The sequence below is a fragment of the Crassostrea angulata genome, chromosome 9 (assembly GCF_025612915.1).
Source record: "Crassostrea angulata isolate pt1a10 chromosome 9, ASM2561291v2, whole genome shotgun sequence".
In the NCBI taxonomy this organism is placed as follows: domain Eukaryota; kingdom Metazoa; phylum Mollusca; class Bivalvia; order Ostreida; family Ostreidae; genus Magallana; species Magallana angulata.
The window spans coordinates 7,983,411-8,044,358 of record NC_069119.1 but is presented as its reverse complement, the minus strand read 5'-3'; the positions used below and the strand labels follow the sequence as shown (position 1 = coordinate 8,044,358).

The 60,948-nt window shown below is 33.1% G+C and overlaps 2 protein-coding genes across 3 annotated transcripts; one reads left to right on the top strand and one right to left on the bottom strand.

Moving 5' to 3' along the window:
- Nucleotides 1-218: 218 nt before the first annotated feature.
- Nucleotides 219-17,856, bottom strand: LOC128163855 (autophagy-related protein 9A-like). Of its 2 annotated transcripts, XM_052827527.1 has the most exons (21): nt 17,627-17,856; nt 16,767-16,875; nt 16,388-16,528; nt 15,431-15,566; nt 14,952-15,054; nt 14,139-14,238; nt 13,967-14,016; nt 10,639-10,723; nt 8,275-8,374; nt 7,703-7,743; nt 7,070-7,132; nt 6,883-6,957; nt 6,410-6,519; nt 6,221-6,261; nt 5,616-5,750; nt 5,034-5,222; nt 4,714-4,818; nt 3,664-3,730; nt 3,181-3,305; nt 2,886-2,903; nt 219-1,043 (listed from the first exon to the last, which is right to left on the bottom strand). In XM_052827527.1, the coding sequence occupies exons 1-21, from the start codon at nt 17,742-17,744 to the stop codon at nt 546-548; spliced, it is 2,409 nt and encodes an 802-aa protein (XP_052683487.1). In that variant the 5' UTR covers nt 17,745-17,856; the 3' UTR covers nt 219-545. The 2 variants fall into 2 exon arrangements, with proteins under 2 accessions (XP_052683487.1, XP_052683489.1); XM_052827529.1 differs by lacking the exon at nt 2,886-2,903.
- Nucleotides 17,857-21,779: 3,923 nt separating this feature from the next.
- On the top strand, nt 21,780-43,709 carry LOC128164302 (dipeptidase 1-like). Its single transcript, XM_052828082.1, has 10 exons — nt 21,780-22,526; nt 25,083-25,230; nt 26,354-26,486; nt 26,797-26,947; nt 27,350-27,416; nt 27,929-28,105; nt 28,973-29,075; nt 38,020-38,095; nt 38,683-38,818; nt 43,598-43,709. Exons 1-10 carry the CDS (start codon nt 22,114-22,116, stop codon nt 43,685-43,687), a joined length of 1,494 nt encoding a protein of 497 aa, XP_052684042.1. The 5' UTR covers nt 21,780-22,113; the 3' UTR covers nt 43,688-43,709.
- Nucleotides 43,710-60,948: the final 17,239 nt, after the last annotated feature.

Sequence of the window (60,948 nt, the reverse complement as noted above, 5' to 3'; positions counted from 1 at the left end):
AGTGCTTAAATAATGTCCTTCTACTATATACAATTATTCAGGTTTATTTGAAGTATTTATTATATACTTCATAATACATAAACATGTGTATGTAACAAAAAAGCCAAAAAAAAAAAACTCCCGAGATATGGTCGTTCATTCCGGTTCATACTGATAACTGATTCTGACAATTAAAGCACATCTAATCAAATTCTACATATCAAGATAAACAATTCAGCTTTTGTTACATGAAAAGTACCTCATGTCCTCTTTAGGAGCATAATACACATTATACATGTATTTATTGGTTAATGTCCCTTATATCATACATGTACGTACATGTCTATCTGAATGCAATAAAACAAAGTAAATGTCAATAAATAAAATCCAACAAGTTCATGAGGTTAACACATGGTGAAAGTACATGTAATGCCACATGATATAGCACAAAACAGATAGCTGGTATATAAGTCACAGACACATAGTCAGCACAAAGAGATGTTAGTTACAGTAAGTGGCTGCCAGCAAGAAGCTAATTGTATGCATTGTGGGAGTTTTTGTTGGCACTAGACAGATTTAGCAATGGTTTCCGAGTGTCCACTATCTTTCTCCTCCTCTTCCCTCTTCTCCTGTATATTAGGCATCCCAGCATGCACTTGGCCTTGGTTACTGTCCTGTCTCTGCCACAGATTCTTAGCCCGCATTTCCTCTATATTTTCATATCCCATTTGACCTTGACCTCTCTGTTTGCGAGACTGAAGGTCGTGTAGGTAGAGCGCGCTGACACTCATATCATGTGACAGCAGTTCAAGTGAGCCCTCGTCCACACTCGGCTTGGAGCTTCCTATGGAGTGGTATCCCCCCAACCCACTGCCGATCATGCTGGTCGAGCCCTGCATGGTTCCCACTGGTCCACCGATGGACCGTTCCAGGGGTCCCTCAGCGGTGGATATGGCCCCCCGGAGTCTGTGGTGGACCCCACTCACACTGGGGGCCATGGACACTTGAGTAGACTGGGGGTACATGCCGCTCTGTATGGCGATGCTTGACGCAAGGCTGGTGTACTGAAATGGTAAAAAGAATTTTTATACAAAACAATAGACTTGGACCTGTGCATGCACGGGTTGACATTGCATATGATACCAGACATTTACAAAAATAGATACATCGACACACCATATTGTTGACATTTACATCACTCTTTTATATCTACCACCTCTATACAATAAACTTAAGGCTCGTCAGGAAATTGTTCACCCTTTTATATCTACCACCTATATACAATAAAATACACAAGGTATATTTTATTGTATAGAGGTGATAAATAAAGCTATAAATAGAGATATACAAGCATTAAAACTTCGTAACTTCGTGACGAGCCCCTGTGGTCTAGTAGCTTTTAAGAAGGAATCAACACTTTAATTTTCAATAACGTTTTTTATTCGCTTCCAATATACACACCATGTTAACATTCGGAACTCTCGGGATTTTCATATTAAATGCACTGAGTTCGAGTTATCTTTTGTTTTTCCTTTGATGAACAGAATATATGACAAAGAACTATATATGGTAAGAGTTAAATTTGGCCCCCATAATCCGTCATTTTCTTAAAAGTGTTTCGGGTACAATAAAGTGTTGTTATATTTTAGATGAGTTAATGTAAAATATATTTTTCATCTATTTATTTATGTCAGAAGTGACGCTATTTCTATAATTCAATCAAAATCAGTTAAAAATTGACATTTTTCTTACCTTTTTATGAATAGGAAATATAAAGCGCATGCTTGAACAAGGAAAAAAAAATTGTCACTTATTAGCCTTGGCTAGATACATCTCTGATTAAAATATTTTGTTTGTTCAAACATGCGCTCTATGTTTTCAGAAAGAAAAACTGCTTAAAAACAAGCTGTTTTATGCTAAAAATTGCAAAAACGGCGGTAAAAGGTTGTCTTTATGATGTCATATTTCTAAATTGTGGGCAGTTGAATCAAAATGAACATTATGTAAAAACATCACATATATATCTGTACAAAGAAAGCAAAGAATTACAGTAAAATGATGATGTTCATTTTAGGGGGCCATTTTAGGCTCATATCATATATAGTCCTTTTTAATGAAAATTTACACTTATTTGTTGTATCGCTTCTAAGTTTATCCAAGCAAGTGTGATATTGGGGAAACATAAAGAGCCTCCCATGATTTAGCATGAATGTAATGTGCATGCGCACGATTGTAAAATCCAAAATCCTGATGATTTCTGGATTTTTAAAAGGAATTTTGGTTCATCATTAATTAGCAAAGCTTGATTGGGAAAAAATAAAAGCAAATTCATTTGGTAATCTTCAAGTACCAATGATGTTTAAAATATATAAAAACAAAAGACAGTACTTTTCCGATTTCTCGGTATTAAAGTCCAAAAATTTGAGTCTATTATTTAAATATACCCGGTAGCTATACCCGGTAGATAAAGCTATATTTATATCTAACAAGGCTCCTTGCATAGAATGGATTTAAAAGTTATTTTCAAGAAAAACTCTATTGTGCTTACAATGATTAAAAAAAATTTTTTTAAGATACTTGACACAGACTGTGAAGAAAATGAACGGAAACAGCAAATAAGTAGAATTTTACAAAGTCCAAGGGGCATAACTCTTCTCCAAAATTGCTCGATCATACCCATAATCGAACATGACCTAGCTATTATTATTATAAATCTGTACACTAAATTTCATCTTAAAACATGCAACCTCTGTGAAGAAAATGAATGGAAAGCATTGGTGGACCGACCGACAGACATCAGCAAAGCAATATGCCCTCTCTTCTTCGAAGGGGGGCATATATAAAGCATCTGATTTTCAAGAGTGCAGTGTAAAGGGAGGTATGAATGTCTTGCTTCTAATTTTTACCTGGTCTGTTGCACTTTCCTGCAACCATTGAATTACATGATAACACATCAATGCTTTTAAACAAACATGTATATAAAAAATATATATATAACTATGATATGAATAAGAAACCAGCCAAAAAAAACAAAAAACATTAGGAAATCTTTTTACTTAATAAACTATTTGAGAGAAATAATTGTGTCCATGTACATTAACAGCCAGTCACGTATCAACAAAACAGCCAGTAAACATTTTACTAATTTGGAGTCTTTCCCATGCACAATAATGTTGAGTGTTACAGTCTTATAAAACTTACCCCAAGGGCTCCTGCTCCGCTGGGTTGTAGTCCAGAAAGATACCCTGTAATGGACCCCTGAGATGACATCACCATATTCTGGGTCACAGGGTTAAAGATGCTTAGAGAAGTAGTGTTTCTATTGGCTGTTAAACAAAATGAAAAATTTAATTACCTTCTAATATTTTCAATAAATGTTCTAATAATTAAAAAAAAACAAATTTAATCTAATAAACATATTACATGTACTATATACAGGGAAATATTCACCATTGTTATATTTTCTCCCCTTTCACCAGGGGCAAATTTAAGACTGGGCTAATTACAAATTTACAATGTCTCAATTCATCTCTCTTTAAACACAACTTTGTCTGAGTGAATTCAAAAGGAGACAAAACTGTTTGCAAGTGAAGAAGGGCAAAATTAAAAAGAGGCGAAAATAACCCTGTATACAGTAATTAAAATAAATAAATGTATGTATTAAACACAATGTGTATTTGATACCTTTTTCTTTGATGTCATTGATGAACAGACTGCATTCCTTGGGAGGTTTCCACTCTGGGTTTGTAAGCTGTAAAATTTAATAAAATCAGAGCAACTTTAGAATCATTAAACTTACACACAATCATGCAATGAACAATTAATTTCTCTATACCATGTTATGTATGTAGTTCTCCATACTAACAGAATATGTAAACTGTAAAAGCAGAAATTTCAATGAATTTTTTCCAGGTAAAATAATTTCATGGGGATTCATTTTTCCCCTTTTGTTCAAAATAACCACACTAAACATATAATGACAGTAAAATTTGACAAAGGACAATGTACATGTATGGTTTGAGCCTAAAATGTCAACTCTTCTAAAAACTAACACAACAAATTGTTGTACCTGAAATACTTTCAAAAATGGCAAATTATAGGGGCAAAATTTGACTAATATTATATACAGTTCTTTTAAATTAAGTTGGTAAATATTTTGAAGAAAACAATGTAATTTTAAATCCCAACGAATATTACTTTTTAGTACATGTATGAAATTCAAAGTACATGTACAGTGCTGCTATCGTGAAAGTTGACAAAGCAATCTTAACCTATCCTATATCCTGTATCCTGAATCCTATCCTGCAAAACAGCTCTATCCTATCCTATCTCATACCATCCATATTTAGGAATATGAGTTAAATAAAAAAAATAAAAAAATAATAATTTTATTAACAATTAATGGACTAATGTAATAATCGAAATGTCTTATTAATACATAAAACCGAAAAATCTCTAGAATGGGGTAACTTATTTGCCTGTGCATCAGTCCAAAGTAATTTTCGTTTCGCAAAACTACTCTGAAATTTATGCTCGAATCTGATTGGCTACAAGATGCAGGATGGGATAAAGTTTGACTTCATTTCTATCCTGTATCCTATCCTATATCCTATCTTTGTCAGCTTTCAGGATAACAGCACTGTATTATGTTTTACTTGTTCAAGAATTTTCTCTGTATACATATACTGTATACTTGACAAGTCTTTTTTCAGATTAAACTGCTCAAACACTTACGTGGAAGTGCATGAGGGACATCTGGATCTTGCCCTCCTGTGAGGGGCTCTGGTCTGGGGTAAACATGTTGGTCCTCAGGGACGGTTGAGGCTCTTCTTCCTCATCCTGTTAAAATTATTCAATTGTTAAATTTCAGCAGAAAATATATCCATTTGTATAAATTCTATTTACTAGTTTTCATGTCAATTATCTTTTTAATTAAAAGTTTAAGAGATTTTAAACTTCATCACATTTTTTCTTTTTGTTGTGAATTTGAGAAACTATAACACTATCTGGAAAAAAAAAATATTAGCATTGGCCATTATTACACATGTACTTACCCTATCATCCATTTTGTTGTCTCGCTTGCGGACGTCCAACTGTGCAAAGGAACACACATCCCCCACACCGACAACATCTACCGTAAAGTTACGGAAAAAATCCACGATCTCCATTGATTTGTGACGCAGGGAAAAGCAGAGTACTATAGGGGTAACAAGGGGACTGAGGAGCTCCTCAAATAAGTACGCCTACAACAATGATAAAAGAGTTCATTGGAAGCTTTGACTATCAAGCTATTGATACATAAAACTTATCTATAGAGGAAAATTAAATCATGAACTGACTTGCTGTACATTCTTATTTATTATGAAATACAAGAAAACAGAAATGTCCTCATACAATGTAGGGATTGTTAGATTAGTCAATATATAGAGGAATTCAAAAAGAGAGTGTTACATAGGTATACAGTAAAATCAATTATAACAAAGCACAAGGGACAGTCGATGTTATAAGCATAATTTGTCATATCCGTCAGGTTTACAACATGTAAATAGTCACAGGGAATGAAAATCATTTCGCTGTAAGCATCAGTTTATAATAAGCATGCTCACTTTAACTGTGTTTTACTGTATATGACTTACAACTTTGTATTGGAAAAATATGGAGAATTCATTGCGGACTTTGGATGTGTGGGCATTGCCTGACCAATCAGGAGGCATGTAGTGGACATGGGCCAAGATGTTCCTCATCAGAATCTCAGGGCAGTACACTAAATGCTGAACAAAATCGGAAAAATGAAACAAGAATATTGAGACAAATTTTACTTATATAATTTGGTCATGGCATGTCATGAACATGAAATACATGTCTGATATATTTAATAGAAATTCCAAATAATTATAAACTTTATGTAGAGCAATATACAATCAAGTTAACACTACACTAATTATTAATTTTGAAACAATCGAAGTTTACTAGCATCACAATCATATATTTTAAAGCAGCATTTGTCTTTACTTGAAAAACTTCAATTGATTCACAAAATATATTACCGGTAATTAACAATATAAATATTTTCATTACTTTTTGTGTGTGTAGAAATAGACATTCAAAATTTTTCTACAGATACAGAATTATATGCATTATGTATAAACTGTTCACCACTCCCTTAATCATGCAGTTGACAATGTTTCGGGTAACTTGTCATTTTGTTAATAACTTGGATCTAAATTCAATCATGCATTACCTCATCTGGTATAAAGACTTTACATGCTGTAACAATCAGACCTGCAAAATTGGAAATGCCACAGCTTTAATCCATCCAACTTCAGCAATAACATGACAGTGTGCATAAATTAGAAATCAAAATACTTTCTTAATCTAAATTTAAAAAAAAAAAAAAAAAGGAATGGACAAAAAAGTGCACTGTGCTAACCAGCAACTGTCATGGTGGTCAGCACATGCTCCACAGCCAGCACATCCTCATCAATCACAGTCAGCACAACCAGCACGGCCAGCACAGAACCAGCAAAGAATGCCACATTCCTGTAAGATAAGTATGCATGAAATACTCAACAATCCTGTAAGATAAGTATGCATCAAATAGCTCAACAATCCTGTAAGACAAGTATGCACGAAATACTCAACAATCATGTAAGATAAAGCCAGCTTCAATAATATTGTCAAATGAAATACACTTAAAGAGTGTTTTACTCTTGTAAAATATAGCAAACTTAATCAAAGAGAACAATAAACCTGTATTTCTAAGATAAAATATACTTATTCTCAGGGGACAGAAAACAGCATAAACTCCATATGTTTTGATTTCAATAAAATATTAATTTTTAAACCATCTAGGTAATATTAATCATAAAGAATGAATTCAATAGCAAATAAATGCATACTTACTTGGCTAATATAACTATAAGCTGTGAAGTAAAGATATCCATGTATTTGTTGGCTAATCGATAGCCTCTATTCAGCCTTAAAAAAATCAAGAAACATGAAATTACATGTAGGTTGTATTAAACAAATATAAGATGTTTTTTAAAGGGGATTTTTACCAGGTAAACTCTCTGAGATTAATCACTCTCACCTTGCATCAAATTCATGATCAAGCTCGTTATAATGCCGTAAATAAAGTCTCGCATAATTTGACCTGTAACAGAATTTGGATGAATAAGATGATTAAAATAAATACCAAATGATTACAATCAGCGTTTGATCATTAGCAAATGTAGGGTCAAATTTACATCATAATGACTTTCTTGATTTTAAGGAGGCTAGATAGTCAAACAAATCATCAAATCTACCTCTAAACTTTTAAATATGAGATATTCTTTGTCATTAACAATAATTATAACAAAGAAAAAATACAAATACTGTAAACCTACTTTTATTTGAGTGCAAGAAATTTTTGCAAGGTTCGCGAGGGCGTATTTGTCTTGAATATTTGTTGTTGCGGACCACTATTTGCCATATAGTTATTATAAAAGAAACAAGTGTGGATAAGGCTTGGCCATGAAAATTACTCGACGCAAACCAGTTCATCTCAGGTAAATCGCGAAATAAAGTCATCACAAATATTAGTTGGTTTACAGTTTATTATATGTTGCTGTAACAATTTTCTATATCTTTATATGGAGCTCTTCATCTCAAGGAGATTTATATAGTCTAAAAATGGCAACAATCATTCAGCCCTCTTAAAATGAACATAAGATGGACCTACCATCTTCTTGATCCTAACATTGAAGGTTCTCTTTTAAGTGTCTGAAAAGTAAAATAGGCCACTTTGAATTTCAAAAACTAGAATTTCTTTTGATTTAGATTCTGTCTAATTTATCATTTTATCTAATATTTCTAAACTATATCTCCAAAGCAAGTTTCATTTTTTTTTTTTACTGAAATTGATTTTATCAAAAGTTTACAATACAAGTCAAAGTTTGACAAAATCTGTAGAAGGAAAAAAAAAGGAATAATAATTAAGGAAAAAAAAAATCAATTCCTTTTTTCAATCACAATTATTATTTTTCCATTGTTTAAAAATGTGTAAAAAAAATGTTGGTCTTTAATATGAACTACAGTCAAACTTCGTTATCTCGAACTAGATGGGACAGTTTAAAAACTTTGGGATATTAGAGTATTCGAGATATCGAGGATAAATAATTAGAAAATAAGTGGTTCAAACTTACAACTAACTTCGGCATACTAATTGTATTTGAGATATTAGTGTTCGAGATATCGAAGTTCAACTGTACATGTATATTTTTTTTTCTAAACTGCATGAAAACCATCACTTACATCCGCATATCTAAAGAAAGAGTATAGGATCTGCCATAGTAGAATGAGTGGACTAAGGGCAAAGTTTGCAATGCCGATCCATAGGATTTTCTTAGACAACCTAATTATAAAAGTGAAAAAAAAAATAATTATTATTTCAGAAAAAAAAATTCACACAAAATGTATCTTTACTTTGCAGAAACCTCTACTGGATATATTGTTGACATATGTACATAAATCAAAGATATTACAATAACATTTTTTTGTTTTTATGCAAGCATACATGTACTTTATGAAAATTTCACCGAGTCATAAAGAGAAATAACTCCTCCAACAAGTAATTCATATAAAAATACTATACAGAAAAACATTTACTCTTTTTACTTTGTCTTGATGGTATTTAATGTATAAACTTTTAATATACCTTTTAAAAATATTTGTTTTGCCTCGGACTAGAATGTCGCGACGTCATTGGATGAAACGCGTCACGTGGCTGCCTTACAAATTTCTTTAAAAGGCAAGCGTCAAAATTTATAGGGCAACATGGCGGACGTAACGTTATTTGAACTGATTTTCTACACAAACGTTTGTTTACATATCAAACTTTAGGTCCTCGACAAAACAAAACACTTATTAGCTTTGTTACTGACTGTTTAAAAAAATTTGTGGGGTCGCCTTCTATGGACTTTACTGACCCCACAAATTTCTTTAAACAGTCAGTAACAAACCTAATAAGTAATTAGGTCTTTCCACCTTTCAGGTGAAAGACCTTTTGTATTTCTTATGTTTTTTATTATTTTTTTTCTTCTCTTTTTTTCCAGGGACAGCTTTTTTATTTCAAGAGATATTCAAACAATTTTTTCTTTATATTATCGGCCATTAAAAGTTATGGTACCAAATGACCCTTTGCTTGATAACTCCCAGAACTTACAAAGTTATTGCCCTTGTGCACGAAATGCTTGTTATCGCTACTCCTCTGAAACCATAAGAGATAGAAACTTGGAACTTTTACCAATGTCTACAGTACACTTAGAGGGTTCTCTAATCTATACATACCGAAAGGATTTGAGGCCCTTTTCTAGTAGTTATTGCCCCTGAAAGTATTTACATTTCTATAAAATCACTTCCAACTTTTTTATTATTTGTTATAGAGACTTCGGACCACTTGGGATGGAAGCGTCTACATTGGCCGAACAAAATAGCATAAAGGTCAAAGGTAAAGGTCGTCTGGAAATCCATTAATTAATGAGTTTTTAGATCTCTTTTGTTTAGAGTGGTGAAGAAAAACTTTTTCATGGATGTAGTAGGACATCTGGAGATTTTTTAAAATATAGCCCCTTGGCTCCTTCCTTTAAATAGTTACAGAGTTATTACCCCTATTTACGAATAGCTTGTTATCGCTACTCCTCTGAAACCATAAGAGATAGCAACTTGGAACTTTTACCAATGTCTTCAGTACACATAGAGGATTCTCCAAATTATCATACCGAAAGGATCTGAGGCCCCCTCCTAGTAGTTATTGCCCCTGAAAGTATTTACATTTCTATAAAATCACTTCCAACTTTTTTATTACTTATCCTAGAGACTTCGGACCACTTGGAATAAAAGTGTCTACCTTGGCCGAACAAAATAACATAAAGGTCAAAGGTCAAGGTCATCTGGAAATCTCTTAATTAATGAGTTTTTAGATCTCTTTTGTTTAGGGTGGTAGAGAAAAACGTTTTCGTGGATGTAGTAGGACATAATAAAACATTTTAAAATATAACCCTTTGACCCTTTCCATATTACAATTATTGAGTTATTGCCCCTATTGTACAAAATGCTTGTTATCGCTACTCCTCATTAACCGTTAAAGATAGAGACTTGAAACTTTTACTAATGTATTCAGTACACTTAGACGCTCCTTCAATCTATTCATACCGAAAGGGTCCAAAGTCCCTCTCTAGCAGTTATTGCCCCTGAAAGTTTCGAACATTCAATAAAAAAGACAAATAACTTTTGAAACAATATTCATAGATACATCGGATCACTTGGTCTTGAAGCGTCTACCTTGTCAGATCAAAATGACATAAAGGTCAAAGGTCAAAGTCAAGCAATAAAAATTTGCAAACTTAATCGTTTGACACTTTTATATGAAGTAACGCAGAAAAAATACTTCATTGTATGGAAGCAATCTTATTTTAAACATAAAACAATGAGGTGGAAAGACCTCTAATTGTTCGAGAACAATTAGTCTACTAGTATTATAAGTGTTTTTACATTTGAAAAAAAAGTTATTCTTCAAAGAGGTTTACATTTAAACTATCGTTTCTTCAACATTCAGGAATATTGGTCAACTTTTGGTCTGAATAAACAAGATACATGTATTACATAAAGACCACTTACTCTTCTGCCAACTGTTTTCTTTTATGATAAATTTTGAATTCATCCTTCAACTTCCAGTAATTCTCAAAAGGTGACCAAGGACCCCCTATCATAGAAATAAAACATTAAATAATAAATGTCTGTCAAAAAATTAGTGAATTCTAAAGATGTACACATGCAATAAAACCAATGAAAACTATGTTGGTCAATAATCTATGTGAAAATTGAAAAACAAAAATTAAAGATATAAATATTTTGTTTTTAAAAAAATGTGCTACTACATTTTTATCATGAACTTTATGAATAACAAGAGATGTTTGTAAAACACTCATGCCCCCCTCCCTTGGAAACATTTAATTGCAAAGAAAATGAACCGAAAATGCTGCAAATAATTGAAATTTTTCTAAGCCCAAGGCACATAACTCTGTCCCTTGGAAACACATACCTGTTAACCTTTCAAAGCTGCTATGTGGGAGAATCTCCCCCTTACCAACTTGGCTAAGGGGGAGATTTTGTGTAAACGACGTTTTTTCACGTGAAATGCAAATATATATTAAAAATACTGTTAGATACCTTATTTTACCATTGTAATTAATGCATTTGCAGTTATTTTAAATTTTATTAATTCTATGACTACCAGTGTGCAATTACAACTTGTGTTGCTGTACAAATTCAGAAAACTATTATTTTGTTTGCATGGTACAATGCAAGAAGTCAATAGTGCCACTTTTAATATATTAAAGTCTTTCTATTGTTCAGTATTGAACCATCACTGCATGCTGACATCTAGGGTAAACACAGAAAATTTATTTTGCCTATTTTGAATTTGCAGTGAAACCCAGTTAAGAAAATACCAGAAAATAATATTCATTAAAATTATTTTTTGCCTTATATATAGGATAGATTTTTAATTCACAAAACAATTTGAACATGTATTTCTCCAGTATCATTTAAAAATGATCTCTGTTGTAACAGGTCGGGTACACTACCTTATATGGAGAGCATTATTTAACACGTGACAGTATTTTCATCAAACAGATTCTCCAATCCAGTGAATGAGTTGCAATGCATGACGGTCTACAACGCGTTTACGATTCAACAGACGCACGTGGTTTTTGTCTGTTTTATTCACAATATTTAATTGCTTGCCGGAATGTTTGTACATCTTGATTTTTACTTTAGAAGGCAAAAAAGGAAAGATTACGTACCATTAACTTTGTTCCATGCTCACATTGAAAAATACTGTTGTTTTAGTTGATCAATTGTTGCTTTAAAAATGAACAGTATCAAACGACTGACAAACATACGCATACAAGTACAAACAGGTTTTGATAAGAAAAAACTGCACAATTGTGTATTGGTGACTTTATCATTGTGCACTAGAAATAAATACAGGTAACTGTACATTTTTAACATACGTGAATAGCCACGGTAGTAGAAATGCACAAATATAAAAACGCAGAAGCGCAAGCTGTGCAGCATATAGTATTTTGTCCGTTAAGCATTCTGATGAATGTCCCTGAAGAAAATATCAACGTGCAATCTAATAATGTTGTCTCAAATATGGGATATCACGTGAAAAAACGGTACTCACTGCCTCTAATTCTATAGGACGTACCTCTCTTTTGAACGTTGACAATGGGATATTTAAATAGGTTGATATAAGTCCTCATATGCAATATTTTTTAAATGTGAGCATAGAAATTGAAGTTCAGACATAATTGTCCATATCAATTTCATAAATTCTGAAAAATCATTCAAAATGAGTTTCCAAAGGACAATTCAGAATGGTATATATTTTCAATACGATTTGTATACACTAAAACTTGTAGTAACCCACAATGCCTTGCGACTCATTCACCTGATTGGTTTGTCGATAAAAGAAAACAGATGGCTAATTTAGTATGCAAATTTATGCCGACGTCACAAAATATAGTGGTCTCGACCTGTGTAATGTCTATAGCATCCCTGTAATTCATAGTACCGGTACTATAAACTTTAAAAACTCTTGTGAAATGCTTTTACACTTTTTCCTCGAGCTTCACTTTATTGGTAGCTTGTATAAATACTCAGTGTTCCAAACTCACTTTGATTTTTACCGACCGTGCTGGCCAGACAGAATTAGTCACGACTCACTGCACGTGGCTTGGGTGCTTTACCTGTGCACCTGTTAAGTGACACCACTGGCTGTTATTGTTTTCTTTGGTGTTACAGAGTAAAATCAAGATGTTTTAAGCTTTCACTTATTTTTTTATAAGGCATATGCATAACTAAATACGTAACTGATTTAAGTCAAAACCGGAAGTAATCGTAAAAAGTAAACTGGGCTATAACATGTCATGCTATGATCACGGTAGACATTACTTGGATGGATTTTGATATATCCAAGCTACACAGCAGCTTTTTGAGTTCAAAATCAGAGAAAAAAACCCGCAGTGGATGTTGAAATTTGCATGTAAAGATTCAGAATTTGGGGGGGGCATGGGGAAGACAAATACGATTGCGGGAGAAATTTGTCTCCCGCGCGGGAGATAGGTTGGATGCGGGAGATCTTGGATTTTTAGGCCGTTTTGCGGGAGTCTCCCGCGCAATGCGGGAGGGTTAACAGGTATGGAAACATCTGCGAAGAAAATGAACCGAAACTGCTGCAAATAATTGAAATTTTCTAAGCCCTAGGCACATAACTCTGTCAAAAAATGCTTGATCGTACCCCAAATTAAGCTTGACCTAGATATTATTATGATAAACCAAGTACATCAAATTTCATTTCAATATGTGCATCCTCTGCGAAGAAAATGTGCTGAAAATGCAAATAATAAGTCCAAGGCACATAACTCTGTCGAAAATTGCTCGATTGTATCCAATATCAAACTTGACCTAAATATTACTATGATAAATCTGTAAAACAAATTTCATTTCAATATGTGCATCGTCTGGGAAGAAAATGAACTGAAACTGCAAATAATAGGAGTTTTTCTACGTCTAAGGTGCATAACTCTGTCGAAAATTGCTCAATCGTACCCAAAACCAAACTTGACCTAGATATTATTATGATAAACCTGTATATCAAATTTCATTTCAATATGTGCATCCTATGTGAAGAAAATGAGCGGAAACTGTTGGTTGGCCAACCGACAGACAGCAGCAAATCAATATGCTCTCTCTTCTTCGAAGGGGGGGGGGGGGCATAAAAACTATTTCAAGAATGTAGTCTGAGTATACACTGAGGTGTATGTCAAAAAGTGTTCTTTTCAAGAACAAGCAACAGTTACAAAAACATAATGGACATTTTTCTAAACGATAAAAATCTTCCTCTAATATAACTTATATTACATGTATATGTACTTACAGAAGAGCAAGAAGTCCAGATTGTATTTCAATCCAATGCTGTAGAAAGCACTGCAAACAAAAATCACAGTGTCATTCAATCTACATGTATCCAAGTGTCATTTTGTTACACAGAATAATCTTTCAAATAAATACATTTTGTCATTGAAAACAGAGGAATTACGGTCACCTACCATTCCCCCATTAAGGGAATGCTATGTTTAAATGGAAGTAAGGATTTCCTCTCCATGGCAATCATGTAGTTTTTGAACCTGAGTATCCGGTGGTATATGTCTGTAAAATAACCGGTAAAGTCTTAGGCAAAATTTTGTGCATAAGTACATATGCATTCTTTTTCCATGTTCATAAAGTAGCATTATGCTACAAGTGAAAATATCAACTTGCTAAATAAAATACATGTATGTGTATGTGAAACACTGATTTCAGCCAGGCTTCTACTGGTGAATACACTACTAAATCAGCTCTGTGAGCTTCTTCTGTTTATGAATATACACTTATACATTATTTACTGTACTTACCCAGCTATGTGAGCTCTTGCTCATAGATACACAACTTACCCAGCTCTGTGAGTTCCTGTTTGTGGATACACAACTTACCCAGTTCTGTGAGTTCCTGTTTGTGAATACACAACTTACCCAGCTCTGTGAGTTCCTGTTTGTGGATACACAACTTAACCAGCTCTGTGAGTTCCTGTTTGTGGATACACAACTTAACCAGCTCTGTGAGTTCCTGTTTGTGAATACACAACTTAACCAGCTCTGTGAGTTCCTGTTTGTGGATACACAACTTACCCAGCTCTGTGAGTTCCTGTTTGTGGATACACTACTTACCCAGCTCTGTGAGTTCCTGTTTGTGAATACACAACTTACCCAGCTCTGAGAGTTCTTGTTTGTGGATACACAACTTACCCAGCTCTGAGAGTTCTTGTTTGTGGATACACAACTTACCCAGCTCTGTGAGTTCCTGTTTGTGGATACACAACTTACCCAGCTCTGTGAGTTCCTGTTTGTGGATACACATCTGCTGTTCTTTCTGGACCTCCAGAAGCCGGCGCTGGACTTCATGCCAAGTCATGTTTGTCAAATCAGTCTACAATCATACAGGAGTCTCTTTATATCATCTTCACAGAACATTAAGACTTGGAAATTATTTTCACATAGGTCCTAATAATAGCAATCCCCAATTTAGAATGTATTATAGGTTATTTTATATGTGCATTTTCACATTGATTCGTACTGGTACACAATTATACATATTATATACCTTTTAAAAGTTATTTAGGAGTTTGCCTTATTAAAGTTTCATGCAATACTTTTTTCTCTTTCATTTTACAAAATTTTTGTATCATTTTATTGATTCTTTTAAACACATTATGTGGATAAAAGACACCTCAGATCAAAACACTTTTCTGCCAAATTTGAAATTAAACCTAAATTATCTATGAAGAATTTCTACCAGAACTTACAGTAGTTATGTGGAGGGCAGTGAGATAAAAGGAGCGAATCTCCCAGTACTTAAAGATGTTGTATAGAACCTTGATCAGGCGGAAAACCCAAAAGGCAAAAGCCACAAGCAAACAGACAGTGATCCCAAAGTCAAACCTACAATGAACAATTGACATATCATATAATTAGCAGGAAAAGGCATCTTTAGTCTCAGTGATTTCTTTCAATGATAAATCTTCACGATTAATGTTAAGCCTTATTGGTTATATACTACACACTATATTGATTATGTAACTAGTCTGAGTTACAATGTTCATGTGCGTGAAACAGGTAAAAATACTATTCAAAGGTATGTAAGTAGTCTGAGTTCATATGTAATTGGTCTAAGGTACAGGAAGGTAAAAGTCTGAGGTACTGTAAATGTATTACACTTGGCTGTGTATTCTATTTAGCGATTTTGGCGGAAATCGCCGTCCGCTAAATCAAGTACACCGCAAAATGTTAAATTCATTAGTAGATAAATAGGTACAATCAGATATGCGCTAACTCAAATCCACGCTAACTTGTTAAAAAATCATATTCCACCAAATATCGTACACGCTAAATATAATATGTTTACAGTATGTTACTACATGTAGTCTGATCTACATGTTCTTAATTGTCTAAGGTATGTAATTTGAATGAAATATGTTAATGAGTATTTAGCTATCTGTAATATGCTACAAATGTAAGGTACATAACAAGTTTGAGGTATTTTACAAATCCTTAAGGTATGCAAGTAGTTTGAGGTTAATTTGTATGTTACTAGTCTGAGGTTTGTTATTACATGTAGTAAAATACATGTATATGTACAGTACCAGTTATTAGCCTCAACAGCCTGATGTAACAAGTGTTGGATAAGTTAACACATAGCCATTACATTGTAAAGTATTTTATAGAACAACTAAAAACAAGTAGATAAACAGCAAAAAACCTACTCTTGAACACACTGGCCGAAAGGTGCGACTGCCTCAGGAATGGTGACTTTGTGGGTGTCATTCTTAGAGTTGGCAAACAGGATGTCATAGTTCACACACTCCAATAGGAAGGTTGAGAAACCCACCACGAAGATAAATTGTCTGCACGCAAACAGAGGAAAAAGAAATGAAATAACAAATACTGAAGTCTTGATAGTACTGGAAATCCGTGAAATTAGTATTACATTATCATGTGAATAACTAACCCATCTCTTGATAACTGGCCCTATGACAAACATTTCCCCAGTTTTATTATGGTATCATTTCTTATACTAATATAATCAGACACGTACATTAAGTACTTACTGTACAACAGCACTATATTTAGATCAGTACTTACATCAGTTGGAGAACGTCGCTGACCATCATACACACAAATCCCCCCCGCTGATGATAATGGTAGACTCGAGTAAAGAAGTCGTCCAGGTTTTCTATATGGTTCCATCGTGCTAGACAAAAGATTTTTAATGAATTAAAAATAAAAAATTATTCAATCGAAATACATGTACGTCTAGGTTACTGGGTTACGATTGTTCATTTTGATGTACTTCTATCAACTGTATGTAAATTTGTATTAATCCATATAATTGTACTAACAAATGTATATCTAACAACAAATGTAAAAAAAAAAAAACCCTTCTTTTTCTGTTTAAGAAATATGTAGATCTTGAATACATGTATTGAATGAAGTATTCAATATTACCACCTCTAAACCACCCCCTCTAACTGGCATTTATTCAACGATCAGATGTGTTACTATCAGATCAATCTCTCATCTTGGTCAGCTAATAAAATCATATTATGAAAATATTAATCAAATTTCCATACAATTACATATTTTCCTCATATTGCCCTTACTTAGTTTAACATGTTAAACATTTGAATCACAATTTTATGTTAGGAATGAGTATACCAAACGATGAGTATATTACATCATTGTGCAATCCCTAAAGCATCCTGTTTCATACGTTTAACTTGATAAACCAACACAAACTTGCATATATATAGCATACAAACTTCATGCTAAGAAAATTTCTAGTTTCATTAAATTGACCATGCAGTTGGACAGAAGTTTTAAAAATAATTGTTGATATTAAGTCATTCAAGTTATGTTTTAAACAGATTAATTCAAGCTCTCATACTAAGGTCAGTAGCTAACATCCTACTGTAATACTGATGGATGTTAAAACAAATACATACTACTTTCTGGGACAACATGCATCATCAGGTTGGCCGACTCGTGAATAGGGATGTCATTTTCGTCGGTGTCCTCCTCACACGACGCCAGAGGTTGATACTGGGTTTGGTAGTCAGCCATTTCAGCCGAAGAGCTTCAAGTCAAACCATTCAAGAAAACTGTTCCTTTCAGACACTGACAGTATGTTCAAATCACATCACGTCATTTGTATCTCAAGTGACAGTTAACAGTAGCTGCAAGATACAGATAAATATACAATCAACTGTTATTCAGTTTGGTGTTAATGTTTTACAATAAAAATTTTAACTTTTATTTCTTCTATTCTATTTTTTTTCAACATGATACAGCTAATGTTGGAAAATGTGACAAACTAGGAAAGTAGAATGGAAATGTGCTTGACTAACTGTCAACTAATAATTATTTTGTGTAAGTACCTACAAACAAACAAACAAACTAACTAACTAACAAAAATGTACTTAAAATCTATATTGTTATATAAATTATAAAAAACATAAAGGGCACTGATAGAAAAAACAATATTGCTTTAACACTGTCTTCATGATTATGATGATGTAATGAATCCGAGCTGACCCAAACTACTGACCTGCAAACACACATTATATTATCTGTACAAAAAGTACTAACTGAGTTTAACATTTTACGCGATTCATATATACTAAATGTTTAGAGACAACGCAGTGCCCTTCATTCCAGCTGATATTAGTACAGAAAGACGAAAGTTTATTTTTAGACTATGATCCAAACCAAAACAAACAGGCTGCAACAGCTGATAGGCCAAAAATACATCGATATTTACATCGATCAATGAATGTAATCTAAAGATTTTACCAAATCTAAAATCTAGAACGTTGCTTTTATTCATTTTCACATCAAACTTACCCACATCCTTGCTTTATTCAGTGAATATTTTCTCAGAAATTGTCGTCGTCCATCCAAAATCTAAACAAATCATCTGAATCCAAAGAGCGCTTAAAGAGGCGCTTGAATTTACCAATCGCAACTTCTCGGGCCTTTCCGGCAAGCTCGGAAAAACACCTCGAATGTATTACCTAGGCGTCCATGACAACCCCCCTTTTTGTAAAACTTGAAATAAATAGAACACATTTTACGATCTGTTGAGATGTGAGCTATACTTCATTAAAGTAAATGATATACACTAAAATATAACACAGAAGCGACATACAAGACCGTCTAGCCGATACTTATTTTAATGGGAAGCGACTCCATTTTGTATAAAATTCTAACATCCGGTGATGTTAATACATTCGAGGTGTTTTTCCGAGCTTGCCGGAAAGGCCCGAGAAGTTGCGATTGTTGAATTTACGAAACGTAATGCAATCACCCCTTTTCGCAAAAATTATCGCACAAGTTGATTAATTATCAAGTGATGTTGTATAAAAAATGTTTTTCTTATTATTTTATAAGATAAGATTTAGGTGATATTTACAAGAAATACGTAGTTCGGACATTACAAATTTGAAATAAAAAATATATTTCTGATAAAAATGGAAATTTCATCAAGGATTTGCTTTCCTTATTTAAAAATAAAATACCGAGTAAGTGAGTATTTTTCTGTTCAGTTTCAATCAATTAATAGAATTGTTTGTCTTTACAGTACGTAATAATACGAAAGTGTATAAATATACACAGGACGAAATTTACATGACTCAGGTGCGGATCCAGCGAATAAATTCGGGAGTGGGGGTTCAAATTATCACCCCTGGTGCACTTAGATTTGCATGTGTCCTAAAAATTTCTTTCTCTTACTTAAAGAAAACAACGAAAGTATTTATAAATTCATTGTGTATATACATGAAAGCGAATTAATAAAATTAATACTTTTCGGAGAGATTTACAAACTAAGTTATTAAGGCTCTGCATGTTCAAGAGTCCATTTGATTTATAATAAGAATATGTTTGAAATAAATTTAAAAAAAAATAGTTTCTTAAAAGTCAAACCTTGAGCTCTGCAATGCACTGAAGATATTACCTCCTTAGATAACATTAAACGACAATCTTTTTGTGCTATTTTGGGGTTAAACTCTTATTAAGGACGGAAAATATGATTAAAATCCTAAAGTATTCTATTCCTGTGACAAGAATATAAGGACAAAATATAGGACTCCATCTTTGATAATTCTAAAAAGTATATCTGTGAATGATCGATCTTGTATTTTTTTTTTTTTTTTTTTTTTTTTTGCAATAACTTTGATGCTTAACATGCACTTACGGTAATTAACTTATTTGGTTGCACGTGTGTTTCGACTATAAAAGCAAACGAGGCAAAACTGTTTTCTAACTACATGTAGAATATTCTTTATAATAAAGAATGGTCTATTTTCAAAGCGATCATGCAAACCTTTTTCTGTATTTTACGTATTTTACCTAGCGCTATCGTGCAAACTAAAATGTACAGATGATTTTACATTAGTATAAAATATACAATAGAAACGACTGTAACAATTGACCGAGAAGTGAAGAAGTGGGACCTGAGTGCAATTATAGCTTTGGCATTCCATTCTCCTTCGCAAATAAAAAAAAAAAGTACACCTCCTGCTAATTTACATAATTAGTGTTTACCTTAACACCCTTCCCCCTACCACCCAGCACATCCATTATCCCATTATTTTACTGTCCACCCAGAAAAAAAAACATACATAAGATTAAACTCGCTGAAATACACAAGACATCTCACAGCATTACTCGATCCCATTTACACTTACATGCACGTAATTCCTCGAAACCGTTTTGCATGCATCATGAAATAGATCCCCATTCACAGGGTTTTATTTAATACATTGACATGGTTTGCTCTGAATTTGCGGATAAAAATATAATCAAAGTACTGAAGAACTGACGGGAGTTGATTTTGTCGATGTTTATTTATTTTAAAATCAATTATATGTTATTTTGCATGACAAGTACGTGTAGTTTCTAATTTGAATTACGCACATTTTTATGATATGGATGTCTCGACTTTTTCGACAAGAATGTCGAGAAACCCCCATATAAATCATGTTAAATAATATTTAAAGATAAAATTAATTCAATCAAACTATGTATCAGTAATAGAAATATTTCTCGAAAATTTTATGGATCCAAGCAATATTGAACTTTAGTCTCGTTCAACCAAACGCTCGGCTGACACCGTAAATCTGCGACAAGGATGCACGGAGACAGCCGAGCGTCGAGTTGAACGAGACTATATTGAACTCTGGCGTAGGAATACATACGACTACAAAAAATATTTAAATTGTTAGTACCATTTAAAATCTGACTATTTTCAAGGTATTTATAAATACGTTTCCTTGAAAAACAATGCTTTAGCATACATTACATCGAATTTATCAATTATTTTCAAGAACTACGTCTTGTCAGCAGCAATGATTTGTGCTGAGGTCCAAACACTGTTTCATTTCGGTTTGTCTGAGTAACTGCATAGAAGAGTTGATTAAAATCAACTCCCAAAAAGCGTATTTATAAAACAGAAAGACAAAAGAAAGTAAATCATAACTCAAATGAAAATAAACTTGTATTATTATAACCGTACACAAAGCAAAAATTTTGAAAAAAATATCATGTAACATCACAGATTTCATATTTTATTATGAAGCTTCATGTATTGTACTTGCGCGTCCACCATATTCAATTTATAACCGATAAAATATAAAAATATACCAGCTAATCAGTGAGGCCCATGGTCGGATCTTGGAATTTTTTTTCCTTATAGAGGGGACCAAAGGATAATTTTGTTAGCCTAAAGGGGTGGTCCGAGGCCTATCTTCGGTGAAAATAAACTTAGGGGTCGAATCCCCGACCCCCTTCCTATAGACCCGCGCATCAGGTAAATAGAAATGCCATGACAAAAGTAATTAATATTACATACTTGTTTTCTTGTATAATGTGTTAATATAAGAGATACAAAGAAGATATTATTTTTTTTTTTTTTTAAATACTATTCCCTTATCCATTTAAATTCATCGATCGTGACATCGCAAGATTGACCATTAAAACTATGTTAATAAAGGTGAAAAAAAAGTTCAAAATAGGGTCAAACCCAGGTGGCACCAGGTAATTTTCAAATTTTTATTAGCCTCTATAGAACACCTTATCCTAAATAGATATCACCAAAGACGGTACTATCAAATGCTGCGCTCGCTACCTGCGTTATTTGCTTTCCTAGAGATAGGCAAATCTTCATGTAATCGCTAACGTTGCTACTAGAAAAGACACCGAGAGGAATACATGTACTAAGATACAATTTGTTTTTTCGTTTGATTTATAAAGGACTTTACTTTTAGTTACATGTAGTAGTTGAAAGTAGAAAACGGCTGCGAAATTCATAGGGATCGAAATTTGAGATTTGTAAACAGTAAAAACTGTTGCAGGGCCTTTTTATGCAATCTGTGTAATTCGACTGACTAATAATTACATGTAAGAAGTTCTTGTTGCATTTGACCGAGTCAACATGACATCTTATTCCAGTCAATCGGACATAGTATCTAACCTCTCCGCGCCTTATCCCCAGCAAGCAATGAACAAACGGATTATCTACGGATTAGGAGGTGTTGCGGTGGTGGTCATCCTCGCCTTATCCATCGCGCTGGGAGTCGTCGCCAACAAAGACAGCGACAAGCAAACGTATAATTATCCTCCAAATGTGCAACCCAGCAGCTCAGTATCGCAACAACCAGCAACATGCCCTCAACAAACTACGTCTTGCAAGCCTCAGGTGATTATGTGCCCGGAACCGTACAGACCGGAACCGGAAATCAAGCGACCGGAAATGCCAACGACAGCCGATTGTCTGAAACAATATGGAAATCCTACCGATTTACAAATTGCCAACTGTGTACTCGAGAGTTATCCTCTAATAGATGGGTAGGTGTGAGCGATTTTCCCTGTAACCATATTTATGTAATACGATAACATTAAAAGCAATATGAGCTGCATTTTCATGCTGATTTTTTTTTAACGCAAAATGTTATTTTCTACTAAAATGACAAAAAAAACCATGTTTTTTTTAATTTCTGTCAGCCATATTTTTGTGGAAAAAGCCTTAAAGAAGCTTTAATAGAAGCAACATTGAATTATTGTGGTCCTGTACAAAAATTGATCTGCTATAATTATATTCCTAAGAAGATAAAATTTTCCTCTGACAAAAAATAATGATTTTCTCAAATCTTAAATATCATAAAAGGTTGATTGGAATGTATTTTAGTATAATACTAGTAACCTTAACATGCAATATATAAAGTAATACTAGCTTAAACACGACTTTGCATGTAAAATCTTTCCAGGCATATTTACCTGCGTGTGCGAATCAATTACATTCAAAGTTTGGCTAAATAGACCTACACGTAGTTTACTTGCATTTTCACGTTCAGTCGAACGAAATATATGAAAGGGACATAGACACAACTTGAAATCATTTTTGTTTAATTTAACAATGTATATATCGTATCTTCTGATAAGAATCCACTGCCAACAAACCTCTCCAGAAAAAAAATTGAAAGAAAATAAATAACTTAAGCTATTCATAGCAACAAAAAAAGATAATGAAAATTCATAATACATGTATTGTTAAAAAAAAGAGTCGCTTTATAGGGTAAGTATTTTTTCGGTAATTTGAGCAATAAAATTAAGGAACAATTTTAATTACAGATTACATTTCATTACAGATACGTGGGGACTTACGTAACTGTTATGGCATACTGTGTTATACACTGGTCTACATGTACCCGTATACATGCACTGACATGCCGCAATTGTTATAATGACATTGTACCATTACGTCCTTTGTGAATCAGTCTGGTTTTACCGTTCGAATCCCTGCCCGTGCATAGCAATCATCAGGACACCTACTCATGGGGAACTCCTGCTCTGTTTTTGACCTATTTTTTTGGTTTGTTAAGTGTAATAGTTACTACGCGATATTTATATAATATTTTGGTGTTTAGCGTCTGAAAAATGTACAAACATTTTGGACGCCCATACATGTAACAAGCATTTAAGTACAGCGTAGATTATCCGATCATGAAAATTTGATTTCTGGAAGAGCTGACTGAAACACAATCATTATCTGCCAAGATTCAAATCATTAAAACAATTAAAATATCTACCCCAGCAATTAGAATATCAAACTATATATGGATCATAATATGCATATAAACATATGTCTCCTTATTTATTAGCAGTTTCTGTAAAACCTCTTTTCAATGTCATTAAGCAAAGGTTTAAACGATATTAATCATTATTATGCCTCCTGTCATTTTGTCGCTATATATTCAATACTCATCTATACTCCGGCTCGTGCACCATGTATCAAACCCTGACTACTATTTAAGCATAGTACATGCACAACACAACACTATTATATAAATAGTAGTCAGGGTTTGATACATAGTGCACTCGCCTCCGGCTCGTGCACCATGTATCAAACCCTGACTACTATTTAGGCATAGCACATGCACAACACAACACAACACTACTATATAAATATGCGAGGATTCAGAAGAGGGGGGGGGGGGGGGGTGGGGGTTACATATACGACCCTGTAACGTGCTACTACACCAGTTGCATGGTTCGGTTCGGTACGCTTTGTGATACGATTTCAGAAGGAATGAAATTAAATTAAAACATTTCTGTAACGGTTTTAATTGAAATAACAGCGTTAAGTTTTAGTATGTGTTATCTAATCCCATATAAAAAAAAATCTAATAACATATTGAACTTATCTGGTCAGCGATAATCTCCGTCCGTATTCATCGAGAGACATTAAGTCAGTTAGCCTTATATGGAAGTTGCACGCTTATTGCATGGTACAGTACGCTTCTTTGGCCGTTTTGGGGCGGTTCATGCATAAATTATCTTGCACGCTTTTTGCACGGTACGGTTCGTTTTGTAAACAATACGGTTCGCTTTTTGAACTGTACGGTTCGTTTTGTAAACGGCACCGTTCGCTTTGTGAACGGTACTGTTCGTTTCTTGCCATTATTTTCTAGGTGTAGTAGCACGTTTCAAGGTCTGTATGATCCCAAATGCCTCGTAGAAAATTAAGTCGTCGTAGAAGCAATCAGGCTTTTGATCCCGCCTCACCCCATTAGCCCATTTCCAAAAACATGCAATAATTTCCCTGGGCTCGGAACTCCCTACATGTAGCTACCCTGGGCAGTGCGTCGGAAACATTTGAAAGTGAGAGGGGGGGTAGACTTATCAGAAGCTTTATTTGACAAGTAGCAATTTTTATGGTTATGTCTAACTTTGCAAAACAGTGGGGGTTAAGCCCCCCCCCCCCTCCCCAACCGGTTCCGACGGCTATTCTGGGAATATCTTGGGGATCTGTGCCGCGTTACCTAACCCTGAATAAAGTACATGTAATAAATATGCACGTACCGCACTAAGCTGATTTTTGTGTTTTGAATTTGTTCCCTATAGACACAATGACCTGGCCTACTGGTACTATGAGACCGTCCACAACAAGGTTTACAGTGTGGATATGCGGAAAAATCTTAAGGTACTTTACCCCAACTCCACCATCCATACCGACATTCCAAGGATCCGACAGGGAAGGCTCTCAGCTCAAGTAAGATACTGTATATATACAGGGAAATATTCGCCATCGTTTTATTTTCACCCCTTTCGCCATCGTTGTCAGTGGGTGAATTTCACACTAGGCGTATTCCAATATTTTATATATCTATCATTAAACACATCGCTGTCTTGGCGAATTCAAGACAGAGCGAAACGGTTTGCGAGTGAAGAAGGGTGAAAATTACACGTGGCAAAAATAACCCAGATATAAACCGAAAACCTAATAACCCGAAAATACAGCACAGAATAGCGGTTATCATATTTAGACGATTTTTGCGCTCCTACATTTTATTTGACTTAATACACGACGATTCAATTTATTTTTATTATTCAACTCACATTACCAGGATGATGGTAATTATAGAGCATATATTCAAACTTTACAACTTGATAGTTGCCCCATCAAGGAACAAAAAAAATATGAATCAGATTTTAACATAATGCATGATGCTTAGTAATATATGTACATTATTATACCGTTCTGCACACAAGGATGTTTTAAAAGACATTTAGTTATTTTCTGTACAAAACATTTAAATTGCACGTGATAATGATACAGAGCATGCAAAGTAAGTAAGAATAATCGGTGTGTGTGTATAATTATACATATGCTTACTGCCAACGATTAGAATTTTTCAAATTGAAGAAACAAGATAGACAAATCTTTAACAGATTCTTATGCAATGAAGAAACCAACACCCACCCCTCCAAAAATTAAATACTTGATAATAATCATGTGTTTAAAATACGAATGTTCTATCAAATTGGGGACGAATTTCATTATGTTTTAGAATGTAGTCACATGTAAGAAAAAAATTGTTTAGTAATTTCACAAATAACACTTATCTTAAAAACTCAAAACACCATTTAGACCACTTATGTCATCTTCAAATCTTGTAATTCTTATGAAAATGTGTACTTTTATTAGAAAAATATTTAATTTGGTCGGTCATCCTACGTAACAACTCTAAAACGTTATTGTGTACATTATTCTGTTTCTCTTTTGTAAATCCTGCTTTTCTTATACTTTTGTATATATTTCTTCTGCACCTCATGTAACATTATATGTTATGAGTGAAAATAAATTAACTTGAACTTGAATGACTGTGTTATAGTTTTGGGCCGTGTACGTGGACTGCGGGAGTCAGTACAAGGACGCTGTCAAGTTATCTCTAGACCAGGTGGACACCGTCAAAAAGTTCATCAGAAAGTACCCGGATGTCTTCAAATTTGTTACCACTGCTCAGGGTGAGTACAGCGCATGCGTGTTTTCATCAACGTAATTTGTTGTACGCACAGGCAATAGGCGCAATTAATAAAACCATCTGAAGTTTACCCAAATCCTGGGATAAATAACTGAAAAAAAGTATTTTTGCACCAATGTACTTAAAAAAACCGGTTATCTTTCTTTCAGTATAACAATTCTAGTGAGTTTGCTTAAAAGTACAATGATATGCCATTAAGGATATAAATACTCTGGTTTTCACTAAGTTTCGCCGAATATAATTATATGAACTCGAACTCGAACATCTTAAAATATATTTTAACCCATTATCAGGGATACTGGACGCTTTTAAAGAACGAAAATTCGCCAGTCTAATGGGCCTGGAGGGAGGTCATTCCATCGACAGCAGTCTTGGTAATCTGCGCATGTTCTATAACCTAGGCATTCGATACATGACCGTGACCCACAGCTGTAACACACCATGGTAAGGTCACATTAGAGGTCATGATTATATCAAGCGCGATGACCTTGACATCAAGACTTTACATGTATATTAGCTAACCAAAACTGTTATTGTTTGATCAATAGATTTTATTGTTAAAAAATAATCCATCGATAATATTACCCAATGCGTAAAGGATCATGACTTTGGCAGCAAGAGTTTTAACCTCAAGTTGACATATCTACTAAATCGGAAAATCAAAGAATATTATAAACATGATAATGTATATTATAACGTGAGTAAGTGTACATGTACATAACGTAATCAACAATTATAATATCAAAAGTTCTTATTTCAAAACTACTATCATAAATTAAGAACAGTAATGGATTACCTGTACTTTTAATAGTGCATTGTGTATAGATATAAAATCTTTATTCTAAGGGCAGACAACTGGCATATGGACGATCGTAGGACCACAGAGTTTAATGGCCTCTCGGAATTCGGAAAGGTAACTTTTTATATTACATGAATTATACTAGTATCATCCCAATTTCTTCAATTTATACATTATCTTATATTTAATTACAAGTTGTAAATATTTAAGATTCTAATATTTAATAATAAAAATATAATAATAATCTAATATTTAAATAAGGTATCATTTTTTGGTGTATATCGGGATAGAAATACGGGTTGGTACATGATTAAATCTTAGGGCTTTATAGGATTTGATCACGTGACCAACCCATATTTATCCCGATATACACTAAAAATACCCTATTTCTCAATTCCTTATAAAAAACCCAAAAGTTTACAAAATCAATTGGTACAAACGAAAGTAAGGTATTAAAGAAATAAATATCTATACTTTTTAATGTGCTTGAAACAAAACTTCTTAAAACGTATTTAGCTAAACTGTGCTTAGTTTATCAAACAATTGGTCACCATGGAATACTTGAAGCTGTATTTTAACTAGAAGATTGGTTATTGTGGGGATCTTCACGTATCTTTCGACTTCAGGTTGTTATCAAGGAGATGAACCGGTTAGGGATGCTGGTCGACTTGTCCCACGTTGCCAAGGCAACCATGATCGCAGCCCTGAACGTTACAGAGGCCCCTGTAATATTCAGCCACAGTTCCGCGTACAAAATATGTAATCACCATAGAAACGTACCAGACGATGTTCTACAACTGGTGGTCAGTATGCAAATGTTGTCAGATTTTGTCTCAATACATTTCCGAGACAGTTTTGGGGATTGGTTTGTTTCGATAAATAAACTGTTCTCTGCAATCATTTTATTTTCAAACCGGTGTATGGAGAAGGAAAACCTCGGACTACAATTCTGTTTGTCAAATAAAATAATTTTCTTCTGCATTAAAATTACTTCTAAAGAAGGGTAAATCTTTCAAACCCATGTATCTCCATTTGATATTTTCTCTGAATCAAATTAATACTTTAACATGAACGTAGGAAAACATATCACTAGATACATTTTCCTTGCGTATCTGTAAATATTGTAATTTAGGTGAAGTCGAGGATGAATTCCATTTCATACTTATCTGTCCATTTTATAAAAGTCTACGGGTATTGTATTTAAAAAAATATTACTGGTCTCGTCCTTCAATGTTTAAGTTAGTTCAACTCCTTGCCATTCATAATCGCAAACAATTGTGCCATCTCGCAATGTTTCTGCGTGAGGCAGGTAAAAAACGGGATGTCGGATAACTAGTACATCCAACTGATGTATTATTACTATCACTATTATTATTAATATTACTATTATTATCATTATTATCATTATTATAATCATTTGATTTATTGATTTATAGGGTCTCTCCTCCTATGAATGTACATGTATGAATAATATTTTTTTAGAATATTGTTTAACGTCAATAGCGAACTGTTTGATTTTGATTGGATAGAGTGTAGCATTATATATTTATAATTATGTACATATGTTTCAACAGCTTATAATTCATTTGAATTTAGCCAATAAACAATACAAAAGTTCACTTAAAACCAATGCCTTTTACTGAACTAATTAAAAAACAAATTAATTGCAGAAAACCAATGGAGGAATCGTGATGGTCAACTTCTATCCGAATTTTGTGAATTGTCCACCCAACAATGATTCCAGCGTACTAGCGACAGTACAGCAAGTAGCAAGTAAGTATCAGTGCATAAGTATCATATGGGGCTAATGGAAGTACCAACATTCACTAGTTCCATAGATACATGCATTTATGTAGCGGTAGTTGATTCAGAACATCTAATTTTAATGAATTTAAAAACCATTCTTGCCGTTCAAGTATAAGTCTGTGCTTATCACAAAATACAAAATCTTTAGATATGGTCTATAATTTCTATTTTCGAGTTTTGAATTAAATGTTATTTTGAATATTATGTAATCATGTTTAAGAAGTTTCATGATTTTAACAATCCTTATAATACATGTAAGATTATTATTAGGCAGGAACCAAATAAAACACATCCCTTATGATTTTAATTCCATGCATTAATTCAATTCCTCAAGAAATAATTTTATGCCGACTGCATATTCAATACAAATTCCAATTAGGTGATATCTGATCTAAATTACGAAGATAAGTTAATTAATTGAGAGACACTCTATTGAATTCCCTGTCCCTGTTCTCCAAGTAACTCTAATGCACGTATAGCACTATACAATGTTGTATATCAGAGAAAAATCACATTAATTTTTTGTTAATTGCAAGCCAAACTATGATCCTAGAGTAATGGCGACTGGTAGCAAGTAAGTATCAACGCATACAAATCATATGAAGTTGAATTTCGATTTATCGAATACTGATATCTCGAATACGATGGATATGTCGAAGTGATTCGTAAGTCCCAACCATTTATATCTATAGGTTTTTACCCTCGATACATGTATCTCGAGTTCTCAGATATTTCGAATTTTTCAAACAGTCCCATCTTGTTCGAGATAACGAAGTTTGAATGGTTCATAAAGTCATTTACACACGGAATTTTAAGTTTGTGCACGTGCTTATCACAAAACGTCCTTCGATACTTAGGGCAAATACATTCGCCAATTTTCACGGCCATAATAAAATGCCAAAAAGTTTGTTAGTTTCATTTAAATTTTACTCTATCTATCTAACTACATGTATCTATCTATCTGTCTGTCCGTCCGTCCGTTCGTCCGTCCATAAACCCACCCACCCACCCATCCATCCATCCATCCATCCATCCATCTATCTATCTATCTATCTATCTATCTATCTATCTATCTATCTATCTATCTATCTATCTATCTATCTATCTATCTATCTATCTATCTATCTATCTATCTTTATATCCAACAATCCATCCATCTATGAAAATAAGCAATAAGCTTGTTAAAAAAAATCAAAAAGATTTTAGTTGCCATTTTTTGCAATGCTTTGAAGAAATTGACATATTTTTTTTTTATAAATTCTAAAAAGTTTTTATTAGACAGTAACCAGAGAGAATCACTTCCGTTTTAATTCCATGCATGAATTGATCTCACTATACAAGCATTTCAACTCATATTGACTCAAAATGCAATGAAATTGCTGGTATAGTAATATCTGTTTTCAATAACAAAGATGAATTGGACATCAAACACTTAAGTTTTTGTTCAAATAAAGCTAATGAATGTTCAGTACTATTCCACGGACTATTATCCAATTGTGTTTAACTTTTCATTAATAATTTTGTTGTTATGATAAGAATTTTACTGGGAAAAACTTGTGCATTTCGAATACACTAACAAAAAAACTGATACATTTTTAACAATGTTGTGTAGCCGTTATTTGAGATACATTAAGCCCACTACTTGTACCTAATCTATTGACAAATCACATCATGCCGCTCTAGGCCGTTTGTTGAAGACTTGAAGTGGGTGTGTTGTGCGAAATTGAATGATACTAATTTATTGTCAATTTGATGGAGTTCGAATGGAGAATTTTGTTTTTGCCTCTTTTGCATGATCAGGATTACTAAACCAAACATGTTTGACCTTTACATGTTATTCAGTGGAAACATTACTAAAGAGGGTTCGGCGGTCGTTGCCATTTTTAGACTGTATCGATCTCCTTTAGCAGAAGAGCCCAATAAGAAACATGGATAATAACTCAAATGTAAAAGATGAAATACTTGTATATAGCTTTTTCTTTACTAAATATTATTAATAGCTAGTCAAATCATAATATAAAGTAATTCCATAATTATATTTTCATGTTATAAGATGCCTTTTTTAAAAAAAAATTGGATATAAAGAGTTCAATTAAAATATATTTTTATTCATAAACATTCATATGCATTTTGCGTGCTGTTTTAAGGAAAATTCTTAACTCCGAAAAGAGCCTGGTAATGTATCCTGAAGTTTTTGGAATTTACAGGTATAAGTGTTAATAAATAAGGAATAATATATCAAGGGAAAATTATATAAAATTGAAGAAAGTCTCGCGTGTCCTTAAGGTCGCGGAGCTTCTCAAACACTTTTTTTAACTTCAGGGAAAATTAAATTGATTTCACTTCACTTGTAATTGAATTCAAGCTTGGTAAAAAGTTGCATTGTTACCAATGCTTTTCTGTCTTACATATGTCTGAAGTACCGTAAACCGACTTTTATTTGCAACGACTTCGCGCTTTTACCGGAGATTTATTTAACTGGTTCGGGACAATCTTTTTATCGCGATCAAGATGTAGATTATTTGGAAAATAAAATACCAGAGACAATCTCGCACGCGAATATTTGTTGTTTAACAGTATCTGGTAGCATATCAGAAAAACAAACGATAGTAAGATATACTTATAATTAAGGTGGTATGGGACATCTGTCGATATTAATGTGGATTAAAGTACATTATAGTTGAAATACTTTCACCGGTTTAGAATTTTCAAATTTTACAATATCTAACCAAACAATAGCTTTGAAAAATATTTTGAAAGGTAAAAATTGTAAAACCCACAGTAGGATTCGAACTCATGACTTACAGATTCGTAGTAAACCCTTTAACTCACTGCGCTACGCTGTTAGATGACAATATTTGGAAAGAAACTACTTATTTAACTGCACTTAATTTTATTGTTTATTTCGATAAACAATACGTCACAACATGGAAGTATCCAATACCACCTTAACTTCTAAACTATTTAAATAAAAAAAAATAAATATGCCAGATTTAATTTGGATGTTTTTCCTAATTTCCTATACAGACCCCTGCTTTAAAAGAGATTAATATTCTGGTCTGAAAATAGCCTGCTGCTCTCCTAAACCGAGCACAGAGCTCAAAACCAAGCGTGTTCGAAACTTGTTGCTTGATGATGACCACTTCATGTTAAACAGGGACTTATATACCATGACCAAATATCTATACGTATACCTATCCATATCAAAATGATTTCTTAAGGTACTTCACTACACCGAGACTTATACTTTTTAAGATACTACGTCACAAGATGGCGATTTAAATGTTTTGTTAAACTGTTTATATCAATCGCTTCAGATGTATATCGTTATAGCGCAGTGGTTAAAGTATCAGGCTTCTGAAAAGCAGGTCATGAGTTCGAATCCACCTGGGGCTTTTGTTTATGTTTACTGAATGAAATTTTTGAAAATATCATTTTTTATCAAAAATTGCACATTTTTTCGCCTATTTGACATATATCCTTCTTATCAATCATGTTTTCTATCATAATCAAGTAATTTTCTGCTGATTTGAAAAACTATTTCAAGGTGTAGTGAGGCACCTTAATTGTCATACGACTTGAGCGAATCCCGAATCTTCTTCAAAAATTTACAAGGACAAAATCAGTTTTGTCGTCGCCCCCGGACCATTTGAACCCGGACCAATACGCGCAATATTTGAAATACGTGTGCAAACGTTTATATCCTACCAATAAAAATGCAATTGTGATTGCTGTATTAGGGGTTACTTGTCAAAATCGATGGTTGAAATGTGAAACGCATTAGACACAGAACTGAACTGTTAACACGTTTAAAGTTATTTATTGAAATGAAGAGTTCAGTGAATTGAAAACAGATTATTCGAGAGCGATAAAAGCTAAATAAATCTATGCAATAGTACACTTTTTTTATCTTGTTTCAAGGGAAATCTCACCCTCAAAATAATTTTATAGACCTTATAGCTCTTTAATCCTTGTAGAAATAAAAAAAAAGTAATTCTATTTTTTTTTACTTTTAGGAATCACACATTAGGGAAAAGAAAATGTTCTGCATATGTGGGCATTTCATTTAATTTGACATGTCGTTTACAAAGATAAAACAAAAAGAGTGAGGATGTTCAGAACCATTAAGCACAGCTTTGCAACTTTGGGTTTTTTGAAATCAAATCAGTAAAATAAATGTTAACACTTGTTGAAAATATTACGTTATACTGCAAATCTTTTGCACTGATTGATTTTCTTAAGGCGCCTGCTAGTTTTGATCTCTCTCTCTCTCTCTCTCTCTCTCTCTCTCTCTCTCTCTCTCTCAGAGAATAAACAGTTCTACTCTGTCCCAAGTTTCTGCTTCCACCACTTTCTGTTGATTGTCGTTTGAAATACACATATCTGTCAATGATAAACAATTGAAACTAATATAAGACAAATAATATGCATTTCTTACGGAGATTTAAAATGAGAAAATATGACACCTTCTCGGTACCCCTTGCACAATTTCCCAACATTATCATTCGGGTACTTTTCATTGCGCTGCATGTAGCAATGCAAAATCCTACAGCGAAAAAGGGGCTGCTTCAAAACAGAAAAAAACTAGACATTGTTTGTTTTAATGAATGATTGAATCTTAGGCACAAAAGTATTTATGATTATTGAAAAATTTAGCAAAAAGCGGTGGAAGCAGAAGCAGAGTATGGTTTATGGTTTTATATATGAAAAAAAAAAACGTTATGAGGAATATTTTTTGTTATGTTTGACAAACGACATAGATGATCAATGTATATTTTTAATTTTTTGTTTTTGTATAAAATTTTCACACGGAGATTTTTCTTATTTTGACACGATGTTTTACCCTTGACATTACACATGTACTTTCTCATACCTTAATCAAATCAAGAATTTAAGATCAAATCAAATCATTAGGATGATTGTCCACTTCCTATTCTGTAAGTTTCACAACATGTGCTTTTTCCTGCTTATATATTGACCTTTTAAAGAAGTAAGACTATTTTGCTGATCACGCGTGCTTCGAAAATTGCTTTTAAACCATACACTTTGAACTGATCACGTGATTAACTAAACTTGGATTGTAAATCCAGTGCCATACTTTAGTGGCTTGTTTTGCATCCTTTAAAAACAGTTTCAAAAACAAAAACAAAAATCAAAATTGTAGTATGGTTAACTATAATGATAGCTTTAAAAGGGTTCATTTAATGTTGCATAAACGTTCATGATGTGGATGTAAATTCGTGGGCAAGAATTTTGGTCCTTCACGAACGACGATGTTTCCAAAGTATATAAAACTGAAAGATACACCATGAATTATATACAGCTATAATAAATAATAATTAATTACTCTAAAAATGTTTCCAGAATGGATTCAGTTTAGCGAAGTAAAACTTGATGACGTTGATCATAGCATATTGCCAGGTTTTAAGAAGCATATGCACAAAAATGTTTGAATATTAAAACTGTTGTGTAATAAGAAATATAGTAATTTGAGGCATAGTCGTATAAAAAAAAATTTCGAGCTTTTAACATTGATTTAGTAAATAAAGAACTATACTGCATGCAGCAACAAATGTCAAAAATAAAGACAAAGAATACATATTAACAAAAAGAAACATTCCTCTATTTTAAATTTTTTTTTTGCTGATAATTAAAACCACGATTTCGAAAGCAATAAAGGTTCAGTTCACACGGCAATGCACGAGTTTGTGACAAAAGAAATGAAAAAAAATTTAATGAATGGTTACATGTTTTTACATATAAAGCAGAGAAAAAAGGAATAAATGACAATAATATCGCTATATAAATACATGTAAATTAATCAGTTAGTCAGCAATGAGTTTTGATATTTTTGTGAATAAAAAGCCTAATACTTGTAAGATTGTAACTTACAAATCAAATATTTACTTTTATTTATTTCAAAAAATTCTATACCAAGCGAAGGTTTTTAAAACTACAAATATCAAGGCCACCAGCTTTTTCAAACATTGAAAAAGCGTGAATTTGATTGTCTTGAATAGATACTTGTACATGTATATATAGCGGTGACCTTGAAAATGCAAAAAATTCAAAAGCAACAATAATCCAGCAATTTTATCTTTAAATCGTTTGTTACTGATGTACATCAACTGTCAAATTAGAGCCCTACCTTTATTAAAACAAATTATATTAAAGAAACTTAGTAACTCACGTACGAAATATCTTTTCTAAGTACTAGGAATGTAAATTTAATTTACAATTCCTACCGACATTGAATTTAATGGGAATATAAATTCCCAGAAAATTCGTTCAAAGTTACTTTAAAGTAAATCAAATTGAATGTTCGGTAGGAAAACTTCTTATACAAGTAACTTAAGATGTTTGCATTTAAATATCTTTATACTAAGATAAAAAAAATCATGTAGGATAGTTATTTGTTTCCTCATAATTAACCAATTCTCTATGTAATAACAAATTTTTCTAAAAGAAAATATCTCATATCTCAGGTTAGATAAAGTAATTATACACTCTCAAAGCAAATAACTACCATCATCAGGTCATATTGACATATAAAAAAATTCTTATAGGATTAACACCTTATCAACGTTGAATAAATACATTTATTACTAATTTTATTAGTTTATAGAACTGTTTTCTTATATTGTTTCTCTCTCTAGTTTTCAATAAATGGTCTAATCCGGGATTTATAAAGGTTTTATCCAAAGCCAATAAATATTCAATACAAAAATAATCAATTCTAGAAAACCAAACTGTCAAGATAATTATGCATGGACATTGAAGTATATCAAACTTTATACGGATCATGCATTGCAACAAAAATTGTTTTGTTAGTAAACATTAAAAAAAAATAAAAAAAAATAATTATCTATCTTTGCCTTTCCTCATTTTAAATGAGAACTCATTTGTACAATTTCATGATGTTGTAACAAAATCTATCTCTGCGAGCAGTTTCATCATTAAATGAACTACATATAGCACATTAACAAATACGTTTGTATAACTACAAGCTTACAGCATTCCCTCGAGACATTAACTCTTTCAATAGCCTTAGGTTGTTTAGGTCATCTAATTCAATAAATAAAAAACGTAATTCCCTAGAAATATTAAAAAGTCTCACTATGAAATCATTTGGGCCATCTTATTTAGTATAAGATGAAGTAATTTAGTTATTTAGTAAAGATAAAGACTAAGATAATTCCTTAGAGAAGTTAAAGTCTTTCTATAAAGTCTTTAAGGTAGTCTCATTTAAGTGCCGTACAACCAAAAAAAATAAATTAACGAGAAATATCTCGTTATATATAAACGAATTAGTTGTAACTTTTTTTAACATTCACTACGCGATCGACCAAATTAACACAAAGCCTCGGTCTCCCTGGATTCATTGTCTGTAATTACTTACACAAAAACGACCCTGATTCTCGAAGAGCAGAACTACTTGTGAAAATAAGAGGTTGTCTCGTACAGGTCGAGCAATGAGGCATCTGTTGTGGATGGTCAAGAGCCATTAAACTCGTGTCCCCTGGAAGCTTTACGACCCTTTCACGCCATTTTGAATTAATGATGGGGCGGAAGTATGTAATGACTGAATTGTGGGGGAGCTTCGATGTCTGTTTTTATTATGGTTCGGGGCAATGAAAACCTATTACGTTAACGTTTAGATGAAATGGTATAACTCTCTTGGTTTTTATGGTCATTGAAGAAAAATGAATCTTGAAAAATATTCTCTTCTTCAATACTTTGGGTAAATAATATATGTATAACACTGCTTCGGATAAATAAATATTATGGCAGTTTCAAGGTTATAATTATCTGTAAGCAACTACCAGCATAAGTTGTTTACACCCATAAAAATTCCAGTAGGACCAGTACTCTAAAAAATGTTTCCAGAATGGATTCATTTTAGTAACCACTTCATTATGTTGATCAAAGCATATTGCCAGTTTTTAAGAAGCATATGCATAAAAATGTTTGAATATAAAAAAACTGCTGTGTAATAACAAATCTAGTAATTTGAGGCATAGTTGTAGAACAAAATACATTACGCTTTCAAATTTGTTTTAGTTTTTATATCGAACTTTATTGCACGCAGCGATAAATGTAAAAAATAAAGACAAAGAATACGTAACAAAACACATTCCTCTGTTTTTCTTTTCTTTCTTTTTTGCTGATAATCGAAGCCACGATTTTGAAAGCAATAATAAGGTTTCAGTTCACACAGTGATGCACGAGTTTGTGACATAAGAAAAAGAAAACTTATTCCAAGTATGGTTACATATTCTTACCAATATAGCAACGCAGCAAAAAACCAAAAAAAAAAAAAAAAAAAAAAAAAAACCCCAACAACTGATGCACAAATGACAATATCGCTTAATAGCCAAATCAATCAGCAATTAAGTTTGATTATTTATTTGGCAAATAAAATGCTTACAAGTGAAATTATATCTTACAAATCAAATATATCTACTTAGACGTGCTTAGAATTTTTCTCCGTTATTTTTTGAAACTAAAAATATCTGACTGTCAACTCGTTCATGTATTGAAAGAACGCCGCATTTGATTGTCTTTTATATTTATATAGCAGTGACCTAGAAAATGAAAAAAGTTCAAAATGAACAAAAAGAAAAAATTCCGCAATTTAATTGACAATCGACGTCGACTTTTCATTTCATACATGATATTTAAGGTAACATTATTCTATAAAGTCGTCTCATACTCAAGGGTATTTTATTTAGCATGAAACAAAGGGACATGTCAGAATAAATCGGCAGATTAAGCAATTATTCATCATAAAACTCGTAAAACAAAAAAAAAAGAAAACAAAACCAAACAAAACACATTTTGATTAAAAAACCATACACAAGATTTTTACATGTAAATGCATTAAAAAAATTGTTGTTGTTTGACCTTTCAGATCACGTGGATCATATCAAAAATCTGATTGGCGTAGACCACGTGGGAATAGGAGGTGACTATGATGGAATTCCAACGTAAGTCACGTTTTGTGAAATGTAAACCCGATGAAAATTGCATGAATTAAATTTCGAGAAATAAATTATAGCACAATTTAAAAAGTTCACCAGCTAAGATAAGAGTTGAAATGGTCACGTGATCAAGCCTATGAAGCCTTGAAAGGTATTCAGAATTTCACCAGGTACCATCCAAACTTTTATTTGTTTTAATTCATTAAGAGTGCTATTTACCTTTTATATCTAACATTTATGTAAGTGGCCCATTGAAAGCCATGAACTTTTTAATGCTTATATGACCATTAGACCATTTAACTATTGCGTAGACAAAACATATGTCCCTGTGTTGATCTCCGTGACGTCATGAATATGATCTCATGATCCCTGGGAAAAGAAAGTAATGGTTTTGCTTTTAATTAGGAGACATTTCAGACCGTAAATATTAAAGATTCCAAAATAAGGCAGATTGTATTGAAAGATTGGTAACTATCCTAAGGAAATTCGGAATTATTTCCAAATTATATACAACAATGGTGTCGAACAACATTTTGACAAAAATATATAACTAGGGTACTTTATCTCCAACCATTCCATCTCAATTTTTACAGGACACCTGTTGGTCTTGAGGACGTGTCAAAATACCCAAACCTATTTGCCGAGCTTTCCAGGAGGCACTGGTCTACTAAAGATCTTGAAAAGCTTGCAGGCAGGAATCTCATCAGAGTTTTCAAAATGGCCGAAAAGGTAAAAAAAGGTTCCAAGGGATTCACAAAAAAGCTTATGAAATGATTCATTTCTGTTTAAAAGGCTTTAAAAGTGAGAAAAATTGTTTTCCAAATCTCAAGATATGTGAGAAATCTAATATTAGTTTTCAAAATAGCTTAAAAGGTGAGAAATATTGAAAGAGTTTCAATATAGCTGAAAAGGTGAGAAATTTTGAACGAGTTGCATATGGCTTAAAGGTGAGAAATGAGAGTAACCGAAATGGTTGAATATTGAGGCCATTCCAAGTTTTTTCTATGTTTAGCGTCCGCGGACGGATTGGTTTTGAGATGTAAAAATTTAAAAAAAAAACCACAATTTTTGTTTCTAAAGTTAGATCGCTTTTTCATATGTCGGGCTCAGGATCGCATTTTAAAATCCAGATCAGAAATCAAATATAACAACATTCAAAATCGCAATCATATAGTAGGTATTTGTTATTTTTGTTACAAAGTGAAGAAAATAATTCAAAATATATAACAATTTTTTTGTTGTTGAACTTTTAAAGTTGTGTTTTTTTCCTAAGGTTTGTGGGTTTTTTCCTGATAGAAAGAGAGGTTTTTGAGTTTTGGGTGGACGCTAAACAAAGAAAAAACTTGCAATGGCCTGACTTCTGTCAGCTTTTTGTAAAACGCACAAATGATGAGAAATCTTATGAAACTGTTTTAAAATGACATATTAAAATGGTGACAAATCTCATTGTTTAATATTGAAAATGGCCAAAAAAGCAATACAATATTTATATAATTATTACAATATTTACAACGACAAAAAGTTTCCTGGATCAATATCTTTGAATTTTAGCAACACTTACGGTGTAATCATTAGAATTCGTGGTGGCTCAATTTTCGTGGTATTCGTGGGTAGCCCTCCCCCACGAATTTTAATCCTCAACGAAAACAATTTTAGATATAGAGTAATCATTGTTGCTGAAACAGTAACCGACGCATCCACGAACTAACACCCCCACGAATCAGCAAAAAAAAATCAATCCACGAAAATTGGCCATCACGAATTTAAATGATATTACAGTATTTGATTTGTGTGTGTTTAAATATGTAAAGATCTATCTACAACACATCTACAGTCATTTTAAAACTTATTTGTGGTCGTTATCTTTATAAGCACCATCTGTTTGCATGATTAAAAATCGGTATATGTACAGGTACTATAGAAAATTAGCGATAGATATTAAGAGGGCTTTATATCGTGGCTATTTTTAGACTGTATCGATCTCCTTTAGAAGAAGAGGTCTGTATGAAGATATAAGAAAATACAGAAAAAAATAAAAATAAAACTTCAATATATGAGATATTTCTGTACTAAATGATAGTTAATAATCTTCATGTTGACAGAAACACAACAATGGTTATCATTTTTAACCTAAAATTGCGTATTGATTAAATCATTAAAGCCATATAGAAGTTGATTTCAAATAAGACAAACACTTTTTTATTTGACAAGAGTATTACTTCTCTACCTGGAAATCCACCACAAACTGGCTTTGATCAAACTCAGTTATTTGATTATATTGAAAAACCTGTCTGGGAGAGAATAAAATATTAACGATGAATTGACATAAGCTGTCAATAATAGACTATGCACCTGATTCATTATTTAGTTTATATCGAACAATTGTAGCAAAATTATTGCACCGTCATCCAGTGTTAAAAAAGAGAAAGAAGATAAAACAAAATAAACCGAGGACTTGTTTAGCGATCTTCATCCCGAGATCTAACACTTTCACTTTCACTTTCACCACCAAAACATACTAATTTTTTATTCAGTCTGATTTTGCTTACATTCACTTATTTGCTAGCAATATGATTTGACATTAATGCAATTAGAGACGCAAAATCAAATACTATAATAGTAATCGATTAAAAGATGGATGTTAATCAACTTTTTGCAAGTTTCGTTCTTATAATATGACTGCGAATTATAGCACACACTTTATAAACTGTGGGGTTGACTCGCGTGGCGCTAAAATCACGTGGGATGAAAATTTCATCAGATACACGTGAAATCACGACCATGTGACGTTAAGGCGATGACAAGGAAACAGGAAGTATTATCACCCTGACACGTAATTGTGACACGTGACTTGCCTAATTGGCTAGGTGTGTTGGATGTTTGACGTAAGACGAGTTTATGTTAACTACATATCTTAGCTACAGTCTTCTTAGATCTCTTGAATGCGACCATTCTTCCCCTTCAGCTTCACTTTTCACGACCTCGTTAATATCTCCACTGAAATATTACATGTAAAAGATATATAGCTCATATTTCTAGAGGACATCCATCTGCAAGGTGAAGCACGTGTACATTCATTTTGTAGGTATTATAAGGCACGTGTACACTAAAACTGAAGGTGATATACCTTACAAAATGATCTTTATAGATGTGGGGGTTTTGTTTAATAACGGATTATGTTACCACAATTGAAAATATGTACTGATTCTTATCTAACATAGCCAGCTATGGATGACAAGTCGACGTAACCGAGCTGCGTTTTGTTAGAGCTCCGGATCAAATTATTAATCTAATATCACTCCAATATCAATTTTATGGAATCCGCGTAAAAGCTTTATCGTGAAACTTTATCTTTTATTCGTGCATGTTTGTTTCCTATTAAGCAAACGTTTCAGAGACACGTGTTGGTGACATTGGCAGCTTATAATCAAAGTACTGAAGTACTGACGGGAGTTGATTTTATCGATTATTATTTATTTTAAAATCAACGATATGTATTTTTGCATGCATGGCAAGTAAATTCCTATAAGTATTTGAATTACGCACATTTTTTATAATATGAATTCTCCTACAGGAAATTCGTGAAAACCCAAAATCAATCATGTTGTGTAATGTTCAAAGAATTAGTCTATCAAACTGCGTATCAGTTATCGAAATAGTTATGAGAAATTATATGGATCCAAGCAAAATTGAACTCTAGTCTCGTTCAACCAGACTCTCAGCTGCATCCGTTCATCTCCGACAAGCAAGAGACACTCTCTGCTTGTCGGAGATTTACGGAGACAGCCGAGCGTCTGGTTGGACGAGACTAAATTGAACTCTGGCGTAGGAATACATAAAATGTACGACTTCAAAAAATATATAAATTTTTCGTACCATTTAAAATCTGACTATTTACAAGGTATCTATAAATTAGTTTCCTTGAAAAACAATGCTTAAAAACTCATTACATCGAATTTATTGACTAGTCAGAACTAAATGTTGTCAGCGGTGTTGATTTGTGCTTAGGTCCAAACAGTGTCACTTTCGGTTTTCCTGAGTAACTTCATACGAGAGTTGATTAAAATCAACTCCCAAAAATCGATACCCTAAGGCCCTATATAAAGAATTTTTTTGTTCATTTATTTTACTCTCTTTTAATTAACTCCTATATATAAGAATGTAAGAAAGGGTTGTTTGACGATCCAGCGCTCTGTCTCTAAAATGAATCAAATCTAACTCAACCTACAGATCTACATGTATGATATTCCTATACTTGATTTAAAACTGTCGGGAAACCGTAAGAAGCAGACTAATTTTTGTTAGCGAGGGAGATTTTTGCGAGATCAATTTGTCACTTTGATCCAGGTCATCTCCAGTAAATTGTGAAATAAAGTCGTTGAAAATAAAAGCTCACGTTAAGGTTCCCACTCAACTTAACCCTATAAAAGCCAAACACTTACAAGTGCATGTCATTGTTGTTTTAGCTTCCATCCTAAATGTAATGTGATTTTTAACTAACCTGAACCGAAAGTTTCAGTGAGCGTGTCTGATCATCCCTTGCCCGTCTGTCTCTCTTTAAACCTTTAACAGTTTTGAATTCTTATCAAAAACCAATGGGTCAAATCTAAATAAACTTAAAACAGAGCATCCATATGGAAAGGGGTTCTTAATTGTTAAAATACAGGACGAAACTCTTTTTAAAAGGAAGATAACAATGAAACGGTGAACAAAGGTTGTATGTCTGAAAAATGTTCTCACACGAACCACTGCATCAGAAATGCCAAAAAAATTTCCTCTACTGAAATGCGAGCATCCGAAGATTTTTAATTGCCAATGCATGAATCCCGGATTATTACTGAGCCCCAAGAGGGGTTCAAAATAAAAAAATAGAAACATAAAGGGAATACTTTTAAAAATCTTTCTGAAAAACTACCTGGCTTCAGTGAGTAATATTACTGTGCAAAATCCAGAGATTTCGTATATTTTAAATGAATCAGCTATGACATAAGACTATTTAGGGGCCCAATTATGGTTCAAGGTTCAACATTATGATAGAGTTTTTTAGCAAACTGTTTTATAATACTCTGCTGAAGAAATACATTGCTGAGTTTAGTGATATCACTAAAATAAGCATCGTCATACCTTCATATCCTGATATTATTGTAATTGAGCTTCTTTCACTTTTCATAACTTTTGAATTTTGTTCATTTTTCAATTATGTTATCTTTGATACGTTGTCGCCAATAAAAATAAGATTATTCAGTTGATGCGTCTTGTAGATCAAAGGATGTGCTGTCAGAAATGTAGGCTTTTTTATATAATGTTTATAATAAAAATGTCAAATTTTGGAACTAAGGAGAACTTTTGTGAGATTTACAATTCATCTTTAAAATGTTTCATATTTCTACACCTCGAAAGAAATACCAGAACTTTTTTTGTCATGTGAGCGATGTGGACCACGGGCTTTCATTATGGGAATATGATAAAGTTTGCCACCGTCATCATAGATCTACGTCTGTTTTGTAGGTGCGTGATCGTCTGTCGTATATACCGCCCTATGAAGACATCTTACCAGTGGCAGAGCGGAGAGGAAATTGCTCAACACTCATTGAATAGAGAAGAAGCAATAATATATAAACAACAACAAACAGTTTACCCAGACCAACAAAGAAAGATGTTAGAGAAAATCGCCATCGACAGAGCTCAGTGGCGTCAGGCGATTCGTGAATAATTCGTATCTTGTTACCCTACAGCTATTACCCCCGGATCGTCCTTCGGGATTTATTTAAGGTTGCGAAGATATCAATAAATCGGGTTGGGAATGTAAATCGCAGTTATATTCGTAATGAAAAATGGAGACATGGTTACTATACGGGGTTATTTCGGAGACTTTGAGCAGACGACATGCTGATTAATTTTGCTCCCGAAATTGATAGGTTTATTTTTACGTTTTACGTGGTATTTATCATATCTTGTATCTTAGTAAGTTAACATATTTTGTTATTTATCTGTAATAAAAATACCGATATATTCAGACAATTTATCTTTGTCTATTTTTATGTTTATTGTACTGAAGAGAATATATAATTATATATACGTAGAAGGAAACGATTGGATTTTGAATTCTATTATTAAAGCATATTCATTCTGTGAAAATTATCTTTACTGTACAAATATTACATAAATAAAATTACAAGAATATTTAGATTCATACTAGCCTTATATTATTATTAAGTGTTTTAAAGTCTCGTTTTCAAATAAAGCATTTTAACCAGATATTACAGGTTTTTATTATATTTTAAAGATAGTGAGTGGCGGGTTTGAGGCGGGGGTCTATCCTCATCTGTACACTGAAATGGTCTCTCAAAAAACCTGGTTATCAAGTTAACTTAGTAAACAAGTCTTTTCTAGCTGTCAAAAAAGCATCAGATTACAATAAAAATAAAATGAGAGACATGATTTTACGACATGCTGTTATTTGGCGGTTGTCGTAAAGAAATTAGTCTTTGTTGGGGAAAATGGACGTTTCCTGCTCGTGGCTTTGCTGTAAAATGAGAATGATGATTGGCATTTTATTAAATCTTGTCACAGCAATCACATTTAAATATGATTTAAGATTTTCTCCAGACAAATGAATATAACAATTTTCTGCGAATGGAATGCTACGAAAGAAGAAGGAATACATACAGTGATAACGCAAAAATATCTATACTGATGGTTTATAAAATTGAGGTCATGTTATTTTGTGAATTACAAGTATAAAGTTTCAATTGCATGACGACATACCGTACTACATGTACATGTACATACATATAAGGAACAAAAAAAAAGATAAAGATTTCTTGATTTTTCAGGCTTTAGTTACCGGTATATAAAATAATTTTAGATGAACTTGTATCAACAATTTTATAATTTCTATTAAACCTTACCAACATTTTTAAAAAAATTATTTGGATCATGCAGGTAGTAAGTCAAATGAATAGAGCACCTTGGTGAATTTAAACTTTATCTTCATTTTCAGATTATTATTCTGATAATTCTGAATTTGAAACAACCATTTTTTCGAGAATATAACATAGGTAGTTTTTACCCCCAAACATGTTCCCGTGGTTTGTGCTAAAACATTCAAAATGTTTCAAGACTAGACCGTGGGAGTCTTTGTCAACCAGAAGGCATTATTCATCACAGAACGGAAGACAATAAGAAGCAGCCAAATCCCTGAAGCGCCATCTCGTATCTTATGAGCACGCGCCATTACAGATCTACTTGAGCACGCATAGTGGGCCCCTATAGACCTGTTATGAATCTATTTGTACCACAGGAGTTAATATATTGTAAGGATATTTACAAAATGTCATATCTAGATTTATTCAGACTATATTTACTTGTTTCATGAATTTTGTATTGAGGTTGAGGCGCTAGCATTGTTGATAGAGTTCATACATAATGATAATGCCATATAATGGATGTTTTCTTATATCTTTATGTTTTATACAGAGTTCTTCTTCGGATCAATGAAGTCTAAAAAGGACCACCACTATGGAGTCCTCTTAATAGGATATATTTTGAAAGTTATTGTACTACATGCTTTGTGTAAAACTCTAACTTTCGATTAGCATGTAAATGCAAGGCTAATTATAAGTCGCAGCTTTTGGAAAGGACGATGGGTGGATAAGGCGAGTAAAATGCCTATTTAAGGACAAGATACCATAAAATTAAAATATCAACAAAACAGATAATTAAAAACAAAATTAGATCAAAACAATGTATATTTAACATAACATCGATGTGTTACCCTTAAATATATTCAATACTTGAAATATGCATGTTGATTGAAACTAGCGAATACGAAACAAAACCTTCAAATAATGTCATTTTATAAAGCGGGTCTGTCTCTCCAGATTTATGACGTGATCTTCATGAGGTCTAATGAAACACAAACCGACTCACATCAACAAACAAGTGGAGAGATGATTCACTATACATTAAAAATATAACTTTGTATACAAACAACTCAGCGTTTTAGAAAAAAATAATACATGTCCATACCCAACTCTTATCCTAACCCAAAGTGGCTTGTAGCATTTACAATGTAAATAACGAATTTTCTTGTGACTGAAATGGCTCAGTGGTTGAAGCACCGGACTAACATGTTTGTAATGTAATCTTGTGTTCTTGGCTTTTATACAAGATAAAATACCTCTTAATTTAAAAACAATCCAATAAGTTCCTGTGGGTCTCCATTCTAAAAACATGATGGATAGAAAACTGTCCGTTTTTCTTTAAATGGACAGAGACATTTAAAACTGTTCACTACATGTACATGTGCAATCGCTAGACTACGGGTAAGTTGTAAACAAGAATAAAGAAATCACATTTGCAAGTATAGCAACAGATTAAATGTACATGTTTAACAGCTTTGGAGCGATACAGGGGAGACACTAAAAACTACTAAATAATTCGGTATTGTATATTTCAGAATCACGAATCAAAGTTAATCCACTTCATCATATTATTTAGTTGAAACTACAAATCGTGATCAAAACGTAGATTGAGAAATAGTTAAGAAATCATATTCTTCACACATCTAAAAGTTAATTCTCGATCACCCGGACCACATTCTCCCTGCATGATAAAGTTAAAATTAAACCTTGACCCTCAACCTCCTCCACACCTCTGTAAAAAAAATCTGCATCTGAGCCGGTCAATGCACTCTTTGTATTGGTGAGCTTAATCTTTCATCAAATGATTATGTAAGTCATATCAAAATTTGGCACAGCATAAAATTCCCACCCTCTATATTTGGAATATCACTTAAAACAGCGTCGATATACGCGGTTCCTCATTTACATTCTTGAATATTGTTAAATAAGAAATGCTCTCCCCAGTAGAGAATGAGACGACTGTGTTGCTTTGTAGAAGAGCGAGTAAATATGATTTTTTTTTCAAAGCAGGGCTTTATCAACCCATTACACATACCCGAAACTGTCCATTCAGTGACAAAAGAAAGCCCTATTCGACTTTTTTTTACTGTGTTGAAAAATATATTTGTCAGTATTGTCAATAGGTTTACCTGATATTGTCCATTCTTAAAACGTAGAAGATAATGTTTTAAGTCGGATATTAGTCACAAACTGCATTTCCATTCTGTGTGAGAAAGAACTACAGGCTTCGATCGATCATTTCTTTCTCTAATAGAATTAATGGAAAACGTCTTAAAATAAGGTTACCTCATAAAAATAGGTTTTTTAGGTTGTGGGTTCGATACCACCAACACGTAAAACGTAAAAAATCGTTTGATAAATGTTTAAAACTGAATATGGTTAGAAAATGTGTATTTTCAAACGTGTATTATAACATTATCAAATGGATTTAATTGGAAAAAATAGAATTTAAAATCATATTTTACGACTAAACCAAATGGGCAATTGCGCTACTAGAATCTTATCTTCTTTTACAACTTTTCTTATTTTATGAAAGAATCATGTTCAACAATATGCACTAGAGTTATATTGTTAACAAATTAAAGCCAATTCTGTATTTTCTTCTTTTTATTCAATTATCGACTTACATGCAAATATCGAGTCAGTGGGGCTGTCATGTTGTAAATTTTGAATTTACCGGGTGGCGGTAAATACATTTACAACATGACAACAGTCGTCATGTTGTAAATTTTGTATTTACTGCCACCCGGTAAATTCAAAATTTACAACATGACAGGGCTTTCAATAGTCGACCCTTTCACTGCTTCTGTGGTACTGCTCTCTTTCAAATACATATTACAAATTGATACATGTATATTTTGGTGACGGTTTATTTTGTAGATATTTCAGTGACGTCGATTTCTTGTAACCAATTACAGTCAAGCTCTATTTCATCAAATTTTGTCAATTTGCCTTGCAAAAGAGCAGTCTGGGAATATCAGCTTACTAGTTTTAACAATGGATTAAGCAATTGCAAATGCTACATTAAAAGTTTAATAACTTTGGACAATAAATTTTACCAGACAGTTAATGATTTCTTTTTAGATCAGTCACAATGACGTTGCCTCTTTGAGGATTTATCACAGTCATGTATGCTTTGTTCCACTTATATGCACGGGTATCAATATCTAAGTAGAAATTTATTATAACAAATATCAATAAAACATGATCGAAGTATTAATAGTTTATACCTCTTTCCACCTTATCTAAAAAAAAAAATTATATACAAAGATGTTATACGCTGTTCTTTTCTTACAATATTGCGATAAAAGATATAAAAATGACAAAATTACCGACGATCTACGATCTTGTATACAATCATCCTAAAATCAAAGAAATCATGTTTTAATAAAAGTTCGTTGAAAAGGTGTTCAACAAAAATACAGATTTAAACTCCCAACAAATTTAACAATTCCAGGGTACGTTCGTGCATTTCCAATATGTCTTGAGGTCTCCAATAGATGCGCAATAAGGTTTCGGAAATTTCAATTTTGTCCTGGGGTCATTTGGTGGCTAAAAATGACGTTTTTTGGGGTTTTTTAAAATCTGGTTTCAAAAACGTCAATAATTTCTGCAGTAGCCAAATGATCTTCTAGATTATGATTGATTTTTGACGTGTGGTCAGGTTTAACTATTTTAATACTTTGCATACATAGTGTATCCATGAGCAAGTCCCCAATTGCAATTTAGACCTTTGGTTGGTAACACCGTAAGATCTGTCATATTAAGTTACCACAAATGTTGTCCTTTTCAATTTTAAGCTCAGCAGATCTGTACATGTAAAGAGTCTACATGTTCATTACAGTTGATCATGCTGCTTATCTTTTTTGGGTGATCCTTCCTCAGCTTTGACTATGCTTAACTTATATATGAAATAAAGCAGAATTGATTTTTCCCTTGAGAAAACAAATCAACGAATTTTTCCAAGAAATGCAGACAGCAATGCAGAAAAAGATATATTAACTTGTTGCTGTGTCTGTAATTTAGGATCATGATTACAATAAAATGTTTCTAATTTTGCCATATGTCGACGTCGATCGTATATTAACCTCTTTATAAAAGAATAAAGCCTGCCGATATATGTATCTTCATTGATAATTCATCTCCACATGAGAATCATCGAAGCTGTAGTTCATCAAATTGAGATAAAAAAAAATTGAAAGTACGAGCGCCAAACGGATAATATTTCTATAGATAATAAGATTGTTAAGTCGCCTATTAAAACAAATCTCCCTATAATTCTAATGCATTTTCTGTATATGCCACTACACATACATATTTTGTATTGGCAACGCTGGACAATAAAAAAAAAATAAGAAAAAGCATCGTTAAATCGTCAACTTTTGTTCAGATTTGTTTTGAAGATCTATATGTTGTGGTACCTATGTAAATTTAAAAAAAAAAGCAATATCAAAAGCACTGTTACTTGTAAATCGTCAACTTTTGTTCAGATTCGTTTTGAAGATATGTTGTGGTAACTATGTAAAAGTTTTAAAAAGAGTAAATAATAATCATTATATTCTTTTCACAGGTGGCTCAAGAGGACAAAATTCAACAGAAAATTTAATTATTCATGTATATTTATGATATTGCGATAATTTATTGGCTTTTTTATGCAGTGGGTGATGGAACAGTCTCGGCGAGAACACCATAGCATTGTCAACACAGAGTTGTTGTGAATGTTTACAACGAGGTTGGGTGCCATTCTCGTCAGCTTGACATCACTGAATGATGTATTATCTCCCTGAATCACCCGACAAATTCTCTAGAGAAAGCAATGAAATTTTTGTGGAACTCAATGATTTGAAATTCATACAAGACTTGGCAAGGCCATCCTGTTCTTGGCAGTGTTGATAAATGAGCTCAGTTGATTTTGTCATATTCTATTTTTTTATTTATTCTTAGATTAAATTCTAACTGTATGAAACATTACCATCTTCCAATCGTGTCGGAATGAATTGGATGAAATAAATGTAGGCTCTGGCGATTTAACCATAAATCAATGCGGATGCTTATGACGTATTTTTTGCCAAACACAAACACTGTCTTCGATGATTCCTATTGATGCACATTTGACCTGTGACATCTTTAAATAACCTTGACACGTTAACGTTGTCCTTGACCGTTAGTTCAAATAAACATGATATGAAAGCTTAGTTCTGTGTGATTCAAAAGACAAAGGAGAAAGATTAAGGGTACGGTAAAGAGACAGAAAGAAAGACAGACCAAGTGAAAATCGCCATTAATCTACAAGCTCTAACATGTAGGGGTATGAGAAATGTCACGCTCCTTTCGAATGAGACACCATGTCACATTAGATAACGGCGCGGAAGAATACAGTTGGTGCTTAGGCTATCAGTGCTGGGTCCTAAACCGTAGAACCCCTGCCTCTTACTCAATGTTAGAACTCCATATCAGCTAGCGACGTGTTCCCAAGAGGGCGATATAACAGCTATGGATAAGTCAATGATTGTATCGGTCAATCAATGGATTATCTATCGATCAATCGTGCAAAAACATGCTCTCGCTAATCCCTTTACGTAATGGAGATGTGATAAACGCCCATTGCCTCAACTTTAGGATGAAAACAAAAATATTATCACGTATGGGGGTTTGGGGATGTTTTGGTGTTAAAAAAAAAAGAATACCACGGATATGCGTACTGTAAACACAGATCGAAGGAATCAAAACGCTATAATTCTATTTAGAAAATAAAAAACAAAAAATCCATGTATGAAATACTGCATATTTCTTATTTTACACGCGTACTTTTTTTTTCAAAATTCAATTGTTTTGCATCAAATCGCGAGAATATAAACTTGAGAACGCCGAATTTTTATCTGGCTAAAAAATAAAAGCGAGATTGTTTAAAAGCTGCGAGATGTACTTCTTACGATTTTTCGCGAATATTGATTCCCCGCGTTTAATTAGAAATCTACAGTATCTTTTTTGTCCATCATTGGTGCACATGATGTTATCATATATCATGAGAGATTGCGTCAAGGGGGTGGGGAGGGATGCTCAAATTTGAGATCAAATTGTTCTCAGTCGCTATAATGGTCGCTATTCTACATGGACACTTCCAAGGTCACTGTTTTCAAATTTCAATATACTAGAATTTCTATACCTGCAAAGTTTCAATATAAAATATAAAGTCTTCTTACTACCCCCCCCCCCCCCTCCCCTCCACACCCCGCTCCTACAAAATCGTCATTTAATACGATCTAGATTTTTATTTTTGAAAACAATGTTCATCTAAATAAAATCTTTAATGTAAAACTATTGCGCAAAAGCACAATCTTAAAACTTGTTCAACAGTGGCAAGCAAAAATGGCTTTGACTTTTCGTCATTGAAATAGAAGAAGAAAACATCTCAATTTTTTTAATAAAGAAATGATCATTGATATAGAAGAAGGTATCTTTTTGAAATTAAACCTTTATTTCAAAAGCAAATATTGGACTTGAATAACAGAAAACTAGAGTTGTCACTTTATTAGCTTGGTTTCATTGAATGTTTTAGTAAGTGCTTACTGGCATAAATATTTTCAAATAGTTAAAAAAAGATCTTGAACCAAGCGATATCGTATAAATACATAGCAGAAATATGAAGCGCCTTCGCTTATGAGGAGAGAAAACGACAGTTTATTGTCTAATTAATGCCTCGGCAATGCTATCTCCATTCCCCTAAATAGACAGTGAACCCCACAATCAATCTTCCCTATCATAAATCTTTTATGGAGCGAGAGCCTCCTTATAACACCGATATATTACACACTCCACCCTGGAGATGGCTCTGCCGCAGTCGCAGACCATGGAGACCGATAGAGCCGCGATTCTAGAGAGACCGTATAATCGAATATCATTGGCGAGCGCGAGTTTCGGCGTGAGATAAGACAGGCGCCTTGATTGGTCCCAATCGGCTCTTCCATCCCGCCCCCTCGCTGCACAGCAAGGTGTCTTATGCGTTTAATAGGGGAGGCTGTATCTACTAATCCAGTGTTAAATACTTATACTTTGATCATATCGGCTTATACTAAAGGACGAAACTTCAAAGCACAGAAGTAGCAAAAGCCTTGACAATGAACAACTTCAGTCTGGTGTTTTGCTTGGCAGCTTGTTTCTTTCTTATGACTGGTAAGTATGATTTTTTCGTTAAAGTTTCAACTTCTTTGTTTTTATTTTTAAAGTGCGTTGCTTAAGTTGATCGCACTATTGATATCAAGATAGATCTACTATCAAATGCGGATAATCTGAAAAGAAATTCATATTTTTTAAAGAACTTGTTATTTCCTTTTTTGTTCTTTCTTCTTGCAACAAAACATTACAAATTCAAATGGGGGAAGTCTTTTTGAACAAATATACTTTGGCCGTTTCCTATCATGCCTTTAACTTCCATGTTGCAGAAGTACGTTTTTTATTGCCTTTAAAAAAAGTTAAGTTGTATAACTAACAAGGTAGATTCTCAAATTTTATAAAACAACTAATATAAAAGTAAATTGATCAACACTTCTTAATTGCAGTAAAAATAAATTAAAGGGCTTAAACACATTTAAAGAGATTTGTAATAATTTTTATCTCTATTCTTATCCAACAGTTAAAAGACTTAGTATTATTTTCTAAATCGAAGTATGAATAAGATTATTGGTGCCAGAATTAAAAAAAAAAAACTTTCTTGCAGTATGCATGCATGTATCAAATATTCAATTTGTTAGACAACAGCGCCGGGGAAAATGCACGTGTCAACAAAGTAACAGATCAATTTCATCTGCGATTCATTTTTATCGTCTAAGTGTTTGGTCTGTCAAGTTCGACACACAGCGCCGCGAACGGGATACTAGCGATGGCTGCTAATCTTTTGAGATTTGAAAGTCAAAATGTCTCGATAGCACAAGCTTACGGATTCTTTTTTACACTAAGGTTTTCGTAAAAATAATGCATGAATAATAAACGGACGTCGTTATTACCAGATGAATGGGTTAAATTTTACGGTGAATCATAACGGCGTTTTTTGTTTTGTTTGCTCTGTTTTTTAAAAAAGCAAAGATGTTTCTTGATTTTTGCCCCTGAATTTTACGTGTATAAAGGATATTTGTGTGAAAATCGTTTAATAATTGAAATGAAATTGAACCTTCCTTAATAAACATTCTCTACTGGCTAATTTTGTGCCAGACTAAATGTGTATTTTTTATTTAATTTCATCGTAACACAGCATCATCTCTTGATAAAAATCGATTTCATGCATCTAATTTATGTTAGGATAATTGGATTACGTGTTTCTGACGCTTATAAAATTCGTTTGATCTATTAATTATAGTGATTAGTTTGCTGATTGGAATTAGCGACTCATAAAAGCCCCCAATTAGATGTACATTAATTCTATCACAGAGTTTCTACATATATTCATTAGGTTTGTTCTGTGAAGTTTTAAGTCAACATTTATGATAAAGTAACCCAAAGCATGCATCTACAACGCAGAGTTACATGTATTTTTATTGATTATATAACCAGAGTGACAACTAGAAAAAAATCAAAATAGGTTTGTGAATGTTTTTCTATGTGTTTAAACATAGGTATTCGGCTTAAAGTGATTAACACTATACAACTATTGCATGAGAGTGAGGGGGATATGGATATTTATTAACCAAGGGAAATCATATTTCCCAAGGGGAACGTCCGAGGGAAATATGATTTTCTAGGGGAAAAATGTTCATATCTCCCGAACGTTCGTGCAGAAAATGGTTTATTATACCGAACGACAGGTATTAATTTAGAATACACCCGGTTCTATAGTCCGGTCCACACTTTACAAAAGTTGTTTCCCTTTGCGGGGTCAGCCTAAAGGTCAAAAGGAAAAAACCCAACTTTTCCCTTCTTTATTCAACCTAGTATTTGGGCGTCCTGTGATGAAATCTTTTGGAATTTAATTTATTCATTCGATATGTGTGTTGCCCCATCATGGGGCAATCAAAATACACAACGGAAACGGGGGCGGCCAAGGGACATAACTTTTGTAAAGTATGGACTGGTCTATTCGTTTTTCGACTCCCGTAGAGCAAAAGCGTACTGAATGTTAACCGGTTTTTTTCTATGATACTTTCCTGGGAATTTTCATACGCTCGGAATAGAAAATTCGCGTGGCTTCCGGAGGAGAGGGGGATGTGATGAAAATCTGACGATGACAGGGAAATGTGAAGTTTAATTGCCCTGACACGTGACTTTACTAGAACCAATCAGATAACGCGTTATATAGAATTATTATTATGAGGTATAATAATTTTAATAGTCTAAAAATTGTCACCTTTATTTGACCCTGTCATTGTTATCAACGCAAAATATTGGTGATTTGCGTTTTTTTCGGTAGCATGGAATGCTATACTACTGGAATCTCATTTATATATCGTTGAATACCGATTTTGTGAATTTCATTGTAGAGTTTTGTGAAAGGCAATTTTAAAAAACGCATGATATTGATAAGATCATAATTATCTGTCTTTGAAACTGCAATTTTCACTAAATCCACGAAAATTATTAATTAAACAATGTTCTTTGTGCGCGAATAAGTGTAAGTTAAATTTTATTTTAGCGTATATTGAAAAATGATTAATAATATTGGACATATCATGGTGATAAATGTTATGGAAATCTAATGTTCATAACTTACCCCATACAAAAAAAAAATACAAAATAGTTGTTCTAACAAGGCAATCGAAATTTAATGCTCTACGTTTGTTCAGATGGACTAAAAGATTATTAATGGGTTTTTTTTTAAGTAGGACAGATTTGTAAATTATGTTAACTTTTTTGTAAGGGAAATATGCATTTGTCAAATCGCCTTTCTCTTGAATTTTTCCCGGGTCATCAATGTAAAAGAGGTTTTCTGGGTATGGCTGGGATAACAAAAATAAAGTTGTCATTTTCAACTCTTTGTTCTTTGATCCACTGATAAAAAAAATCAAATATTATAAAAAAGTCTTATCGTATTTCATACATCAATTTGAGAGATATCATATTTATAAGACTAACATTTTAAAGATGATAACTCCTAATACCTAGTTTTGATTGAAATTATGGTCATGCAGAATGTAAAAGTCGCTCTAGTGTCAACCCTTAAAGGGTAGAATAACTAGATACACAAACAATGGTTGCAGCTTTAGAAAAATCTTCTCGCAATGTCAGCAAAAGAATCGGAATAAAAATATCTTAGAACAATACCTTAATAAAATGTTTGAGAAATGACAACATCAGAATCATACGAAAGCCGAGAAGGATCATTCGAGATTCGAGATTCGAAATACGAGATTCGAAATACGAGATTCGAGATTCGAAATTCGAGATTCAATATCTAAATTAACCAATCAAATCAAGGATCTGAAAATATGTATCCTAGCGACATCAAACTGTTCTAAATAAAAATCATACGTACATGCTCTTATATACAATTAAATGCTATGTTCACTTCTCCCTACCTTACTAAATAATTATTTGTATTTACTTTTACACAGAATATCTAAGTAGACTAGTAATAATGCAGTGTGCTTCGCGGATCTAAGTGATTTTGTTTGCCCTGGTGCATTTCCACCTGATGCGTTTGAACCCTAAGGTATTTCACCACCAGTAATAGTTTAAAACCCGGGTTTATTCACCCCTTTTGTGGAAAAATGCGGTTATGGTAGAGAACTTCATAAGCGTAGCTAACTTTTTCTGTAGGGGGTCCTAGGCCAATTTTAAAAATTTTTACTATGTAAATTTAATAAGCTCCAATTTTCCCGAGGAGGGGGTCCAGATCCCCTGACCCCCTCCTTTCTAGATCCCCGCATGAAGATTAGTACATGTATCTAAATAATCTAAATATAAATAATCTGTCCTGTTTCACTGATAAATATAAGCATTACTTATCGTTTTTATGTATGCATACAGTGATACACTAGTACTATGATTATAAACAAATCATTGAGATATTATCACATCATACGGAATTATTAATAAATACAATTTTTTTTCCTTTTCCTCAGTAAACAACTTATCATGAGTCTTACTTTTGGAATTGTTTTCAATATAGAAGGATACCTATATACTCTCTACAATTAAAGGTAGGGATGATAGGGTGCCAATTTGTTCACATTGCCGATTTCTTGTGCAGAGAACAGTAAAACCTTTTATTTGATTGTGCATGAATATTTCAAAATTAATTGTACATATATTTTGTTATAATTCATTCATTGATATATCAACAAGAAAGAATAAAAGCATATGTTTCACAGCCAAGTTAAGTTTCTCTGTAGTTTCCTACCCCCCTACCCCCCACCGCACCAAAATTGACAATAATTACATATAAGTCATACAAATGTTTACTTTTTTGGTAATTAAATCTCTAAAGATGTAAATAAGCACTGCAAACAAAAATGTGTGTATTTAATATACTACTACATTACACTTAGCCAGATAAAATGTAATCAGGATGAAGCTACAAGGGGTGAGTGGTGCAAATTTACCAATTTGTCGCCATACACACAGAACACCAAATAAAGAAACTGTGAGTGGTGTGTGGAATGCATAAAAGATGGCGGCAAATTATCTCAAATAATCAGTGCAAAAACCCACAAATAGGCTGTTATTTGTTACATATCCTGCAAAAACATTGATAAAAAATGTTATCGTCCCATAACATAGCCGATTAAGTTAATGTGTACATATGGTCAACGTACATGTAATTCTAATATACAAGAAGGCGGACGTATCAGGCGGGGATCCAGAAAATTAAATTTCAAAAATGATCGGTTGAATTACATTAAATGCTTTGAAAATTGTTTTAAACTATCGCACGGGTCAAAATGCGTGATAGAAGCTATGTACAGTGTAATTGGAAACTTTCATTTTATATCAATATGTAGTATTACCTATTATAACAAATGAGAGTATAGCACAACTGCCATAAGCAATGCATGTCCTTTACCGGCACCACCTCCCTCCCCTTAAAAAATGAAACAATTGCCGTTTTATTTGCTAAAATAAAGATTTTTCTAAAGGACATACCCGATTAGAATTGAAAAAGAGTCGTACGTTTAAAACGAATTTTGTCAAAATTTTTAGATTCATTTGGTTATATTTTGGTCCATTTGGGTAAATATATGCACCAGCGCAGCTCTTATTTAAATATAATCAGGCCATAAATTCAAAATATTTTCAAAAATTTATAGCTTTAAATCCAGTGGATGAAAGAAAAGGAAAGCAAGTCGAACTCGATGAGTGCTAATACCTGTGTTGAATGAATGGTACAATAGGATATGCGCAAAAAAGTCCCGTCTTCTCTTTCCTACCCTATAATTATTGGAATATTAAATCCGATTATAAGAGTCAAATTAAAAATCAAGTACGGATATGTACCTGTTTATCAAAAGTAAAACTACTCATAATTTATCTACAGTGCATCGTTATGGAGCTACACAGAAAGTTTTATATTAATTTGCCGAGCCAAATAAAAAAAACCCCTGAAAAACGAAGAGAAAACAAAGTGGGGACAGAATAACTGACAATTTAATTAGGACTATATAGCCCCCCCCCCCCTTGAAATGTATATACTGAAAACAGATTATTGGCGTACAACATCCGCACACAATTTAAAGAACCATTCATGTTTTTTTTTATCATTTTCGCTAGCTAATGTAAGACATCACAAATACCCCAAACCCCCTCACGGAAAAGGAAATGCTAGGTGATGAGAGAGAGAGAGAGAGAGAGAGAGAGAGAGAGAGAGAGAGAGAGAGAGAGAGAGAGAGAGAGTCGATGTAAATCACAGGTGCGCTAACACCGTTAAAATTAAAGCTTGCTAGTTGGTCTGCCCTACCCTAGCTACCTCCTCTCTTTTCTCGTTTTAGAGGCTTAATTATTGTCTATATATGCTTGTAACAAATCAAATCAATTTCAAATTCTAAATCAAACTGAATTTGACACTACAAAACTCTCTGTCTGTCTGTCTGTCTGTCTGTCTGTCTGTCTGTCTGTCTGTCTCTCTCTCTCTCTCTCTCTCTCTCTCTCTCTCTCTCTCTCTCTCTCTCTCTCTCTCTCTCTCTCTCTCTCTCTCTCTCTCTCATATCGACAATGGCATTGCCATACCCTACAATACACTATTCTTATCTGGGATTTTGTCTTTGAGGTTGTAAATCATTATATCTTCTATAGTTTAAAACTTTATCATAACCTATATTTTGACATGTCGATTATTTCAATGAGTTTCGTTTCATAGCTAAAACATTTAGATTAAACAGATCTTTCTTCGCGAGCCGATTTTTACACAGTTGGGGCGAATACACTTCGGGTTAAAATTGTTCGGGGGGGGGGGATACATGTACAGGGCAAACAAAACCACTTAGATTCGCAAAGCCAACAGTGTTATTTCTAATTTAATTGTTTATACTGTGTGGGGTTAATTCATCAATGTTAATTTAACCATTTTATAACCACTATATAAGAGCTATTAAGACATTTATTTGTAGGAAAGAGCATGTACGTATGATCTTTATTTAGAACAGTTTGATGTTGCTAGGATACAGGTTTCAGATCCATGATTTGATTGGTTAATTTAGATATTGAATCTCGAATTTCGAAACTCGAATCTCGTATTTCGAATCTCGTATTTCGAATCTCGAATCTCGAATGATCCTTCTCGGCTTTCGTAGAATCACGAATGTTTTCTCTTTTTTTTTTTTGCTTTTTTTTTATTACAACGAAGATTGGTGATTGATACAAAAACCTTGAAAATATCAATGAGTATCGCATTTCCTCTACACAATATATATATCTCTCAGATTGTTATAATATTTCTATTTAATATCAAACGAATAGTAACAACGATACTATCATCGGCGGAATTCCCCGATGCTTTTATTTTTATTGTCAATGTAAACATTTTATGCGCTGAGCTATTGGATGTGGATGCCAAAATGAACGCGTATGGAAATAGCAAGAAACGGAATTATTGATCTTTGTTAATCGGATTAATTTATACACCAAATTAAAGCCCGCTTTGCATGTTACAGGTGCATAGAGTTGTTACTACTGCGCATGGAAAAACGTCGAATGACAATTCATAGGACAATAAAACGTAAACAAAAATCGTCATTTAAATGCACTCAGTTTTTCTTAAATTAACTTTCTCTCTCCTTTCTCTCTCTTTCTCTCTCTCTCTCTCTCTCTCTCTCTTACAAATTGAATATATCTAATTAAAGAAGACATCAATAAATCACCATAGAACCTTAAAAGTTTGTTAAAGATTCTCTATTTTCTCTCTATCTATCTCTCTTTAACTCTCTCGCTTTCTGTGAAACTGTCCAAGTCTCTCTCTCTCTCTCTCTCTCTCTCTCTCTCTCTCTCTCTCTCTCTCTCTCTCTCTCTCTCTCTCTCTCTCTCTCTCTCTCTATTTCCCAAGGACACCGACTACCTAAAGTTAAGAAGAGTTATGATAACTTATTTCATGGGATTATTAATAATAGATACTTTGGATATACAGACACAGATTTCGTGTCCCACCGGAATACTTATCCTTGTAAGGAAATGAAATCGATAGGAATCACACATACTTAGTACTCCAACATCATAAACGAAGGCTGCCATTGATTAGATTAGATAATCTAATCACGCAATTATCAGTTATTCTAGTTAAATTAAAACTTTAATTTTTTTTAATTAAAAACATGATTTGAAAGACTGTCATTGAATGAACGGTTTTTATCAGAATAAAGATTTTTGATGAAAAGTTATTCAGTAAATGTCATTGATAATATTGAAAATGAAATTTTTATTTTCTCATGTAGGAAAAAATGTAGGAGGGCAAATAAAAAAAAACTTGCCGTAATTATTTTACTTAACGTCATATTATCATTTATTACATACTTAGTAATAAACACAGGTTTTTTGCACATGTGATACAGATGACATCACAAAATCCGTATCGGCCTCCGGGGCTGATACAGGTTATCAGCCCTTCAGGGCTGATACGGATCCGTATCTTACCCCTTGCGGAACTCCTCTGCCTTTTTTCGCTTGGCATTTTTGCATGTTTACAGACGAAAAATAAAACATTTTCAGTTACAGTCGACATTTTTAAGTGCAGTTGAAAACTTCAAATTCTAGCAAATGTTTTCAAGCAGTCAACTTTTAAAACCTGATGAAATTCCGTTCTGTAGCTTCATATTTGTTAAAACAAGAAGAACTCATATTTTTATTAAATACATGTACATGTCCAGACTTTTTTCAAATGATATGAATAATCAATTTGTTCAAATTGATGGGTTTTCTTTTTAAATTTATTACTAAGTATGTAATAAATATAATAATAGATACCCTTTTCCATATCACAGCTTGTATCAGCCCTCGACCAATATCAACCCTCGGGCCTTCGGCCCTCGGGCTGATATTGGAGTCTCGGGCTGATACAAGCTGTGATATGGAAAAGGGTATGTATTATTCTCTATATAGTCCTCTTTAAAATTGGCTAATAATGCTGACATCGCTGGACATCACGGCGCAAAAAGAAGTACAAACATTGTGAATTTAACTCGGAAAATTGCTGGTAGAAACTGTAAAAATGCTCTGTTATGCAGATAATTTCTCCAAAATTATTTGCGCAGTTGTGTTTAAATGTAACACACGTTGGGGTGTGGTGGTAACTGTGTTTTTAACACCAAATAGTCCGAAAGAAAATAAAATATCTGTCAATATTTGGTCATAAAAATAAATAACGTCATCTGACGCCCAGGGTTTTACCTACTGTAAAAGAAGAGACATACGTTTAAAAAATGAAAACGTTTAAGAACTAACTTATGATTTTCGAACAAAAAGTGAGCAAATAAGATGGCAAGTGGTAGATGTATAGTGCCGTTTTAAATTGCAAAGTGA

Coding starts and splice junctions, on each gene's coding strand:
- LOC128163855 (XM_052827527.1), bottom strand. CDS start 17,744: ATGGCTGACTACCAAACCCAGTATCAACCTCTGGCGTCGTGTGAGGAG. Junction 6,958..7,069: donor GATCATGAATTTGATGCAAG/GTGAGAGTGATT, acceptor GATTTTTTTAAG/GCTGAATAGAGGCTATCGAT. Junction 6,262..6,409: donor GACCACCATGACAGTTGCTG/GTTAGCACAGTG, acceptor CCAATTTTGCAG/GTCTGATTGTTACAGCATGT.
- LOC128164302 (XM_052828082.1), top strand. CDS start 22,114: ATGACATCTTATTCCAGTCAATCGGACATAGTATCTAACCTCTCCGCG. Junction 27,417..27,928: donor GCCTCTCGGAATTCGGAAAG/GTAACTTTTTAT, acceptor TTTCGACTTCAG/GTTGTTATCAAGGAGATGAA. Junction 28,106..28,972: donor ACGATGTTCTACAACTGGTG/GTCAGTATGCAA, acceptor AATTAATTGCAG/AAAACCAATGGAGGAATCGT.